The 72,089-nt window shown below is 39.5% G+C and overlaps 1 non-coding gene and 1 pseudogene across 1 annotated transcript; both read right to left on the bottom strand.

The window, feature by feature from the left end:
- Nucleotides 1–45,071: 45,071 nt before the first annotated feature.
- On the bottom strand, nucleotides 45,072–45,173 carry LOC147825196 (small nucleolar RNA U13). Its single transcript, XR_015441192.1, has one exon. It is a non-coding gene; the product is annotated as a small nucleolar RNA U13 (small nucleolar RNA).
- Nucleotides 45,174–45,957: 784 nt separating this feature from the next.
- On the bottom strand, nucleotides 45,958–54,405 carry LOC147825195 (protein kinase C iota type pseudogene; annotated as a pseudogene).
- Nucleotides 54,406–72,089: the final 17,684 nt, after the last annotated feature.

Raw genomic sequence — 72,089 nt, 5'->3', positions numbered from 1 at the left:
CAGGTCACAGTACAATAAAACTAGAAATCAATAGCAAAAGAAACCACAGAAATTATGCAAACATATGGAAATAAAACAATACACTCTTGAATAATCAATGGGCTACAGAGGAAATTAAGAAATAAGACAGTTTCTAGAATTAAGTGATAGTGCCAGAACAATATAACAGAACTTATGGAACACAATGAAATAGTTCTATGAGGGAAGTTTATAGTGTAAATGCTCACATCAGAAAAACAGAATCAGTCCAACTAAATAACTTAATGATACATTTCAAGGTCAAAGAAAAAAACAAGAACAACTCAAATCCAGAACTTAAAGGAAATTATAAAGATCAGAAGATGTATCAGTGAAATGGAGACTAAAAAACAAAAGATCAATGAGTGGAAGAGCTGGTTCTTTGAAGAAGAAACAAAATAGAAAAACCATTAATCAGTCTTACCAATAAAAGGAAAGAAAAGACCTGAATCAATGTAATTATAAATTAAAAGTTGAAATCCAAATGGATACTACCAAAATCCAGAAAATAATTAGCAGCTACTTCACAAACATATATGCCAGAAAATTGGAGAGCTCAGAAGAAATGGAGAGATTACTAGATATACATGAATTACCAAAAACAAACCAAGAAGACTTTAAAATCTTGAAAATCCAATACAAGGCAATGAAATTTAATCAGTAATTAAAAACTACCAACTAAGAAAAACCCAAGACCTGGTGGATTTGGGGCCAAATTCTACAAGAACTCCAGATCTAACACCAGTACTTCTCAAAGTCTTTAATGAAATTGAGAGGATAAGTGTGCTTCCAAAATCATCCTTGGAAGCTAACATTACACTCGTCCTGAAACCTGACAAGGATACAATCATAAAAGAGCACTATAGGCCAATCTCTCTAATGAGCATAGATGCAAAAATCCTTCATAAGATACTGGCAAACACAATGCAACAAATCATCAAAAAGGTCATACACCATGACCAAATAGGCTTTATCCCAGGGATGCAAGGATGGTTCAACATACACAAACCAATAAATGTAATTCATCACATAAACAGAAGCAAGAATAAAATCACATGATCATCTCAATAGATGCAAAAAAATCCTTTGACAAAATCCAGCATTCACACATAATAAGAAAAACCTGAAGAGAATAGGTACAGAAGATCTATATCTCAACATGATAAAAGCCATTTATGACAATCTACTGCCACCATCATATTAAATGAAGGAAAACCAAAAGCCTTCCCTTTAAAATCAAGAACAAGACAAGGATGTTCATTTATCACCATTCCTCTTAAACATAGTCCTCAAAACATTAGCCAGAGACACAAAAAAAGCAAGGTCAAAAGTCACATCATCATCTCTATAGACACAGAAAAACCCTTTGATAAAATCCAACATCAATTCATGACTTAAAAAAAACCCTTGAAGGAAATAGGTATAGAAGGATCCTATCTAACATGATAAAAACCATTTATGACCAAACTATTGCCAACATCATATTTAATGGGGGAAAACTGAAAGTTTTCTCTCTAAAATCAAGAAGAAGACAAAGATGTTCATTATCATCACTCTTATTCAACATAATCCTTCAAATATTACACATACTTGTGGGTATGTCTGGGGGGGCCATAGAGTTGTGTTTTTGGCTATACTACCTGGACCCTGGTTCCTTCCTCTCTGGTACTATTCCCTTGCTCTGCTTCCTGGCCTCAATGGACTAAGCAGGTTTGTTCCACCACAACTTCCACCATGATGTTTCTTCCTTGGAGCCAGATGACAATGGACTGAATCTCCTGAAACTGTGAGCCAAATTAAACCTCCCCTCCTTTAAGTATTGTGTTGGGTATTGTGTCTCAGTAATGGGCAAGCTGACTAATATACCATCAACCCAAGTGGAAAGAGATTAATTCCTCTTTTGATAATTCAGAAACTCTCAGAAGTTTGCAGCACTTCAGTTGGATGGTAGGAAAACCAAAGATCACTGTATAGTGTTGGAGGGAGGAGCTCTATTTGCTTCTTATTCTGGTTGTTTGAATGCCTTCATCCTTTAATGTGCCATTTCTTTTACAAATGAAGACAACACAAGTACACACACACACAAATCTGTAGATACTCCCTTTAGTGTTCTTTGTGACCCTGTTTACAAATGTAACCTTTGTGAACTACTTGCTCAACCAAAAATTAAATCGGAATGAAATTTGAAGGATGCTACATCCTTTAGTCTTTTAAATTGGCAAGGAAGAAAGCCTTCAATATTTATGATCACTCATAAATACATGGAAATACATGATTGTTCTACTGGAAAAATTAAGTTGCCTTAAGGAGAAATGCTGGGAATCTGATTTGAAAATACAAATTATTCATCTCCACAATTCTAATTGGGCAATGTTGCAAATGAAACCTAAGTTAATAAATACAGCAAAAGAATGACCTCTGTGGATTCCAGTTAGAATAAGATAACAAGAAGGAGGGATGGGGACACTGGCTATAGCTATGGGTGGTAGTAACAGGCCGTGCTATGAATAACAACAACAAAAAAAAAACTAAAAGCTAAACAGAAGCAGAGTATTCCTTTCTTGATTATTCCTCAAGGTTTTATTATCTGAAGTACAGTATAAGTATTATTGATGGCTTAAATTGTTCTCCAAAGAAACACACAGTGTTAATAGTGTCTGAAGTATGAGTGTTAAAGATCTGCAGACTCCAACACCAGCTCTGTCATGAGTGATGTGGGCAACTTACTCTGGGCCTCCAAGTCTTTCATCTGGAAAATGGTTCCAATGAAATCTAACTCATAGGATAAGTAAAATGCCTAACATGGACTCAGTAGGCTCCATTATTCCATTTTTTCTTCCTCCCCTTCCTTCATAGATAGACAACCTTGAGAATGCCAATGTGTTCCAGAGTATAAATATGTTGGACATTCTTCCAAGAGTAGGTGGTAAGTTTTGCCAATGTAACCACCATACAGCAATGTAGCAGTCTCCTTGCTAACAACTAGAATGTGAAAGCCAAAAGTTGACAGGTCAGTTTGATTTACTGAGACTGTAGATGCCCAGGTACAGTCATCCAGGTTCAAACCCTGGCTCTACCATTTACCTATGGCAGGAAATATTGTGACTTTACAAATCCCTGCTAACTTCTTCTCTATTTTGGTTTTCTTAGGTATGAAATGGAAAACAATAAAAACATTTTCTTGGGGTCAGGAGAATTAAATTTAAGCCATGAAAGAAATTTAAAACAGTGCTTTACATATGTAACCACTCCATTGATTGAAAGCCATTATGTTAACATTTCAACCCTAGAAAACAGAGAATCAGGGTGATTGGCTGTGACAGAAGAGCACACTTCATTCTTAGGAACTTCTTGTCAGGATTCCTCAATAGAGTTAATCAGCTTGAGGCAGGAGATTGGGGCATAGTAAACTGGCTGAGGGAGTGGGCATGACCAGTCAGTCACAGAATTCCAGAGTATATGCACAAAACTCCCTGTATCTGGAACCAATCAGAGAGTGCTATTTTCAATTCATCTCATGACAACTCAAGCAGGTTTTTTATAGGACAGCCTAGGCCTGATATCAGCCTTAGGAGTGGGGGTATACAAAAGATGTCCACTATTAACCTCTTTGCCACAGTACATTCTCTTTTACAGTGGTCTATTCTCACCCTGTGGAGTGCATTTCTTTTCCTACTTTTAGTTGGCCCAAACTTTCTCTGCAGAGCATGTTCCTTTACCTACCTTTAATAAACATAAAACTTCACTACCTTTTGCACTTGTCATGACCAGTTCTTTGTTCAGAACAGAAAGACCCTAGAAACCACCTCTAGAAGGAGATTCCAGCACCTCTCAAAACCTGGTAACAAGCTTGAAGTCTGCTTGTGGGAAGGGGTGTGCTCAACACAGATACAAGTTATCCAGCAAGACTCAGCTCTAATTCACTTCTGTACACACTGTGAGCAAGGCCTGGAGACAAAATTTGAACAATTCTCACCCAGAAACTCATATCACATGTTTGGTATTACATATATTTTTATAACATATTTTTTAAACTGTCAACCTAGCTTAATGTAAAATGATTCTCTTCCTCTTATAAAGGTTCCAGGGTCTATATGAAGCAGGTAAATCATGATATAGGAATGTTCATACTTCTTTATGAGTGGGTTCCCTCACGGAGTCAATATTGAGTAGCTATTTTTTTTTATTAAATTCTTTTATTGGTACATTGTAGGTATACAACACAATTACATTTCTCATTGGGAATTATACCTTTACATAATGCATCTTGGTTCTTATTTTTTCCCCATTCCTAGCCCTCCCTTCATGCCCTCCACCCTTCCCTATTTACAAAGACTTTATTTCCATGTTTTTCATTTCTCAGCATTTTTCTTTTCCCTTCTTTCCTTTCCCCTGCCCCTCCCACTACCCCTACCCCTTTGGACCTTTTCTTCCTATTTTGCATTATTGATTATTCATTCTAATCATTGGCACATTTTAAGTATACAATATAATGACATTCATCATTGGAAATGTGCACCTTTACATAGTCTCTCTTGTTTTTTATTTTTCACCCTTGCCCAGCTCTCCCTTCAACCCCTCCAGCCCTCCCTATTTACAAAGATTTTGGTCCTATTTTTCCATTTTCTCATATTAATCCCATTCCCTTCTATCCTTTCCCCTAACCCTCCCACCTCCTTCCCCTTTGCCCCTTTTCTTCCTATTTCACATGACCTATTATACATTTAGTCCTTATTTACACTTTCAGTTTCTCACATCAGAGAAACTATTCGGTATTTATACATGTGTGTCCTATTTATTTCACTGAAGAGTACTGCCTCAATGTGCATCCACTTAACTATAAATGTCTCTAATTTCTCATTTTTTATGGCTGAGTAGTACTCCATTTTATTAAAAAACCAAATTTTCTTTATCCAGTCTCCAGTTGATGGGCATTTGGGGTGTTTCCAAGTTTTAGCTATTACAAACTGCGCTGCTATGAACATGAGCGCACATATATCACTGTGGTATGATTCTTTTAATTCTTTGGGGAAGATCCCCAGTAGTGGAATAGCTGGTTGATTTCATGATAGCAGCCATTCTTTCTGGAGTGAAGTGGAATCTCAGCGTTGTTTTCATTTGCATTTCTCGAATGACCAGTGATGTTGAACATTTTTTCATGTATTTATTTGCTATTTCTACTTCCTTGTCTGAGAAATGTCTCTTCATTTCAGATGCCCATTTTCGGATTGGGTCTTTAAATTTTGGAGGTCTGATCTTTTGAAGTTCTTTATAGATTCGAGATAGTAGACCTTTGTCTGAGGAAGAGCAGGTGAAGATTTTTTCCCACATTGTGGGTTGTCTCTTCACACTGCTGGTGGTTTCTCTTGCTGTGCAGAAGCCTTTTAATAAGAAGAGATCCCATTTGTTGATAGTTTGTGCTAGTTCATGGGCAACTGAGGTTTTGTTCATAAAATCTTTTCCTACACCGATGTCTTCAAGGGTTCTACCTAACCTCTGTTCCAACTGGTTCAGAGTTTCTATTTTAATATTTAGATCTTTAATCCATTGTGATTTTAGTTTAGTGCATGGTGAGAGATATAGGTCTAGTTTTAATCTTTGGCAAGTTGAAGCCCAATTTTTCCAGCACCATTTATTAAAGAGGCTATCTTTCCTCCAGTGAGGGTGTTTGGCTCCTTTATCGAAGATGAGATGGCTGAGTGTGTCTGGCATTGTTTCTGCATCTTCTAATCTGTTCCACTGGTCCTCAGGTCTGTTTCTTTGCCAGTACCATGCTGTTTTTAATCACAGTAACTTTGTAGTAGAGTTGCAGGTTGGGGATTGTGATACCCCCTGCCATGTCTCTGTTATCTAGAATTGCTTTTGCTGTTCTGGGTCTCTTCTTGTTTCAAATGAATTTTTGGATTGTTTTCTCAAGGTCTATGAAGTATGCTGCTGGAATCTCTATTGGAATTGCATTAAATCTATATAGCAGTTTTGGAAGTATGCCCACTTTCACTCTATTAATCCTTCCTACCCAGGAGCAGGGGATGTCTGTCCATTTTCTGATATCATCTTCAATCTCTCTTTTCAGAGTGCCATAGTTTTCAGAGAAGAGGTCTTTGATTTCTTTTGTTAGGTTGATTCCTAGGTATTTCAGTTTTTTGGATGCTGTTGTGAAAGGAATTATTTGCCCTATTTCTCTCTCAGTGAGTCTGTCATTGGTGTAGAGGAAAGCTATTGATTTTTGTGTGTTGACCTTGTAACCAGCTACTTGACTGAATCTGGTTTTTAAGTCTAGAAGACTTTTGGTGGAGTTCTTGGGGTCTTCTATACAGAGTATCATGTCATCCGCAAATAATGACAATTTGACTACTTCATTTCCTATCTTTATTCCTTTTATTTCTTTCTCTTGTCTAATTGCTGTGGCTAATGTTTCCAGAACTATATTGAACAAGAGTGGTGATAGTGGACATCCTTGTCTTGTTCCTGATTTTAGTGTGAAGGATTTCAGTTTTTGACCATTTAGTATGATATTGACTGTTGGTTTTTCATAGATGGCTTCTATCAGTTTGAGGTAGAGACCATCTATTCCAATTTTTTGTAGGGTTTTTATCATAAATGCATGTTGGCTTTTGTCAAATACTTTTTCTGTGTCTATGGAGATAATCATATGGTTTTTGTCCTTAGCTCTATTGATATAGTGTACTACATTGATTGATTTGCATATATTGAACCATTCCTGCATCCCTGGGATGAATCCCACTTGATCCGGGTTTATGATCTTCTTGATGTTTTTCTGCATTCTGTTTGTCATTATCTTATTAAGGACTTTTGCATCTATGTTCATTAGTGAGATTGGCCTATAGTTCTCCTTTTCAGTTGGGTCTTTCTCTGCTTTGGAGATCAAGGTGATGCTTGCTTTCAGGAATGAACTTGGGAGTATTGCTTCCCTTTCAATTTCATTGAAGAGTTTAAATAGTACTGGCAGTAGTTCCTCTCTAAATGTCTTGTAGAATTCAGCAGTGAAGCCATCAGGGCCTGGGCTTTTCTTAGTTAAGTTTTTAATTACATTTTCAATTTCATTGGTTCATATTCAGTTGTTCAGTATTTTTAGGTCTTCTTTGTTCAACTTCAGTAATTCATATGTATCTAGGAATCTGTCCATTTCTTCTGTGTTGTCCATCTTATTGGTGTATAGGTTCTGGAAGTAGGTATTGATGATCCTCTGGATTTCTGCTGGGTCTGTTGTCATTTCACCCTTTTCATTCCTAATTGAATGGATCTGGGCCTTTTCTTTCCTTTTTCAAACAAGGTTGGCCAAGGGTTTGTCAATTTTGTTGATTCTTTTGAAGAACCAACTCTTGGCTTCATTGATTTTTTGTATCATTCTCTTAGTCTCCATTGCATTGATTTCTCCTCTGATCTTTATAATTTTTTCCTTGTATGAACTCTGGGGTTGTCCTGTTCTTCTTTTTCTAGAAGCTTGAGGTTCAGCATCAGGTTGTTTAATTGGGCTCGTTCTGTTTTCCTAATATCCATATTCACTGGTATGAATTTCCCTCATAAGGCTGCTTTCATTGTGTCCCATAGATTCAGATATGTTGTATTGTCATTGTCATTTAATTGAAGGAACTGTCTGATTTCTTCTTTAATTTCCTCTTTGACCCCTTGGTTATCCAGAAGTGTGTTGTTCAATTTCCACATGTTTATGAAATTTTTCCAGTTTCTTTTGCTATAGATCTCCAATTTCATCACACTATGGTCTGATAATATACAGGGGATAACTTCAATTCCTTTGCACTTACTTCAACATGTTCTATGTGTAAGTATGTGGTCTATTTTGGAGAATGACCCATGTGCAGCTGAGAAGAATGTGTATTCTGATTTTGTGGAGAGGAACACTCTGTAAACATCTGTCAAGTTCATTTGTTCAAGAGTTTGATTGAGTTCTAGTATTTCATTAGTTATTTTTAGTCTAGTTGATCTATCTATTTGTGACAGTGGGGTGTTGAGGTCCCCCACTACAATTGTATTAGTGCATATATGACTTTTCATGTCCGTTAGTATTTGTTTTATATAGTTGGGCGCACTAGTGTTTGGTGCATAGATATTTATGATTGTCATCTCTTCCTCTTGGATTCTTCCCTTTACAAGGATGTAGTGTCCTTCTTCATCTCTCTTAATCAGTGTTGGTTTGAAATCTACTTGATCTGCCAAGAGGATAGCTACTCCTGCTTTTTTTCAGGTTCCCATCACATGGAGTATTGTTTTCCACCCTTTAACTTTTAGTCTATGAGCTTCCTTTTGAATTAAGTGTGTTTCTTGTATGCAGCATATTGTTGGATTTTGCTTCTTGACCCATTCTGCCAGTCTGTTTCTTTTGATTGGTGAATTGAGACCATTAACATTGATGGTTATAACTGAAATGTATTGACTTGTCATTGCCATGACTTTTTCTTTTTGTTGTGTTCTCCCCCTTTACATTTAATTTCTTGTCATGCCAGATGGGTTCATTCTGCTTTGCTTCCTGGGGTTGTGATCTTCAATGTCTCTTCCGGGGATATTATGTAAAATTCTTTGGAGTGCTGGTTTGGTATTCACAAAGTTCCTAAGGTGCTCTTTGTCATGAAAGTATCTTATTTCTCCATCAATTTTGAAAGGTAGTTTTGCAGGGTACATCAATCTGGGTTGGAGGTTGTTTTCTCTTAGGGCTTGGAATATGTCAGTCTAAGCTCTTCTTGCCTTGATGGTTTGTGTTGAGAAGTCTGCTGTGACTCTGATGGGCTTTCCTTTGTATGTGATTTGTTTCTTTTCTCTGACTGCTTATAGAATTTTGTTCTTCTATTGAGTTTCTGGAATCTTAACAATTATATGCCTATGTGTAGATTTTCTTTTTATCAAGGCTATTTGGAGTCCTATATGCCTCACTTATCTGTGTGTCAAGCTCTTTTCCTCCACTTGGGAAATTTTCTGCCATCACCTCTGTGAACAGTTTTTTTTTAATGTCATCTGCACTCTCTTCTGTTTCTTCATTGAGTCCAATCAGTCTTATGTTATTCTTCTTTGCATCATCTAGCAGCTGCTGGATTGATTTCTCATGTTCCCTTATAATTTTGAAGCAATTTTTCTATTCCTGGTCATTAATTGCAATCTTATCTTCTATATCTGAAATTCTGTACTCACTTTGGCTCATTCTGTTGTGTACACTTTCAATAGAGTTTTTCATGTCCTGGAAATGCATTTGCATCTGTTTTATGGATTCCATTTGTTTCCTATGTTGGAATTCCATCATGTTTCTAAGGTCCTCTCTAGATTTATTAATCATGTCTTGCAGTAGGAGCACAATTTCTCCTGTTATCTGAGAAATTATTTCTGATTTCATTTTTTCCAGATCCCCTTTTGTTGCCAGTTCAGTGGGTCCAGGTGGTTGAGTATCAGAGGGTTCCATCTCATTTCCCTTTGGGGTTGCTGAAGGTGATCTGAAAGTCTGGTTTTGAGACTTATTTATGTGTTTTCTCATTTTGACTGGGGAGGTGGGGCTGTTGGTGCCTGCATGGATTACCTCCTCTGAGCTGGGAGAGGTGGGACAGGGGCCAGGAGCAGTGGTAGGGATGGTGGCCCAAAAGCCCTTTCCTGTGGGCTGGGAGCAGCCAGAGGTATGGTGGCCAGGAAGCCCCTTCCTCTGGTCCAGGAGCAGTGGGATGGCATCTCAGAAGCTCCTACCTCTGGACTGGGAGCAGTGGGAGGGATGGTGGCCCGGAAGCCCCTTCCACTGGGCCAGGAGTGGCAGGACAGAAGGTGGCCCAAAAGCCCTTTCCTCTGGGCTGGGAACAGCAGGAGGGATGGTGGCCAGGAAGCCCCTTCCTCTGGATCAGGAGCAGTGGGGCAGCGGCTCAGAAGCCCTTACCTCTGGGCTAGGAGCAGCGGGACTCAGTACTGTGGTCTGGTGGTCTGGTCTCCTCTGTATTTTTGTAGTGTGGGACCAGATGGCTGTACAGAGGAGTGGGGGGTGGAGTCTAGTGGATTGTTGCCAGGGCATGGGCTGATTCGGCGAGTTCCATGTGACTTGGGACCTTGGTAGGGAGTGCGCAGACCTGCCTGTCTGTAGCGGGCTGATTGGGCATCTTCCGCATGACTCGGGACCTCAGTAGGGCATGCGCAAACCTGCCTGTCTGCTTGAGTAGCTATTAATAGGATTCCTTGGGACTCCTGGGAAGATGGTGGAGCAGTAAGTGCAAAAAATCAGCTTCTCCAAGAATCAAAATCCAGACACTGAAAAATAATAACTTGGAGAAGAAAAGAAGGAGGAAAATGTATCCCTCAGACCCAGAAAGGATCTGAAGTGAAAATTGGAACCTACAGAGAAATTGAAGAGACTGACCAAAATGCAGAAAAAGGAAAAAGGCAATCTACACTGTCCCCCAGCTCCTGGTTTATGGTAAGAGAATGGAAGATTAAACCTACAGAGACACAGAGGAAACAGGTGACTCCAGAGGCCCTCTAGTAGAAACATACCAGTAGAACTGCCCTGTGGATGCCATGCACTACAACAGCTGGTGAGTGACTCTAGTCCAAGTGTCCACCATATTCACTGGAGAGATTGTCTGGGTAGACACTATGTTAGGTAGGGGCCAACTGTGCCAGGGACTCAGAGAAGCCATGAATTGGCTTCATCTCAGGGCTACTGGTGTTAAATTCCCACAGTGACTGGGTGAGGGACAACCACAGGAGACATCCATAGTCAGGGAGCTGTGGTCAAGGCCAGCAAGAGACACCAAGAGTGTTATAACCCAAATGACTCAGGCTCCACCTCCATTATCAGAGGTCAGGTTCAACTTGAATTTCTGCAGAATCCAGAGTCCAGGAACAGACATGTGACCCTAATACTCCTGCCAGCTTGCTGGGATTATCCTGCATGGATCTGGGCTCTGACTGCCTCCTTTGTCTACCAGAAAGAGCAAAGTCATGCCTTGAGTTGGACACTGCCCCAAAACTGTAGACACAAGAATATAACCACAGGCTTGAAATCACAGAAAAATTTCTTTTTTTCTATGATATTGGAATTTTTAAAAATTTTTGTTTGTTGATTGCTACTTTTTGTATTTTTGTGAGTGTGAACACCGGTATTAGTTTTTATGTTTTGTTTGGTTTTTATTTTTGTTGTCTCCTTTTTTTCTTTACCACTGTCTTCACCATCTTTCTGAGGCTTGGGTAATCTTCCTTTGTCCCTTAGCCTTGCTTCTAATCTCTTTTTCTTCTTTCATTTATCTATTTTTTCCTTTTCTCTCATTAAATTTTGCCCCCTTAGCATAAAATTACTCCATTGAATGGTTATTTACTGCATACAATTTTCTTATTTGTCTTAGATTTTGTTATATAACTGTAAATCTCATACCTAGGGTTAAAGGTGCAAATTATTAGTTATCAAAGTTTTTCATTTTCCAGTCTGTGTTTGATGGTATTGCTATTATTGATTGTACTACTTTAGCCAAAGTGACATAGTTGTTGTATAGATCTTCCTTGTATGTGAATACCTAGAATATAGGGTGTCATAAATAATACAACAGTCCAGTATCAAAGAACTGAGTGCTAGACCAAATAGGCTGCAATCTTTTATGACTAATAAACAGAAGATTTGGATCCTGGGAGATACTCAAAGGCCAAATATCAGCTATTTCTAGAAGACTTCTCTAGAAGAAGTCATTTACTTAAGAGGTCTTGATACTAGTAATAAAGCTACCTACCATAACCAATTTACAACTGTCAGGGCAGAAAACAAATTTTAAAAATAGAAAATGAGAAAACACAGAACCAAAAGGCAACCCAACACCCCCAGCTCAATCAAAGCAAATCAAGGGACCATAGAGGTGGAAAAAATCAAAATCCACCCTGCTGAAATTTCTGAAATGGTATTTAGTAATGCAAGGAACAAAACATATGGATAAGCCTCCTAACAAAATCAAAACAGAAATAATTACACAGATAATTAAAGAAATGATGCGCACAGAGAAGGAAGCTCCTGGGCTGCCATACCACTGCACCCAGTGCAGAGGAGGAGACTGTGAGGCTGCCATACTACCACTCTACATACAGAGGAGGAGGCTTTCAGGTTGCTATATCACCACTCCCAACCCAGAGGAGATTTCCAGGCCAAAGTACCACCACTCTCAGTGCAGAGGAGGAGACTTCCAGGCCAATGAACCACCACTCTCAGAGAAGAGGAAGAGGTTTCTGGGACTCCTTACCACCACTCCCAGTGGAGAGGAGGTGAGCCACGTGGGTGCCAGCAGCACACACACACACACCCATGTCAAAATGAGAAGACACATAAACAAGTCTCAAAACCAGACTTCCAGATCACCTACAGCAACCCCAAAGGGAAACAAGATGGAACACTGATACTCAAACACCCGGACTCCCTGAATTGGCAACAAAAAAGGATCTGGAAAAAATGAAATCAGAAATAATTTCTCAGATAACAGCAAAGATTGTGCCCATAGTGCAAGACATGATTAATAAATCTAGAGAGGAGTTGAGGAACATGACGGAATCCCAACACAGGAAACAAATGGAATCCATAAAACAGATGCAAACAGATTTCCAGGAGATTAAAAACTCCATTGAAAGTCTATGCAGCAGAATGAGCCAATGTGAGGACAGAATTTCAGATATAAAAGATAAGATTGTCATTAATGACCAGGAAAAGAAAAATTGCTTTAAAATTGTAAGAGACCATGAGATCAATCCAGCAGCTGCTAGACAACACAAAGAAGAATAACATAAGACTGATTGGAGTCAACGAAGAAACAGGAAAGAGTTCAGATGACGTAAAAAACTGTTCACAGAAGTGATGGCAAAAAACTTCTCAAGCAGGGGAAAAGAATTTGACATACAGATAGGTGAGGTATATAGGACTCCAACTAGCCTTGATCAAAAAAAAGGACCCAAGTTCGATCCCCAGTACCAAAAAAAAAAAATCTATGCATAGGCATATAATTGTTAAAATTCCAGAAACCCAACAGAAGAACAAAGTTCTACATGCAGTTAGAGAAAAGAAACAAATTACATACAAAGGAAAGCCAATCAGAATCACAGAAGACTTCTCAACACAAACCATCAAGGCAAGAAGAGCTTGGAGTGATGTATTCCAAGCCCTAAAGGAAAACAGCCTCCAACCCAGATTGACGTACCCTGCAAAACTATCTTTCAAAATTGATGGAGAAATAAGATACTTTCATGATAAAGAGCACCTTAGGAACCTCATGAGTATCAAACCAGCACTCCAAAGAATTTTAGACAATATCCTAGGAAAAGACAATAAGGATCACAATCCCAGGAAACACAGCAGAATGAATCTATCAGGCATGACAAGAAATTAAATGCAAAGGGGGAGAATCCAACAAAAGGAAAAACTCATGACAATGATGAGTCAATAGGTATCAGATATAACCATCAGTGTTAATGGTCTCAATTCACTAATCAAAAGAAATAGACTGGCAGAATGGGTCAAGAAGCAAGATCCAACAATATGCTCCATACAAGAAACACACTTAATTCAGAAAGAAATTCATAGACTGAAAGTTAAAGGGTGGAAAACAATACTCTATGTGACAGGAACCAAAAAAAATGCAGCAGTAGCTATCCTCTTTGCAGATCAAGTAGATTTCAAACCAACACTGATGAAGAGAGAAAAAAAGGAAAGTACATCCTTGTAAAGGGAACAATCCAACAGGTAGAGATGACAGATATCCATGCACCAAACACTACTGTCCCCAACTATATAAAACAAATACTAACGGACATGAAAAGTCATATATGCATTAATACAATAGTAGTGGGGGACATCAATATCCTACTGTCACAAATAGATAGATCAACTAGACAAAAAATAAGTAATGAAATACTAGAACGCAATCAAACTCTTGAACAAATGAACTTAACAGATGTTTACAGAGTGTTCCACCCCACAAAATCAGAATACACATTCTTTTCAGCTGCCCATGGGTTGTTCTCCAAAATAGGCCACATACTCGTTCATAGAACATATTTCAGTAAGTACAAAGGAATTGAAGTTATCCCCTGTATATTATCAGACCATAGTGCTATCAAATTGGAGATCAATAGCAAAAGAAATCACAAAAATTTCATACACACATGGAAATTGAACAACACACTTCTGAATAGCCAATGGGTCACAGAGGAAATTAAAGAAGAAATCAGTCAGTGCCCTCAATTAAATGACAATGACAATACAACATATCTGAATCTATGGGACACAATGAAAGTAGTCTTATGAGGGAAATTCAATAGCACTGAATATACATATTAGGAAAACAGAGCAAGCCCAATTAAATAACCTGGTGGTGAACTTCAAGCTGCTAGAAAAAGAAGAACAGTACAAACCCAAAGCTCATAAAAGGGAGGAAATTATAAAGATCAGAGCAGAAATCAATTCAATGGAGACTAACAGAAGGATACAGGAGCCAATCCCAGTGCCCAGGAGGAGGCTCACCCACGGCCATTCCACCGCTCCTAGGGCAGAGGAGGTGAGCCAATCCCAGGGCCCAAGAGGAGGCTCCCCTGCCACCATTCCACTGCTCCTAGAGCAGAAGAGGTGACCCAATCCCAGCACCTAGGAGGAGGCTTCCCCACCACCATTCCACTGCTCCTAGGGCAGAGGAGGTGAGCCACACAGGCATCAGCAGCACACACCCCACGCCATGGAAATGAGAAGGCACATAAACAAGCCTCAAAAACAGACTTCCTGATCACCTACAGCAACCCCAAAGGGAACTGAGATGGAACACTCTGATACTCAACCACCTGGACTCCCTGAACTGGCAAGAAAAGAACAACTGGAAAAAATGAAATCAGAAATAATTTCTCAGATAACAGCAAAGATTGTGCCCATAGTGCAAGACATGATTAATAAATCTAGAGTGAACACAGATTAAAAAAAAAAAGGATTTGAGAATCATGCTGGAATCCCAACATAGGAAACAAGTTGAATCCATAAAACAGATGCAAATAGATTTCCAAGAGATTAAAAACTCCATTGAAAGTCTAAGCAGCAGAATGAATCAATGTGAGGACAGAATTTCAGATATAGAAGAAAAGATTTCAATTAGTGACCAGGAAAAGAAAAATTGCTTCAAAGTTGTAAGGGACCATGAGAAATCAATCCAGCAGCTGCTAGACCATGCAAAGAAGAATAACATGACTAATTGGAGTCAACGAAGAAACAGGAGAGAGTGCAGATGACATAAAAAGAAACTGCTCACAGAAGTGATGGCAAAAAACTTCCCAAGCAGGGGAAAAGAACTTGACATAAAGATAAGTGAGGCACATAGGACTCCAACTAGCCTTGATCAAAAAAAACTACACATAGGCATATAATAGTTAGGATCCCAGAAATCCAACAGAAGAACAAAATTCTAAAAGCAATGAGAGAAAAGAAACAAATCACATACAAAGGAAAGCCCATCAGAATCACAGAAGACTTCTCAATGCAAACCCTCAAGGCAAGAAGAGCTTGGACTGATGTATTTCAAGCCCTAAAGGAAAACAGCCTCCAACCCAGATTGATGTACCCTGCAAAACTATCTTTCAAAATTGATGGAGAAATAAGATACTTTCATGATAAAGAGTACCTCAGGAACTTCATGAATACCAAACCAGCACTCTAAAAGATTTTAGACAATATCCTAGGAAAAGAAAATGAGGATCACAACCCCAGGAAGCTCATCAAAATGAATCCATTGGGCATGACAAATTAAATGCAAAGGGGGAGAATCCAACAGAAAGAAAAAGTCATGACATGGCTTTTAAATCTTTTAACTTCATCTCCCTAATGAGTGTATAATTCAATCTTGTTATGGTACTGATTAGTATTTTTCTGATTCTAGTGTTGCACACCTTTCCTTATGCTGTACTGCTTATTTATCATCTTCTTGTGCCTACTTTTTAATTGGATTGTCTATTAATGAGCTGTAAGAGTTCTTTATATATTCTGGTCATAGGTTATATGCATTGTAAATATGGTCTGTTTAAGGACTACTTTTCATTTTCTTAATGATGTCATTTAAAGTTGTAAATTTTGATGGAATTCTCATTTATCAATTACTTTCTTTCATACATCATTAATTTTATATCCTAGGAAATTCTTGCCTACCCTGAATTCATAAATATTTTCCCTTATAGCTTCTTCTTAAAGTTTTATAGTTTTAATCTTTCATATTTAGGTTCATAGCTCCTTTCAAGTTATTTTTATGTATGGAAAAAAGGGTTCAGGTTAATTTTTTATATACGGATACCAGGTGTTCTAGTGCCATTTGCTGAAAACACTAGCTTTTCCTCTGCTCTTGAGTTGTTTGTGTTCTATAAAATGTTAATGTTAAATAATCTTTCAAAACTCAGTGGACCATATATGTGTGGTTCTATTTCTAGATTCTCTGTTTTATTCCAATGATGTATATGTCTTTCCTTACACCAACACTGCCTTGATTACTGTAGCTTTAGAGGAAGTCTTCAAATTAGGTACTAAAGGTCTTCCAACATTGTTTTTTTGGTTTTTTGGTTTTTTTAATTTTCTAGGTTCTTTGTACTCCTACATAACTTTTAAATTTCAACATCCAATTCTTCATTTATAGCAATTATACATAGACCGGAATTTTTATATATACCTTGTGTTTTCTAATCCTGCTAAATTCAAATACAAGTTCTAGGGTTTCCTAGAGATCTCTTAGTGTTTTCTCTGTAGATGATCATTTCATCTACATGTAAAGATTTTACTTCTACCTTGCCAGTCCTATCCTAATTGTGTCATTTTATTGGCAGACTATTTTGGTTTGGACCTAGGTTTCAAAGTTTAGTGGACAGATTGAGAGTAGGCATATCTGCCCTTGTTCCCCACATAAGGGAGAAAGCATTGTATATTTTCCATTCATATAAGGCATTTTTGCTGGAAGTATGGAGTACATGTCTTTGATCTGTTGAGGAGGTTGTGTTCTACTTCTAGTCTCCTGATAGCTTTTACCATGAACAGCTGTGGAATTTAATCCAATATTTTTTCTCCAGCTACTGACAGGATCACACGGCTTTTTCCTTTCCTCTGTTAAAATGATGAATTTTGGGGGTGGATCGTCCAATGCTGAACCAACACTGCCATCCCTATAACAAAACCACTTTCTACATACTGCCAGATCTGACTTCTAAGATTTTGTTTTGTTAAACAAATTTCTACCTATGTTCATACTTTTTTTCTTCTATTATCTTTATCCAGTCTTAGGATTAGCACAATGTTGATTTCCTAAAATGAGGGGAGAAGTGTTCCTTCTTTTTTCTGCTTTAAATGTTTGATATAATTCATCAGTTAAAATGTATATGAGCCTGCTGTTGTCATATAGGTAGGTTTTCAAGGTAGGAATATACTTTCTTTAATAGGTTCTATTCAAATTTTTTATTTCCTCCAGAGTCAGCTGCATTAATTTGTCTCCCAAGGTACTTCTTAGAAGTTGTCAAATTAATTTCAAAACAGATTTTTGTAATATGTTTTCTATATCCTTTCAAATTCTGTAAAATCTGTGGTAATGTCTTCTACATCTTGATATTGTAATTTTTGAAATGAATAATTGATATTGTGTAATAGGAAGAAAAGGCCTAAAGGAGCATTGGAAGTGGGAGGGGTAGGGGAAAGGAAAGAAGGGAAAAGAAAAAAATATGAGAAAAAGAAAAAAATGGAAAGTCTTTGCAAATAGGGAAGGGTGGAGGGGGTGAAGGGAGGGAAGGGGAAGTGGAAGAAAATAAGAACCAAAGTACTCATGTAATGGTACAAGATCCCAATGATGAATGTAACTGTATTTTATACCTAAAATGTACCAATAAACTTAATGGGGGGGAGAAAAAGACAAGATCCTAGAAACCACCTGTGCGGGGAGACTCCAGAACCCAGTAACATAGCTTTGTGAAGCCAGCCAGGTGGTAAGGCTTTTGGGGGCATATTTTTGTTTGTTGGTCTCTCTCTCTCTCTCCCTCCCTTCCTCCCTCCCTGAAATTTATGGACTCAAACTAAGATGGACTGGCTTAGTTTTTTTTCCTTTCTCTCTCCCCACTACAAAAGCTCCAATTCCCTTCTTGTCCCTTCTCTCCCAGGGCAGGCTTTCATCCATCAAAGGGCTCAAATCTTTCTGATTGTCAGGAAGAGTCAGGAAGCTGGAGAGTGGTAAAAATTAATGGAAGCTGGGGACTTAGAAAGCTTTCTCATGGTGCTGGAAACAGTTTCCCAGTGTGTCCCATCATGTGGAGGTGGGGGATGTGGCTTGTTTTTTCCAGCTGGTGAGAGGTTCACTGGTCCACCTCAAGTTTATTTCCCATTTTGTTTCTTCTCTTTCTTGTTTTCTGCCACTCATACAAGTCAGTTAAGAGCTGCCAGACAGCCTGTTGTAATCTAGCCACAGAATGGATTGTTCAGGTTCCATGTGTGCAACCTAGAGTTTAGTATCCCTTTTCTCCTCATATTTCTGTTCTCCCTGACACCTTCCTCAGCTTTCTAACTCTTTTGGGAAAAACAGGTATTGGTAATTGGATTTCCTACTTTAAGTAGCCACCTTCCTCACTTTAACCCCTTTTTGTGCTCAAAGTCTCATCTGTGCTTATCCCCTAGATGGCCTTTTATCTCTATGTATCCTCAGTGACCCACTTTCTCAGGGCTTTGTTTCATCCCAGTACACCTTTTCCCCATATATGTTGGCCATTTTGGTTCACCATGTGAGTTAGTTACATGGACCACCTATAGTCTGACAAAGAGCAGAGCCCTCTGCTTGACTAATCTTCTTGCTAAGAATGCAGTAAGATACCATCTCAGGCCAATGGACAGAATTTCCCAACTTTGCCTGAACCCATCTCTGTAACACTCCACCAATGTATCCACACAATGTGTTGGTTTAGAATTACTTTTGTTTTCTGCCTATAAAAGTTGTTACAACTCCTTTTGTCATTGCATTACTCATCAAAGCAGATTGAGTTTGTACTATCTGTCCTGGTCACTTGAATTTGGCTCAAAATAAACTATTTTCTTTAAAGCAAAATTGTTAGTTGGGCATGCATGCCCGTTGTCCTGGCTACTCAAGGAGGCTGAGGCAAGAGGATCACAAATTCAACACCAGCCTGGGCAACTTAACAAGGTCCTTCCTTTTAACAGCCATACTTTTTCCTAGAGGGAGTGATTTTTGTTTATTTCCTTTGGGTTTCTCTCATAATTCTTTCTACTTCTCAGGCTTTCTGACCAAATGCTGTGCAACTAGTGAAGTGCATTGTTTCATTTTCTATTGTTTCTTCACATTCTGGGCTTGACCTGTTATTGTAAACTTTAAGGGCCATTTCAAATAACTGTAAATACACATTCCTACAGCAATTAAAAAAGAGAAAGAAAAAAAGAAAACAACCTCCAACCCAGATTGTTGTACCCTGAAAAATTATCTTTCAAAATTGATAGAGAAATAAGATACTTCCATGCTAAAGAACACCTGAAGAAATTCATGTGAGGACCAGGCCAGCACTTCAAAAAGTTCTGAAGGATATTCTAGAAAGAGACAATGGAGACAACAATTCCAAGCATTCCAATAGAATAAATACACCAGGCAAGGCAAGCAATTAAATAGAATAGAAAGGGAATTAACAACAGGAAAATAATATAATGACAAGGATAAGTCAATATCAATCAGTTTAACCACCAATGTTAATGGCCTCAATCAAAAGAAACAGATTGGCAGAATGGATCAAGAAATGAGATCCAACAAAATGCTGCATACAAGAAACACACTTAACCTGAAAAGAAATTTATAGACTGAAAGTCAAAGGATGGAAAACAATACTCCATGCAATAGGAACCTGGAAAAGCAGGAGTAGCTACTCTATTTGCAGTTAAAGTGGATTTCAAGCCAAGACCAATAAGAAGAGACAAAGAAGGTCACTACACACTTGCTAAAGGAACAATCCAAGAAGAAGATATACCAATCCTAATATATATGCACCAAATACCAGTGAACACAACTATAATAAGACAAACACTAATGGATATGAAAAACAAGATAAACACTAATACAATTGTAATGATGGACCTCAACATTGACTATCACAAATAAACAGTTTACTAGACAAAAAAATCAACAAAGAAATATCAGAGCTGAACAAAAGCTTTGAACAAATGGACTTAGTAGATGTCTGCAGAGTGTTACACCCCACATCAGAATATGCATTCTTCTCAGCTTCACGTGGGACTTTCTCCAAAATAGACCACATGTTAGCTCATAGAACATGCTTAAGTAAAAGCAAAGAAATTTAAATTATCCCAGGCATATTATCAGATCAAAGTGCAATATAATTGGAAATAAATAGCAAAAGAAACCACAAAAACTGTATAAACATGGAAATTAAGTAATAATCTTTTGAATACTCAATGAAATTTAAAAATTTTAAAATAAATTAGACCCTTTCTACAATTTAACAATAATGCCAATATAACATACCAGAACTTACAGGACACAATGAAAGCAATCCTACAAGAGAAGTTTATAGCAGTGAATTCCCACATCAGAAAAACAGAGTGCGCTCAAATAAATAACCTAATGTTGAACATCAAGCTTCTAGAAAAAGAAGAACAACTTAAACTCTAAGCACTTATGAGGGAGAAAATTATACAGACAAGAGAATAAATTAATGCATTTGAGACTAAGAAAACAATCTAAAGAATAAATGGATCAAAGAGTTGGTTCTTTGAAAGATAAAATACAATAGAGAAACACCTAGGCAGCCTTATCTTTAAAAAAAGTAAGAAAAGACCCAAATCCAAACAATCAGGAATGAAAAGGGTGAAAGAACAACAGGTCCTGCAGAAATCCAGAAGATCATCAATACTTACTTTGAGAACTTGTACTTCAATAAGATGGAAAACTCAGAAGAAATAGACAGCTTTCTAAATAAATATGAGTTACCAAAGCTGAAGTCAAGATATAAAAATTCTAAACATTCTAATATTAGTCAACAAAGTTGAAGAAGTAATTTTAAAACTACCAACAAAGAAAACCCATAGTACTGGCGGACTCACTGCTAAATTCTGCAAGAACTTTAGAGAAGATCTAATGCCACTACTCCTCAAACTCTTCAATGAAATTGAAAGGGAAGCAATACTCCCAAACTCATTCCTGGAAACAAGCATTACTCTGATACCAAAACCAGCAAAGGATCAAAAAAAAACTACAGGCCAATCTCCCTAATGAAAACATGTGCAAAACCCCCTCAATAAAATATTGATAAACAGACTGTAGCAAATCATCAAGATTATACACTGTGACCTGGTAGAATTCATCCCAGGGATACAGAGGTGGTTCAACATATGCAAATAAATAAATCTAATACATCCTATTAACATATCCAAGGAAAAAAAACAGATGATCATCTTAATTAGATGCAGGAAAAGCATTTGACAAAGTCCAACACCCATTCATGATAAAAACCCTACAGAAAATTGAAATAGATGGCCTTTATCTCAATCTGATAAAAGCCATCCATAACAAATCAACAGCCAACATCATACTAAATGGTCAAAAACTGAAAGCTTTTATTCTAAAATCAGGAACAAGCAGATGATGTTCACTATCACTACTCCTGTTCAATATACTTCTGGAAACTTTAGCCAGAACAGTTAGAAAAGAGAAAGAAATAAAAGGAATATAGGTAGGAAAGGAAGAAGTTAAATTATCATTATTTGCAGATGACATACTATACTACATAGAAGACCCCAAAAACTCCATCAAAAGATTCCTAGATTTAAAAGCAAATTTGGTAGCATAGCAGCATAAAAAGTTTACACTCAAAAATCAATAGCATTCCTATACACAAATAGCAAACTCACTGAGAGAGAAACTAGGGAAATAATATCTTTTACAATAGCATCAAGAAAAATGAAATACTTAGGAATCAATCTAATGAAGGAAGTGAAAGAACTTTACATTGAAAATTACAGTACTCTGAAAAAGAATATTGAAGAAGATATCAGAAAATCTAAAGATATCACTTATTCTTCGATAGGCAGAACAAATATAGTGAAAATTGATATACTTCCAAAACTATTAAACAGATTTAATGCAATCCCAATTAAAATACCAATAGCATACCTGACAGAACTATAGAAAACAATCCAAAAATTCATATGGAATCAGAAGAAACTTAGAATAGTAAAAGTAACACAGAAAGCAACAAAAGCAAGTCAGGAGGCATCAGCATCCCAGATTTGAAGTTATACTACAAAGTTACTGTGATAAAAACAGCTTGACATTACCAAAAATGAAACAGACCTTCTGACCAATGGAACAAAATAGATGCAGAAGAAACTCCAAGTGCACTAAACCACCTTTTCTTTGACAAAGAGGCCAAACACTTTCACTGGAAGAAAGATAGCCTCTTTAGTAAATAGTGCTTGGAAAACTGGCTTTCCACATGCTGAAGATTGAACCTAAACCCATATCTCTCACCATGCACTAAACTTAAATTGAAATGGATCAAAGATCTAAATATAAAAACAGAAATACTTAAAAAAAAAAAAAAACAGAAACACTTAATCTGCTGGAAGATAGAATAGGTAACACTCTTAAAGACATAGTTGTATGCAAAGACTTTAGGAACAAAACCCAATCACACAGGAAATATTACAAAGAATCAACAAGTGGGATCACATCAAATTAAAACCTTTTGCACAGTAAAAGAATCCATCACCAGAACAAAGAGAAAACCCACAGGATGGGGAAGGAAATTTACCAGTTACTCCTCAGACAAAGGACTAATATCTAGAATATATAAAACACAAAATAATTAGACTCTCCAAATTTAAAGACCTAATCCAAAAATGGACATCTGAAATGAATAGATACTTCTCAGATGAAGAAGTACAAATAGCAAATAAATATATGAAAAAATACTCAACATCACTGGTTATTCAAGAAATGAAAATAAAACACCATTGAGATTCCATCTCCCTCCAGAAAGAATAGCTAACATCAAGAAATCAACCAATAAAAAATTCAGGCAAGGATGTTGGGAAAAAAGAACACTTCTCCATTGCTGGGGGAGTATGAATTGATATGACCACTACGGAAATCAGTATGAAGATTCCTCAAAACACTAAAACCATAAATTCCACTTGATCCTGCTATTCCTCTTCTAGACATCTTCCTGAAAGAGTTAAAAGCATCTTACCACAGCAATATATGCACACCTATGTTTATAGAGCCACATTATAATAGCTAAATCTTGGAAACAGCCCATATGCTCATCAATGGATGAATGGAAAAAGAAAATGTGGTTTTTATATACAATGCAGTACTACTCTGTGATTAAGGATAAACTTGAGACATTTTTTAGGTAAATGGATGCACCTCAACACCATAATATTAAGTGAAATAAACTGGACACACATGTTTAAATACCACATTGTTTCTCTTGTTTGAAAAGCCCAAAGGATAAATAAGGAGCAAAAAGGAGGATAGATATTGGGAAGTAGAAAGAACATGTTCAAATGGGAAGGAAAGCGGGGCGGGGGGGTGGGGAGTGTGGAGAAAGGGAAGGAAGGCAATAGGGATTTTTTAAAAGAATGGAATGAAAAAATGGAAATCAAGCTTTTGTAAAAGGGAGGATGAAAACAGTTGAAGGGAGGGGGAGGAAATGGGGAAAAAAGAAGAATTAATGTATATTATGTACAGGTACAAATTCTCTATGATGAATTTAATCATTATGTATGGTAAATATGTACCAATAAAAATTAAATTTAAAAAACTAAAGCATATATTTACCCCCAAAAGTAGAACTTCTTAAAAGCTGAGTTTCAGGGGATACTAATATTCATTTTAATGATCCAACTACACCTGTATCTCTCACCATGCACTAAACTAAAATCAAAATGGATTAAGATCTAAATATTAAAATAGAAAAGCTGAACCAGTTGGAACAGAGGTTAGGTAGAACCCTTGAAGACATCGGTGTAGGAAAAGATTTTATGAACAAAACCTCAGTTGCCCATGAACTAGCACAAACTATCAACAAATGGGATCTCTTCTTATTAAAAGGCTTCCGCACCACAAGAGAAACCACCAGCAGTGTGAAGAGACAACCCACAATGTGGGAAAAAATCTTCACCTGCTCTTCCTCAGACAAAGGTCTACTATCTCGAATCTATAAAGAACTTCAAAAGATCAGACCTCCCAAATTTAAAGACCCAATCCGAAAATGGGCATCTGAAATGAACAGACATTTCTCAGATAAAGAAGTAGAAATAGCAAATAAATACATGAAAAAATGTTCAATGTCACTGGTCATTCGAGAGATGCAAATGAAAACAATGCTGAGATTCCACTTCACTCCAGAAAGAATGGCTGCTATCATGAAATCAACCAATAACAAATGCTGGTGGGGCTGTGGGGAAAGAGGAACCCTGCTCCACTGCTGGTGGGAGTGTAGACTGGTGCAACCACTGTGGAAATCAGTATGGAGATACCTCAAAGAACTAGGACTGGAAGTCCCATTTGACCCCACTATTCCACTGCTGGGGATCTTCCCCAAAGAATTAAAAGAATCATACCACAGTGATATATGTACACTCATGTTCATAGCAGCACAGTTTGTAATAGCTAAAACTTGGAAACAGCCCAAATGCCCATCAACTGGAGACTGGATAAAGAAAATGTGGTTTTTTTATAAAATGGAGTACTACTCAGCCATAAAAAATGAGAAATTAGAGACATTTATAGCTAAGTGGATGCACATTGAGGCAATACTCTTAAGTGAAATAAATAGGACACAGATGTGTAAATACCGAATAGTTTCTCTGGTGTGAGAAACTGAAAGTGTAAATAAGGACTAAATGTATAATAGGTAATGTGAAATAGGAAGAAAAGGGGCAAAGGGAAAGGAAGTGGGAGGGCTAGGGGAAAGGATAGAAGGGAATGGGATTAATATGAGAAAAGGGAAAAATAGGAACAAAATTTTTGTAAATAGGGAGGGCTGGAGGGGTTGAAGGGAGAGCTGGGCAAGGGTGAAAAATAAGAACCAAGAGAGACTATGTAAAGGTGCAAATTTCCAATGATCAATGTCATTATATTGTATACCTAAAATGTACCAATGATTAGAATGAAAAATCGATAATGTAAAATAGGAATAAAAGGTCCAAAGGGGTAGGGGTAGTGGGAGGCACAGGGGAAAGGAAAGAAGGGAAAGGAAAAAATGATGAGAAATGGGAAAAAATGGAAATAAAGTCTTTGTAAATAGGGAAGGGTGGAGGGCATGAAGGGAGGGCTAGGAATGGGGAAAAAATAAGAACCAAGATGCATTATATAAAGGTACAATTCCCAATGAGAAATGTAATTGTGTTGTATACCTACAATGTACCAATAAAAGAATTTAATACAAAAAAAAAAATGATCCAGAGCTCCTCACAAGCAGGGTACTATACCAGAAGTGTTACCTTCACCTTCCTGTTAGGAAGATGGAGGTCATGCAGTGAACATTGGAGGCTAGTCAGGGGGCCCAGCACATTATGGAAGCTATAAAGATGAGCTGTGGATGACCACTTTCAGAGAAATTAAAAGATGGTCCAAAGAAAGGAACTCATTTGGCCAGGCTCCCACCTCCCTCCCCTGAGAGAGAGAGGCTATGTGTCTCCTACCTATGTCTCAGGTGTGTTTCTGTTGCCTTCCTCCTCCTCACCCTCTCAGGAGGCAGGAAAGCAAGGTGTCCCATGACTGCATATGCCAGTTAGCAAGCTATTAACTCTCAATCCAAACTTAGTCTGCTCAGCTCTACTTTACTCTGTGTGGCTAGGACTCCAGAATCCTTTCTTGCTTTCCCAGCTACTCTCCTGGAAGGCCTCACCAACATGGGGTGCCAGAGGGAGGTGGGAAAGCTTGTCTGCTATTTGGGCGAAGGTCCCATGCAGTGGCTTTCAACCTAAGGGCAATTGGTCCCAGACACCAAGTTCTTTTGTGGCACCTCCAAGACAAGTGTGTTAGTTACTTCTCTCTCATTGCAGAGACAAAATACCGGGCACCCAAAGTTAAAGGGGAAGGGGTTTATTTGGCTTACAGTTTGTAGAGGTTTCAGTCCATAATCAGCCAACTCCAAGGCAGGGATGACAAACAGGCATCACAGAGAAGAAACAACATGGAGTCCTCATAGTAGCAAAGGTAACAAGAGATCCTTAACAGGGTCTCCCTGCCCCTTTTGTCTTATTCAGACTACTTAGGGTGGGTAGCACTCACACCCTTAATCCTAGTGCCCTTGAGCCTAGTATTGCATCATGAATCAATTCTAGCTTCACAAACTCTAAATCAAGCCTATGACCACATGAGGCTTTGGGGGAACATCTAGACCCAAACCATAACAACATGCCTCACCTTGCCCTCTCAGTGGTACTAGCATGAACATTCCCAATAAGACCTCTCTTTAGAGGTGTGAGTTACTTCTACAGGCCCTTCTTCTCAACTGTTCACCCAGCTTCTTTCTTAATTCAACCAGCAGGAGTATGCAGCTATCTCTGTGATAGACTGCTGGGCTCTTTATGCTTTTTCACTTTTGACAGATTCTTACATTAAATTCTACCCATTGAAATCTCTAGTGAGCTTTCTAATTGTCCTGACTGATTTTCTTTATCTGCTCTGAAACAGTGGGGATGGAGCCAGCAATGCTATGTGAAGTGAAATCCATTCTGTCTTTCCCCTGACCCTATATATATCACCCTTTCTCCTACATTAATGTGCAAGTATCCCAGCAGAAGACTTAATTTTTAATTACACTGTCTGCTGATAATGACTTACTTATAAACTGTCCATTATTGACATTTTTCCAAAGCTTTGATACATATGTTTTAAATTGTTTAACATTCTTATTAAATCTGTAGATGTTTGGTACTTAGATACTATCAAGAGAGAAGATGTCATAAGAATAATATGGGATATGGTCCTTGATCTCAAGGAACTGTGGATGGGTAAGGAAAAGGAAATGTACACAAACTACTAAAAGAAATATATGCGATATAATATAATTATAAACTGAGTTGTATGATGAAAACCATAGATGAATTTGGAGCTGGGACTAGAAGACTCATTGAGGGTCAAAATAATGGCAGAGGACTTCACTGCAAAATGTGAAGTAGATTTGTAAAGATTTCAATATGGAAAGAAAGAGGACAGAACTTTCCAGATTTCCATCCAAGGACACACTTCTAAGTGTTATTGGGTAGCTCCTTTTAGAAATGGCTTGCCAGTTAAATGCATTTCAGGTCCTTCTAACCTCCAACAAAAAATTGAATGAGACAAGCCAAAAATAGTAACAAGATTTATTTCAAAAGTGACAGGCAAGGGAGAAACTGGCTCTGAAGAGCAAATTTGGGGTGAACAACAGAGGGAAAAAGAAAAGGAAGAATAAAAGCACACCCTGGTCTTGAAGACAGAGAGTGGGCTCCCATGAAGAAGAGTCAGGAGAGCAGATTCTTTGTGGTATCTCAGATCTTTTATGCCATCCATATCTCATGGAAACCCATGAGAAAACCTACATATGGGGTTCTGAGAGGGAGAGCTATGTAGATGATGGGATCCTGCCACAACTCTCTTCCCAGCCAGCCTGAGCCATACCCTATCTGCTACCTCATTTCTCCCCGAGAGACATGAATCACTTAATTCTTTATGGGCTGCTAAGGGAGTGGAGGGCTCTATTTTCTATATTCTTTGAGCTGGAAGGGACTGTAGACACTACATACTAGGGATTATGTGTTCTCCAACTACCTTAGGGTGTTGTGGCTCACTGGCTGGATTGAAGAAAAAAAACTTATTGGAAAGCAAGCTGCTTGTTTGATAAGAGAAAGAAACTTTACTATGAGTCTGTATGTGGGGAGCAGGTCAAACTTCTATGCTTCCTATAGAGAAGAATTTATGTTTGATAAATTATCAAGAGTCTGAGAGCCTTAGTGAGATTCTGTTTATTTATCTATAGAAGCACTGGAATCTTGTTTTTTGAAGAGAAATATCAAGTCTTCCAGAAGCTCATAGGAGTAGTTTTTTTTTTTTTCCTTTTGGGTGTTTTTCCTCAGACAGTTCAGGTGGGACTAGCTTTAATCTAGAAAGATGAATCTAATTATGTATTTCTGACAGCTGTACTGCAGTTGGTGTGGCAAGGATGACTGAAAAAAGGCCCTTCCATTTGGGCTTTAACTGATCCACAGGTGTTCCCTCTCTCCAAGTTTTCACAAGCACTTGGTCTTAGGGTAGTTCTCCTGGGCAGGGAACTGGCAGGACTCTGTTCCTATACATTTGGACAGCCTGTGTTACTTGGTCCAGATTGATGAGATATCATAAAAGCCCTGTAGTCCTTGAGTCTACTGTCATATCAGAGGACAGAAATGGGCTCCCATATAACACCTCAAATGGGCTCAAACTTAGCTCCATTTTGGGAATGTTACAAACCCTTATGAGTGCTATTGGTACCAATCAGAGCTAGGACTAATCATTTATTGGCAAAGTTTTTCCAGAGCTTGCTTTAGGATCTGGTTGGCTCTCTCTACCTTTCCAGAAGATTGAGGCTACCAAGTGGAATAGAGGTTGTACTCTATTTCTAAAGCCCTTGCCACTCCCTGAATTATTTGAGAGGTTAAAAAAAAAAAAAAGGTGCATTGTTACTCTGGAGAGACTGGGGTAGTCCAAATCTGAGGATATCTTTAAGAAGCATCTTAACTGCCTTGGTAGCCTTTTCTGAATGGGTAGGAAAGGCTTTAATCTAGCCAATAAAGGTGTCAGTTAGGACCAACATCTTAGAGGTGGTGCCATGTAGCTCCTATGATCCCACCACACCTTTTTTCCTATCAAGCCTAAGCCACACCCTATTCCTATCTCACAAGGAAGGCATGAAAATTGCATAATCCAGTTTGGTACATACATATGCATGCCCATTGGTTCTAACCAATGTGAGTTTGCATCGTGTGGCTTCTCCCAGGTTTTCTAAGTAGAACTCAGATTCCACTGAACTTATAAACAGTCAACCAAACAGGAATTCCATCTGCCACTTAAAAGGTGCCACTGCAGATATCAAAGCCAAGGGTCACTCAACTGTGTAAGTGAGAACCATAAGTCATACATTTTTACTCACAGCTGGAGATTTGATGTTTGGATTCAATATCCTGGTAATCCTTTTGATTGACTTGGAGGTTTGTCCAAGCAGTCCCCAACATTTGGGAGGATTGAGATGCAAATACTAAAAGCAACTGTCAGTTGAAGAAACCCTCTGAAGCTTATCCCAGGCTGCTGGATTAGAATGAGATCTGCACAAAACAAAATACAAGTCCTTATGCACCAAAGCAGAACACGAAGCAATCTGTGACTCTTGATACCTTCTTGCACTCAAGTTTTTAAGAAAAATTTTAAATGTCTTTTGTAAAGTTACATAAAGAATCAAGTTGATTATGCAACCATGTACATGAAGAACTTTCATAAATCAGTGAATTCAAGAGGGAATTATAAGCTAGAAGTTAATCATAAAATAAGTCCTGACCTTTCCCATAAAAGCAACCATCCTTTTCCCCACCCCTGCTTTTCTTCAATTTACAGGAATACAATGCACATGGCAGAAGTCAATGTGTGTTTGTGAACCAAATCCTATACTTCCCTTTTCATCACAAAGCCAGTTGTTCTTCTAAACTATCCATCAGGATTAAGTTACACTCTGAAGCATTAAAGGGGGCCTGCACTCAGACCTCTGCTGAAAAGTTAAGTTGCCGGCTGTGAGGCAGAAAAATCAATCAGAAATGCATTTGGAACAACAGTGTGCTGCCTGGAATTACACCAGGCTGGCAAAAAATCAAGCCAGTGGTAGAAGAATACTAATGATAGGAGATACCCATATGAATGCAGATGAGATGGATCAATTGATTTAGACACATTTGCTAAAGGGAAATACACTGATGCCAAGTCTCAAATTTATGTACAATTATAGCAAACCATTTGCAGGATTTTCCCAGGAGGATCAAGGTACTCTCTTCCTCAATATGAGCCAGTAACTTTAAAATTGGTATGGATTGTTTAAGCTAATGCACATTTCTACTTCCAAGTTTTACAGTAGATACAGAGAGTTTGCCACAGTTTGGATAATGTATCATATTTTTGCAAAGTGCATGGACTTGTGTCTGCATTATTTGTCACTTTGCAAAAGACTCGGGAGGTCATTTGTTTTGTTAGAAAGGAAAAAGGCATATGACACCAAAGGAGATGGGTGGGCCTCTGATGCTTCAAATCTCCATCTCACCTTGTTCAGGTATACAAGGGCTTTTATGGCAAGGAAGAGTGGGAGGAATCAATGAGACAACAGACAAAGAGACTCTGTCCAGTTTCAACATCCCCTCCAATCTGGGCTCCTTCCCTCCCTTGTGGACACTCCAACCTCCTGCAGCTAGTGTCTGCATGCACCTTTCTTATGAGTGGTAGGGGTGTTACCTTTCTGTCTATTCACCAGTGCTGAGGACAGCAGTGGTTTACACTCAGCATGAGGAAGCTGGAGATGCAGCCTATCTCTAAAAGAAAAGAAAATCCTAACTTAAAGCCCTGTTCTACCCTCTCATTTACAACAATAGACTTGGTTAGAATCTAGGACCTATGAAATCAACTTTTGGACTCCAAAGTACAATCATATTAAAAACAATAGTTCACATATTTGAGTATTTTTATGGGTCAGTCAATGTATTCCTGTAACCCAGCTACCTCAAAACAGGGGTTTTAACTTCATTTTACCAACATAGAAACTGAAGCTAAGAGGGAGTGAACCCCATGGTTCAGGGTCACAGGGCCTCATCTATATTAGAGATATTGCAGACAGATCTTGGTTGAGCAGAGCACTGGGACTTTGGAAAGATGGAATGCCAGAGATCGGGACCAAAATTATCTTGGGCTATCTTACAACCTTTAATGGCCTTTTGTGTTAATTTCTGTACCTTGTCTAACACTCTTGAGACTATGAAGTAAACTCAGAATGTATTGCTAAGTTCCACACACCTTACCCCTAAAGATAAGACTGCTATGACCCTGAAACCTATGGAAAATATTTCCCTGCATTGTTGTAGCCTACCCACTATCACCATGAATGAATTGGGAAAATCTATTGAGTTACTTCATACAGAAGTAAAATTACTTCATTCCCAAAAAATTAATTTCCCCCAGATGTTTTATATTGATTTCAAGTAGGACTTTGGACTCACCTGGTACCTATTTTATTGATTTCTACATGGCTTTGTCAAAAGCACAGTTCTGGGCCAGGGATGTAGCTCAGTGGCACTGCGCCTACCTCACAAGCACGAGGTCCTGAGTTCAATCCCCAGTACAAAAAGAAAGTTTGTTCTGTGCTTTTATTTATTCTTTTCTTATTTTCAGTGATATAACTACTTAGGGATAAAGCCTAGATTTGGAAAAGCAAAGATGTGTTTACATACATATGCTACTCACTTGTTTCACCAATAGCAAATTTCATTTGAGCATTTGGTATCCTGCATATATCTTTAAATATCCTACTTTTTTAGTCCACCATTATTAATATTTTATCTATAATTTCACTTTCCATCTCTAAGGTAGATTTCCTCAGTTATAGATGACATTGTTGTAGGTACCAATGTGATTGTTTTTGCTTTAGTGTTGTGGATTGCTGATTTAATTCAGGTTTTTTGTAATTAATATTTAATTCATTAACAGTTGCCAGGTCAAGGACATCATTTTCCTAAGCTTTGAATTTCAGTGTACAAGCTCTTCTTCTATTTTATAAAAATAGCAAATTTTAACATTACTCTCAAGAACTGAACTCAATATTTGATTAATCTTTGATCTACCTAATTTGTTCAGTTTCTTTTGTAAGCTCAAGATCCCCTAATCACTTTATTACATTTACATATTTAATATATTTGCCTTTCTAGGAGCATTTTTTGAATCCTACTATGAGGATAACTTTCCCAAGTACTTAAATATTTAACTAAATTCAATATATTAAATTTAGAATGTAGTGAGTTTTAAACTGTTAATAATATTTTAAATGTAGTAAAATATGCATTTCAGCTTAAGAATCATAAGTCTAGTCAGTTACTGAATTAGATATTTCAAATTGGAATCACAAGCCTGGTGTGTTTATAATACATTCAATTCTCTTTAAACCCAAATATGTGCCTATTATGCTAACTTAATGTGAAAACATCAACATTGTGGATTTAAATCATCACCTCTACACTTAATCTATGCTTCTTTTCCATGAAAAATATTTTGCATGCTAAAGAACGCGATTTAGATAGGGCTTGTCACCTCTGATCAATTCAGCCGTGACTCTTGCAATAGAGAAGAGGCCAAAGACCAGGCCAAAGAGACCAGGAGTGCTGCACAGGCCACAAGGTGACCAGAGGAATGGGGAACAGATGCACTCTGGCCTGGGAATATCCAAGCCCATCCCTCCACAGAGGCTGGTGTTACAGCCCCCTGAATTCAAGTTACTCATCTCCTGCTTCCTCCATCTGATTAGTCTCCAATATCCCCACTGAGGCTGTTTAGCACTTGATTCAATTTAATCCAGTTCCTGCCTGGTTCCATTCTGAACACTTGTCATATTCACAAATGTTACTGATTTCTTAAATGACATTGATTGAGTTTTTTATACTTCTCACCCCCAGCTCTCCAGTCCCAAGACAACTTCATAGCAATGGCAGGAAGGGTGCATATGCACCTGGACATTATTATCAGGATGCATTTAGAGCACACACACGCCTTCAGACTTTTCATATTTCAACGTCATTTCCATCCACATTCACAGCATTAAGCCTGACATTGCTGCATTATTACTGAAGAGTAAATTTTATCCTATTGTTTAATGATTTAATTTTTACCATAAAAGTGATAGACTCTCCCCTGGCTCTAAAGCCTGGCCTATGTGCCCAGACTTTCCTACCAACCTCAGGCAGAGCCACACTAACTCAGAGCTGACCCCCACTCTTAAATGCACCTCTCTAAAGTCTTCATAGCATAACTGTTAATTTTTAAATTTCAGACATCCAGGAAAGTTATTAAAATACCAAAAATTGTCATGTACAACACCAAGATTCTTCAAGTATTATGTTATGTCCAGTGGCTCTGGGATCTAGGGTCCTCAGACTCATATTAGTTGGGCTTGTCTCTCTCTCCAATGTAGAATAAGGGAGAGGAGTCAGAACGGAAGACTGGTACAAAGCAAAAGTACTTTATTATAGGTATTGCAAGAGGAAGCATTACAAAGGCCACTCCTAAGGAGTGAGGGAGCCCAGAACTGGGACACCATTGAATCTGGGGCTGCAGTTCTGTTTTATGGGAAGGAGCCCCATCTCCAACACCCTTGGAGTTAACACTTGATTGACTGGATATTGGACTTGTTGTTAGGGGTTTGGTCTTGTGGGCTATTAGGGGAATTTAGGCAGGTATGGCAACCTGCACTAGGAGGGACAGTATTGGGAAGCTATTAAACCACAGCCTGTTAGCTTTAGAAGAAAAACTACAAAACTGCTTGAAAACTGCCTGCTGCTCATAGCCACATAGAGGCTGCTTTTTCCTACCCTCGAAAGGTACTCAGGTCTTCTAACCCTCCCCAAGGGTCCTTTCAGTCCTTAAAATCATTTATCACTCTTGCTTTATCATTCTCATATGTGTAGAAATATAAGTTGTTTTCTGAACCATTCAAAAGCAAGTTGCAGACACGGTACCCCTTTAGCTTTCAATATTGTACTTTCTTTGTTGTTCCTAAAAACCAAGACCTTTTCTCGCATAATCACAATTCAATTATCCAACCAGGGAAATTTCCAGTGATATAGCACCACTTCTATTATAATGCCATTATCTGATTTGTAGACAGATCTTTGCACATTACTCCAATCATACCACTAATGTTATTTAAATGGCCTAGGACCAAATCTAGGATCACAGTTCCATCAGGTTGTTATGTATCTTTGATCTTCTCTAATCTGAAATACTTATATTTTTTCACCCTTCATTTTTCATTATTCATTTTGTCTTTCATAGCCTTGATATTTTAAAGAACTAGTTTGTAGACATACTTAGATTTGTGTTTTTTGTTTGTTTGGGTTCTTTTGGTACCAGGGATCAAACTCGGGACCTTGCGCTTGCAAGGCAGGCGCTAGAACAACTGAGCTAAATCCCCTGCCCCTTAGATTTGTGTTTGATGATCCCTTGTGATTAGATTCAGATTGTGCATTTTGTAGAAATATCACAGGAATGTTGAATACCTCCTCAGGACACACATGATGTCATGTGTTAACCTTGAACTCACAGTTCAGTGATTGCTACCAGGTTGCTCCACTGCAAAGATTTTTCTTCTTGAAATTAGTAAATATATTGGGGGAGACATTTTGAGACTATTTTTCATACCCTCTGGTTTTAGCATCCATTGGAGATTTTTGCCCAAAACAATTATTACCATAGAGCCTGTCAACTGATAATTTTTCAGGCTCTGCAATTCTGCTTTTATTCACTGGAATCCTACTGTAAGAAACAGAATCAACTTCTCTGTTGCTTTACTTATTCATTCACTTTCTTACATTAGCATAGATGCAAGAATCTCTATTTTATTCTCTGATTTTTCTTCCATTACTATCAATGGTCATCATGATGCTCAAATTGTCCAAGATTTGGCCAGCAGAAGCCTCTAAGCTGCCTCCTCAGTCCTTTGCACATCACGTCTCCTGCATTCAGTGAGCACTTGTGTGCTGAGGCAAAAGAAATGACTCAAGCTCACATTATACTTTTTCTACCCCTGATCTAGAGTCAGCCACTATCCAAGGAGCCCTGCATACTTCCAGTGGAGAATACCTAGAAGCCAAGATCTGGGTGCTAGGCACTTATGGCTACTCAGGTGTTCTCTAATTAGGGCCATTTTAGCTGATGGGTCCCTTTGGAATATGTACTGATTAACCACCCAATAGTCTCCCAACCACAGTCTCTACCTGTATGGTAACAGCTAAGTCTCCTCAACCCCAGCCTGCTCACTCTGTTCCCCACAGCTGTGTTCCATCATGTGTGACTGAGGCTTCCTGAGGACCATTCTCTCCTGGGTCCTGTTATTGATCCCCATTCCAAAGGTAATCTAGGAGGTGATTTCCATCTCCCCACCAATGCCTTTAACGTGGAATACATTTGCCTCCATGCAGCCTTAGGAGGAAGGTGTGCCACAGGCAATGGGCCAGAAATAGGCTATTGTATGGGAAGCAAGAAGGTCCTCTCTTCCTCCTTGCCCTTGGCTGGGTGCTCCCACTTCTCTCCAGGGCAGTGTGAGACTGGAAACAGGGAGCCCAGAGATCATCCACCTCCAAGGACTGGATGAAGTATCCTGGCAAACATTTTCAATCCCATTGCTCCTTCAGAGCAAAAGGGCCATTTATGTATTAATGAGAGCAATGGAAACATGTTTTAAACTTCAACTGTTCTTACCATGGCATTTTGCCCAACTAACCTGAAAAAGACTAAATTTGTGCACCTTAAACCTGAGGTGAGTTTTGGGCACATCATAAAGGAAAATCAACATGGAATTTCCTCAGGCAGGTATGGGTCTCTACTGGAGGACTTGCTAGCATTTCAGAGTCCAGAGGGCTTCATGCAGTTCTCCTGATTTGGACGTAGAGATCTAAAAGAATATTTCCTGTTGGTCCTCCACTCTGGCTATGCATTGCCATCACTAGGCAAGATTTTTTAAATACCAATATGGAGACTTTCTACAGAAATTAAATCAAACTGTACAGGGAGGAAGAACCATAGATTTAAAGCCACAGATGGTCAGTTATCTTCACTTCCAAAATATAAACATTATTGTTCTCTCTAATAATGTGCATTTTTAAAGAACAGTTGAGAAAAAAACAGTTGGATCACTTGGAGAAAAAAAAAAATCACCTCTAATCATCGCACTTGACCTATCGCCTTAGCACTTTTCCTTCTAAAGAGCTGCTGTTCTGCTGGAGAAAATAATCCTGAAATTTATATGGAACCAGAAGAGACTGAGAATAGTAAAAGTAGTCTGGCTAGCAAGGGTAAAGTAGGAAGCATCACAATTCCAGATTTAAAGTTATATTACACAGCTACAATGATTAAAAAAAAAACATGATTCTGGTATAAAAACAGACATATGGATTAATAGAACAGAATACAGGATGCAAAAATGACCCCAGGCATATACAACTATTTAATCTTTGACAAAGAAGCCAAAAACATACACTGGAGGAAAAAACAGTCTTTTTAATAAATGGTGCTGGAAAAAATGAATATCCACAGGCAGAAGATTAAGTCTAGACCCACATATCTCACTATGTACTAAACTAAAATGAAATGGTTCAAAGATCTGCATGTTAAAACAGAAACACTTAAACTGCTAAAATATAAATTAAGTAAAACTCTCAAAGTCATAAGCATAGGAAAGTACTTTCTCAACAGATCCTCAATAGTACAAGAATTAACAAATAGAATCATATCAAATTAAGGTACTTCCGCACAGCAAAAGAAACCAACAGAGTGAAGAGACAACCTACAGAATGGGAAAATAATTTTTGCCAGCTATTTCTTAGAAAAAGGACTAATATCTAGAATACATAAAGAATTTAACAAATTAAAGCCCCCAAAATAAAAGACTCAATCAAAAAATGGGCAAGTGAAATGATTAGGTACTTCTCAGAAGAAGAAATACAAATGGCCAAAATACATAAAGAAATATTCAACATCACTGGCCATTATAGAATTAAAAAACACTAAAATTCTGTCTTACCCTAAAAAGAATGGCCATCATCAAGAAAACAAATAATAACAAATACTGATGAAGCTGGAGGGAAAAAAGCACCCTTCTACCTCATTGGTGGAAATTTAAACTAGTACAACCATTGTGGAAATCAGTGTAGAGGATCCTCAAAAACCTAAATGTAGAAATTCCATTTGACCTAGCTATTCTCCTTCTAAGTACCTTCTCAAAACAGTTAAAAACATCATATTACAAGGATACATGCATATTCATGTTTATAGCACCACAATTCATAATAACTAAATCTTGGAAGTGGCTTATATGTCCATCAACAGATGAATGGATAAAAATGTGATATTTACACACAACAGAGTACTACTCTACCATAAAGAAAGATAAAATTGAGTCATTTTTAGAAACATGGATGCACATTGAGACCATAATGTTAAATGAAATAAATCAGATGCACAAGCCTAAATATCTCATGGTTTCTCTTATATGGGAAATTCAAAATAGAAATAATAAGCAAAATAAAAGATAGAAAATAGTAGGTAAGGAGATAGGTCTTTCCCAAACAGGAAGGAGATCAAGAGTTGGTGGAATAGGGAGAGAGAAGGAAAAGGAAAGAAAAAAAGACTTGGAATGTACGAACTCCACACAAGGAATGTAAACATTATGTACTGCAAACATGTGCTAATAAAAATAATGAGGTGTTTGGCTAGGGATTTAGCTCAGTGGTTCCACTGCCTGCCTCGCAAGGGCAAGGTCCCAAGTTCAATCCCCAGTACCAAAAAAGAAAAGAGGTGCTGTTCTGATGCATGCATATTCATTTCTTCCCACCCTTCATCGATAAATATATAACTTGTGTGTATGTGTGACATATTTATAACTTCAAGCTCTTAAATTGTACTCATAGAAAGGTGAATAAGACTATAAAACTTAAGACTATAAAATGTCCCAAAGTTCCAGACAGGGAATTGCTTTCCCCCACCCAATGATTAAAGGAAGTTACATGATTTTACCACCTTCCTATCCTCCACCCACCACCAAGCCTAGACCTTCTTTATAGCTGAATTGTGTCCCCCCAAAACTGAAGTCCCAACACCCAGTACCACAGAATGTGACTATATTTGGAAACAAGGTATTTCAGGGGTGAATGAAGTAGAATGTAGTCACATGGTGAGTCCTAATCTAAGATGACTGGTTTCCTTATAAAAAGAGGAAGTTATCACCCAGAACTTATAGAGGAAAAACTATGTGAAGACATGAGGAGACGACAATTATCTACCAGCCAGGGAGAGGAACCTAGAAGAACCAATGCTGACGGCACCTTGGTCCTGGACATCTCACCTCCAGAAGAACTCAGTTTTTCTTATTCAAGCCATCCAGTCTAGGTCCTTTATTATGACAATCCTAGAAAGTAAGTTGGCCCCTCTGTCTACCCCTGCTACAGACTCCCTGACCTACCAGCATCTGGTTCTCCATTAAGTTGTCTGAAGATGGCTCAGAAGAAAAGATACACATCCAGCAATCCTGGAAAGAAGGAAGACAGGGCTTTTGTTTCCCAATTGCTAGGCTTTCTTTCTTCCCTTCTGCATTCTTAGTAGGGAGCAGGACTTTGGAAAGACAGGATGACAGAAATGTTTTGTTGACATACAACACATAGAAATTGTCCCACAACATAAGTAGGAAGTACAGACTGGGCTCAGGGCCAGAGACTTGTCACCTTGAGGGAATGAATCAGAGTAAGGAGACACGGAAGAGTGAGTCCAGTTGTGAGAGATTCATTAATGACAAGAAGCAAAATCAAATCACTACATTTATTTTATCATGACCTACTGAGTAAAGAACAGCTAAACATCAACCAAACCTGGGAAATTTTTTCATAACCTGTTAAAAAGACAAGATGCCGTCAAATATCTAGAGTCACAAAGCATTTTAATTTTACTTTATCAAACATATACCAACATTAACCATTTCCTTTCTCTGCATCCAAGCCCAGTTAAGGTGCCCTTTTTCCATTCAAGGCTGAGAGGTCAGAGGTGAATATCTCTAGATGGTGAAATCAGGTCACACCAGATTTCCCAGGAGTTGGAAAGACGAGTTTCCAACAGCCATGATCTGGAAATTAAGACTCAGGTTAAATAGCTCAAGATGAATTAAGTGTTTGGCAGAATAGTAAAATGATGACTTTTCTTAAAACATAATCAAAAACCACTATATATTCAAATTTAATTTACAAAATGTATCAGTATGAAACATAATAGAGCAAACGTTGACTTACTTTTTGTAGCCTCATGTCAAACAGGATAACTGAGACATACTCCTTCACAGAAGTCACAGGGCCAGTTGTGACAAAAATGTGAGACTCTAAGCGCTCATCCACATGCTTGTCTTCTAGCTCTAGCTGAGTTCTAGGAATGGTCTCCTTACTGTCAATTTCTGACTGCGAGTGGGCCAGAGGTCACCTCCCCAAGGGGCAGATGAAAGTGTGGCAATTCTCTCTTCAGTATTCCTAGTTCCAACACTGCTCAGCCCAGGGTGTACTGTCCAAATCATTGCCCTCTGACTGCCAAAGGAACCTAAATGTCTTGTACCATCTATCCCTCATTCCAGTCTTTGTTTTCGTGCGATTCACTCCCTCTGCCCGCCCCCTTCATATTGCTTTGTCCCCCAAGGACTCTGATGTCACTGGCAGAGGCCTAGTGGATTGAGTGTTGTAGGAGGTACCAAGCTTTGGCCCCGAATGGGCTTCCAGACAGTGGGAACCCTTGGTACCAAAACTGATGGGAAGAAAGGAGAGGTGACTGCAGCACTCTGGAGGTGCAAGGTGACAAAGGTCAGCACTATTCCTGCTGCTTTCCCAACTACAGGCTTTGAAGAGTCATTGCCTAATTATGAACCTCCCAGGAGAAAATCCTTCCTTGAATCTGGCAAGGTGAGAAAGAGAGTGATAAATAGAAATATTTGTCAAGCACCAAACATAAATGGCACTAAATAATATTTTGAGGTATTAACTCATGTCGGTCTTTTCCCCCTGTATTTCCCCTTCTCACCTCACTCTCTGGCATCAAAGCTCTGTCACAGAAGAACTGATGGTAAAGTTGGAAGCAAAAAACTTCTTAGCCTTTATTTTGCAAAACCTACATTTTTAGGGTGTGGGAATTTGTGAGACTAGTGGGCACATTTTAAGAAATATGAAAGGAAGGGGTTTGTCTCATACTTAAAAGAAATCTTTCCAAGCTGGGGCAGGAGAAATAGTGTCCCACAAGAGCAGGACCCAGGCCTACCCTTGTAGTTGAAGACAAAGAGGTGGCAAGGCTAGAAAGGGATGATAGGATAACCGGGAAGACAGAAACAAGCCAGCCTCATAGAAACTCCTTGGTGCTACATGGTGTTGTAGTCCGGGAAACTCACAGAACTCAATGTCCAATTTTTACCCCACTTACAAGCTTATAAGTTATACATTTAGAGTTTATTTTTACAGCATACTTCTGTGGGCTGCCAAAAGATATGAGTCTCCCGAGCCAGAGACCAAGAATCTTATTCTTCCCAGCCCTACAAGCAGCACGACATGACCTGCATGTTCACATCAGCTCACCTTGTCCCTGGAGACCTTCTAGGCCTACTGAGAATGGCACACGTTGGCCCTGTACATGTAATGGTGTGCAACACAGCTAAGCCTCTCCAGTCTTAGGAAAGGTCAGTGTGCTAAAAAGCTACAAGAAAACCCGTGCGACCTTGTTCTGGAGGATGATAGCAAACAAATAACTGTTGCAGGAGACAATAGCTCTGTCTTCCAACACTGCTCGCTATATAATTATCCTTGACAAGATCATCCAGAATACAAGCTATCTGTCCCTTTAGTCATAAAACACTAGAATACAAGAAAGGACACTTTCTGCCAACACTGACTTTTCTATAGGCAGGAACCATGGACGTCTCAACTATGACCGGTGGACTAAGAAGCACCACCTGCCTCCCATTGCCTCTGCCTCCATGAGACATGGGAAGTCAGCACAAGCCTGGGAGGAGATTGGGGTGAAAAGCTGTAATAAAGGCAGGAGATTAAGCAAAAGTCTGAATCCTGAGCAGTAAGATATTTAATTCTCTTCCCCCTCCAGCTACCACAATATTTCCTTCATGCTTAACTTGGCCTTAAGAATGACATTTGAGGATGACTCTCTGAAAAAATGATAACTCTGAGGGGGAAAAAACCCTCAGAAACTGGTATTTCATAAATGTTTACCGTCTCCCAAGAAATGTCTAGATCCCTGCCCAATATCTGTATAATGAGTGCCAGGTCGCAACCCTTCTCCCTGATACAACCTCTTGGTCTCATAATGTTCAATCTTAAGTATGCATAGATAGCCCAGGATCACCACCTATCCAAGGAGACCCTTTATTATTAAAGAAAGAAAGAGAAATTAACAAAGGGAAACAGAAACTCAGAAGAAAGTATAAAAAAAAAAACCCACTGTGGAACAGAATAAACGTACTTCTCTTAAGTTACAATTCAAAGTTCCAATACCAGGAAAATGGAACAAAGGTACCCTCCTACTCTTCCTGTGAAGTCCAACCAGAAGCACTAGACATTATTATTTATTATTACTCATCAATCCTTGCATATTGTACTTCTTTTCTACCATAATCCCTGGTAGATTGGTGATATTTGTTTTAAATTCTAGGTCTGATCATCCCAAATCTCTGCCACAACCAGTTCTTGTGTTTATTCTAACTCTTCAAACTCTACATGCATAGAGTTGAGGGGTGGGTGTTTCTGTTTGGGGGCTTGTGTCTTTTAGTATGCTTTGTTACTATTTTGCTAGAAGCCAGACCTATCCTGGGTTAAAAAAACTAAAGTAAATAGGCCTTTTGTGCAACAGAGTTCTGTTGCAGTGGTCAGGAGTCACACTGTTGAATATTTGCTGGACCTGTAGGAGTCAGAGGCTCTCTAGAGACTTAAACCAGTCATGAAATGTGCAGAGGGTCCTCTGTTGTCATATGAGGGTTCTATTGATGTGGTGGGAAAGGGTGAGGGGTCACTCTGTGGCCCTATGATTAGGTCTAAGTCTCTAGTGAGACCTTTGCCCCAGCTGAGACTTTTCCCCTGCCATTCAGGTCTCACAAGTCCAGAGAGAGCTACAATTGGCTAGTCCCCTTCCTCCAGGTGGATCAGGCTCTAGTAGAGCCCTAGAAAAGTAGACACTGAGAAAATCAGCCATGTTATAAATAACAGAATGCTCCAGGCATATTTCAAGACAGCCTGATCTGCAGCTTGGACACAAACTGATGGAATTCTCATTGGCAAGCCCCTCCCTTAGCTCTAGTACAACAAAGAACCAAGGGAGTGGGTTGGGAAGCTTGAACCACACAACCTTTAGAAAGACCAACATTGGTGACAAAGCCTCTGTGGGAAATGGGGCCAGCCTGCTTCCCCTTCCCCTGGAATCCCTGGGAGAAAAAAGACACTAAGACATCCAATTAACCTGAGGCAAAACATTCCTACAAATCACCCAAATGAAAGAGACCATTTCAAGAAATTTTAGCTAAGAGCAACAGTGAGATTTAACTCCTACGATTTTTTATGTCTATTCTTGTTTTAGCCCTTAATTGCTTTATACTTGGGCTGAATTAGGAATTGCAATTTTCTCTTCCATTCCTTTATGAGATTCCTGGATCCTGTCCCCTTACTCTCGTTCCCACAGTTCAACAAAATAACATCTCTTATGCAAGGGGGGCCTTCCCACTTCTCCAGTTTCAAAGTTGTAGTCAACATGAGAGTAGGTATGACGTGATTAAAAGTAAGGATCAGCAACTTATGATCTTGCCTGTATTAACTTTGGTGAAAGAATTGGAGTGGTCATGGGTGAACTCCTCAGAATCCCAGTCCATTGTCTGTCTGCACAGCAGGATCTGCAATATCTGTTTATATATTCTGCCAGGCTGTCTACTGCTGTAGAGTGCACTCTATGCCTCTGTATGAAGTCTATTTCTCTGTTTATGCTAGGTTCCTCTGCATTGCCTGCTGGTGAGCAGAGCTCCAGCAATTCTTTCCTTCTCTGTAAAACCATCCACTTATTATTTTCAGTCTTTACTGGATCACTGCCATCTCAAGCCTACTTTTCTCCTAATTCAAATGATAAAATGAACCTCTTTTTTAACTGTCATTTTTCTTACCAACTATCAGCTCATTTCTTTGAGTCCTTCAGCAAAACTCACAAGACCTCTTTATATATTCAGTCTGTTATTTTTTTCTCCCATTTTCTCTAAAACCCACTCCACTCTAGGTCTACCCTCACTAGTGCCTAGGCCTTCTCTTGTCAAGGTCACTAATGATGTAACATAATTCAGGCTTTGATTCTCTTCTCTGTCTACACTCACTCCTTTGTTGATTTACTAGCCTTGGTGACTTCATATGTTATTAATATAGAGATAGCTGCTAGTTCTGTATCTCCAATCTAAATCTCTCTCCCAAACTCATTCTTGCTCAATACCACCCTTGAATGTCTAGCAGTGTGATGGTTAGGTTAATCTTGATTGTCAATTTGACTGGCTCAAGAGAGGCATAGAAGATTAGTGAAGCACCCTTCCAGGTATATCTGGGTGGGTCACATGGGCTTGACCTTGGGGGACTTTATGTGGTCCCTGGTCCCTTCCACTCTGGTTCTTTCCTTGCTCTCTACTTCTTGGCTGTTGTGATTAGCAAATTTCCTCCACTGTGCTATTTCTGCTTTGAAGTCAGCTTACCATGGACTGAAATCCTGAAACCAATAGCCAAAATAAACCTTTTCTTGTTTAAGTTGACTTTCTCAAGTATTTTGGTCACAATGACCAAAAACTGACTAATAATATAAGTAGGTATCTCAAAGTAATGTCTACATCCAAACCCATAGTCCCCCTCCCACATGCCACTTCCTGCAGAGCTGTCTCAATCTCGGGAAAGTCCATTCCCCCCCTGCTGAGGTCAAACTCTCACATGTCGACTCCTCTAATTCTTTCACATCTCATGTGCATGCCATCAGGAAAATTATCCAGACTCAACTGCCTCTCACCATCTCCACTTTAACCCTTGGCCTAGAGCAGTCCACCCTCTTCCTTCTAGACTATTGCAGTAATCTTCTTTTTTGTGAATGTGTATTAAATGATTAATTTAAAGGTTTTTAACATGAAAAAGAAGGTACACAAACACAGATCACATTATGATGACCAAGGCAGTATTCTACATGATAAAATTTTTAAAAACAAATTTATAAAGTAAATGTACCAGCACTGAACAAGGTACTTGAAATTTAATCCAAGCTACCTGCATATCCATAAAATGATCTGACCACAGACATACAAATTAAATTATTTTCTAGAACATCAAAATGTCAACCATTCTGACTGTAAACTGCCTTATTCCCCTGGTGAGTATTTTGAGAGAACTTCTATGTCACATGAAGAGAATTGGCATGACACTTAAAGACTGCAGTAAATAGAATACAGTTAAAAACATTTGTAATGCAGTTCTGCATAAAATATACACAGTATATCTTACTACTTAAAAATTTTAAAAACAAAAGACTGGTCTGAATAAAGGTTAAAACCTCATCAAAGAAAAATGCTTAAAATTTGTATATCATTGGTAGAAAATTGATAAGATTTTACTGGGAGGAACAGGGAAGATATCTGACAAAGTCATTCACTTAAGATTTGTTCAAAAACTTTCATAAAGTTGTAAATTGCTGATTATACCATCTTAAAATATTATACCATAAACACACTTTCTACTATTACTATTTAACCAGAGGACAAAAGAATAACTTGAATAAAGTGTTTCTCAAAATAAGGTCCAAAGGTTCCCCAAAAATTCTAATGTGGGCTCAATAACAAACATTTTAAACAAATGCCCTATGTGATTATTCTACATTCTGAAATTCCCAATGGCAAATCACAACACTTAAAAGCAAGATCATAAACATATTTCTGACATGTCCGAATTCTCTATAAGTTTATGTTGTGAATACTCCTTTTTGTTTTAAAACAAGTTCCAGGCATTAACAGAAACATATATACCTTTCAAATGAACATATGAATGTACATGAACTTTTTCCTTTGATGTTTTCATTACTTTCAAACTTAGTTATTTGAAGAAAAAACAGTATGTGACTACAAGCTTTGGAAAAGTTGCATTTCTAATGAAATGAGGCATCCAGAAAAAAAGATAAAAAGACAATTTACTAAATGCCTACAATTTTTATCTTTTTTTCCTATGTCAGACAGGTAATGTGCTGACATCATAACAAGGTTTGAGGGAGGCACATCTCGTGCATACAGCATGAACACCTGATCATCACATTCAAGAACCGAAGGATCTAACACCTACAAATTTTAAATCATTCTAAATTTAAAACTGAATAACTTACCTAAAATTAAACTTTATTAAGATTGTATCATTGTAACTTATTTAGATGATTGTGGTTACTTTTCAAGTCCTTTACATAAAAATGGTACTAATCAGAGGAAAGCTGTATTTGGCAACTCTTCAAATAATAAATTGCTAACCAACTAATTTTAATAAAAATAGTTTGAAGAACTCTGCCTCTGAAATGAGTTCTACTATGTATTTCCTGTGTTAACCTACCAAATTAAAAAAAAACTTAAGTAAGATGATACAACTATAATATATGTATTTTCTGCAGACTTATTTGAAATTGTTAGTTTTTTGGATTTCCCTGAAGTCTATAAAAACTGGGGCCCAAATGTACAGTTTGGAGAGAAACAAGCATAGTTAAGACATTCTACTTAAATGACAAATTATTTTCCTGTATAGTAAATAATAAGAAAAAAATATTAGGCATTCTATCTCCACTCAACAAGTGGAATGTGGAATGTGTTTGCAAATTTGGTTAACAAGAATTTCCTCATCTTTATTTAAGTCAAATCATAAAAGCAACTCTATCAACAAAAAAATTCAACATTCTCTATTATAGACCATAAGAGTCAAGTATTACATCTAAATATAACTACAAAAAAGAAGTTAAAATTAACTTCTAGGCAATTATGTAATGGTTAATTGAATCCAAGCTGGTAATGAGCTTTTGCATGCATTAAATAGCAACATAAGCAAAATGCATAATTTAAAAATGAGGACCAGACCTATTCTTCTTCATACATCAAAAGGTGGTTGATACACTCAATACCTGCAATCTCATATCCATCAGTCTTCCTGAAGATGTCATTAGCATGTGGAGTGAGCTGGACATATTCATTAGTAAACTGAGAATCAACATTGTCCAAACCGAATTCTCCAGAAATATTTGCTGTGAAGGGAGGCACCACCTGCTCTTGTTCCAGCATGTCCTAGTCAACATTTTGAAAGAATGGATGCTCCTGAACATCAGCAAATCCTGTTTGAGGATGACAACACAATCATTCCTCTGGGTCCTTGTTCAGAAAACTCTGCAGGACACTTGCAGCTTTTACAGACAGACAATGCGGTATGTGAATTTTTCTTTCTAAAATGACTTCAAGAGATTATAATTTGTGTTTTGATCAAGGTTACCAGAGCTCTCAACAGTATGAAATGGAGACTCTCTGGCCATCATCTCAAACATTAGTACTCCAAGAGTCCACCAGTCAACACTGAAACCATAATATTCTCTTATAATTTCTGGAGCCAGGAAATTAGGAGTGCCACAGAAAGTACTAGTCTTATCTCCTGGCTGTATTCCTTCCTTACATATGCAATAGTCAGTGAGTTTAATGTGCTCTTCTGAGTCCAGTAATAAATTGTCCAGTTTCAAATTTCTGTATCCCTCGCTCATGAAGATAATTGTTAAACTGATTTCTGCAGAGTAAACCTGGCATTTTCTTCAGGAAGTATTCTTTGTTGCTGCATATGAAACATTAGATCTCCATTTACATAGTCTAGAACAAAGAACAGTCTGCTTTCTGACTGAAAGCAAGAAGCAGTCCAACAAGAAAAGAATGATTGGATCCCTGCTCCAAAATGTGCTTCTCTGTTTGTTCCTGAACAATGTTGGCAAGCTCTTTTTTCAAATTTTCATTGCACAAATACAATCTGTTTTCTTTTAATGGAACCAGCAGTACTTTTGCATAACTTTCTCTTCGTATTACCCAGAGTAAATCAAAGTCCTGAAGCCCTAAACTGGATGAACAACTTTCCCAGTTGTTCACTCCCTCATTCTCTTCATCCACTTGTTCCAAACCCTCATGGCTTTTAGGCTTATATGGGGTTGCTGTCTGTTCAGGGTCTAAACCCATGGATGATTGAGCCATTGCCATCATGGGTTCCAGTGGCAAAGAATGCTGCCCACATTCAATTGTGACAAGTTTATGCCACTTCTTATGAACCAAGAGTTTACAGTTGATACATTTATATACCTGGTGTCCACATCCCGCCATACAATCTGTGCAGACAGCACAATAAGCATGCATGCCTGCTGAAATATTTGACTTGAAAAATATGGTCATTTGCACAATAAAACTTTTTCTAGAGGCCTGCTGCTCCTCTGTGGTAGATGGATTTATCTTCTCCTGGGAAAAGCATTTTAGGGTGTTCTGGTATGTAAGGCAATTCATGAATTAAGAGTTCAGAATCCTTGTTGAGCTCAGAAAGCCTAAAGGCTTCTCCTAACTCCAACTGAGGTGATACAGTATTCAGGTCTCCTTCCTCATCTACCCATTTTGTGGTGAAAAGCTATTTATTGTCAAAAGACCAGATGTCTTGAACTTCATTGCCCTCAAAGGAGATAGAGGTCTCAAAATGTGTTGTCATGATATCTCATCCCATAACGTGGGCCTGTAATGTAGAGGTGTGAGTCATGGAGGTGCCCAGGAAGAAGGAACTATAGAAGGGTTGGCTGGCCAGGAAAACTAGCATGAGAGGGTTAATGAGCAAGGGCAGCCTGACTTCCGGCACTGACCACACCAGCCATAGCTTCAGCATAGCTCCCTGACAAGTAATTTCCAGTGGTGGCTGGGCCAGGGTGGATATATAGTAGGCTTCTCAGTGTCTCTTGGGGACTGGTGACTGTGGCTTTGGTCTCTCCCTCTGGAAACCTGTCTCTCTAACTTTTTTGCTGTTGGCTCTAGGGAGACCTGCCCAGAGCTACTGGGTGTCTCTTGGCCTGGTGAAATTTTCCCTGGGATCAATAATTCAAGTTTCAGTTTCATTAGTAATTGGGATTAGGGGGACTTTGGATGGGTACTTTGATTTTGCTAGATCACTGGTGGTCGGACCTGGGGAGACCCTCCCTGGGGTGTCTGTGACAGTTGTGTGGCTGCTGCAGTGTGGGCTGTGGCATCTGGATGAAGTCATCCATCTTCTCAATCTTTCACAGATACTTTTTCTACTTGGGGTGGTAAGGATGCAGCCTGCAGAAGTGGGGAAGCAGCTCCCTGTTGACGGCCTCCACTCAAGTGAGCTCAGGAGATGGCTGTTACTAGACTGTGATGCCTGGTAACAAAGGTTGCAACTTCTGTTTGGATATGTTGCCAAGGAAAAGAGGTCATGTCTTGAGGTTCCACAACTGGAGTCTCCTCTCTGAGAAGAAAACCCTATGGCCCATCTTTTTCTTCATACTAAATAAATCAGTGGCTACTTACTTATTTTATTATTTTTATCTAAGTAACTATGAATATTTTTATCTATCTATCATCTATCTATTAGTTTTTTTCTTTTGCATTACTAGGACTTATACCCTATATCCCCACAATGAACTACAAGTATATCCGCAGACTTTTTTTTTCAGATATGCACTAAGGGTCTCTCTAAGTCACAAAATGGGTCAGGTTGGACTCCACCTTGTGGTCTTCTTGCCTCAGCCACCCAGAGAGTTAGAATTATAGTCATATACCATTTTGCCTGAGTCAATGTGATTTTTTAAAATTAATTTTATTGGTACAATTTAAATATACATAGTGATCACATTCATTATAGGGAATTTGTACCTGTACATGGTATATCTTCATTCTTCTTTTTTTCCCAATCCCCTATCCTCCCTTCAACCCCTCATCACCTCCTTATTTACAAAAGCTTTGTTTCCATTTTTTCCTTCTTTTCTCATTTTTTCTTTTCCCTTCTTTCTTTTCACCCTCCCCTCTTCCTAGTTCCCCTTTCCTTATGAACAATTTCTATTTCACATTATTTATTATACATTTTGGCCCTTATTTACTCTTTCAGTTTCTCAAACCAGAGAAAAATATATGATATTAACACATGTGTTCAATTTATTTCACTTAAAAATATGGTCTCAAGCTGCATCCATTTAGCTATAAATGTCTCAAGTTTATCCTTCTTTATGACTGAGAAGTACTCCATTATATAAAAAACACATCTTTTTTTATCCATTCATCAGTTGATGGCATTTGGATTGTTTCTAAGATTTAGCTATTACAAAAGGCTGCTATAAACATGTGTGAGCATATATCATTGGGGTATGATGCTCTTAATTCTTTCAGAAAGATACCCAGCAGGGGAATAGCTGGGTCAAATGGGACCTCTAGTCCTAGATTTTTGAGAAATCTCCATACTTATCTCCATAGTGGTTGCACCAGTCTACACTCCCACCAGCAGTGGAGAAGGGCTCCTTTTTCCCCACAGCCCTGTCAGCATTTGTTGTTGGTTGATTTCTTGATATTAGCCATTCCTTCTGATTTCAGTATATGTGCTACCAAAGCAAGAACTAGCTATTCTTTCTGGAGTGAGATGAAATCTCAGCATTGTTTTAATTTGAATCTCCAAATAACCAGTGGTGTTGAAATTTTTTTATATATTTATATGCTCTTTGTACTTCTTCATCTGAGAAGCAGCTATTCATTTCAGATGCCCATTTTTGGATTGGGTCTTTAAAGTGGGGAGGTCTGATTTTTTGAATTCTTTGTATGTTCTAGATATTAGCCTTTTGACTAAGGGACAACTAGCTAAAATTTTTTTCCACTTTGTGTGTTGTCTCTTCACTCTGTTGGTTATTTCTTTTGTGGTGCAAAAGCTTTTTAATAGGATGAGATCCCAATTGTTGATTTTTTTGTATTATTTCCCACGCAGTCTGGGTTTTGTTCATGAAGTCTTTTTCTACTACTATGTCCTCAAGAGTTCTACCTATTCTCTTTTCCAGCAGATTTAGTGTTTCTATTTTAATATTTAGATATTTGATCTATTTTTAGTTTAGTTTAGTTCATGGTGAGAGACATAGATCTAGTTTTAGTCTCTGGCATGTGGAAACACAGGTTTTTTCCAGTACCACTTATTAAAGAGGCTATCTTTCTTCCAGTGAACATTTGACTCTTTAGTCATAGAAAAGGTGGCTGAATGTGTTTGGAGTTGTTTCTGCATTTTCTAGTCTGTTCCACTGATCAGCAGGTCTATTTTTTTGCCAGTACCATGCTGTTTTTATCACAGTATCTCTGTAGTATAATTTGAAGTCAAGGATTGTGATGCACCCTGCCTTGCCTTTGTTGCCCAGAATTGTTTTTGCTATTCTAGGTTTCTTGTGCTTCCAACTGAATTTTAGGTCTGTTCTCTCTAGTTCTGTGAGGTATGCTAATGGTATTTTGATTGTGATTGTATTAAATCTGTATAGCAATTTTGGGAGTAGGGTTATTTTCACTATGTTGATTCTTCCTACCCAAGAGCAAGGGATATCTTTCCATTTTCTGATATCTGCTTCAATGTCCTTTTTCAGAGCACTGTAATTTTCAATATAAAAGTCTTTTATTTCCTTTGTTAGACTGATTTCTAAGTATTTCATTTTTTTCAATGCTATTGTGACAGGTGTTGTTTCCCTAATTTCTTTCTCAGTGAGTTTGTTATTTGTGTAAAGGAATGCCATTGATTTTTGAGCATTGACTTTATATCCAGCTATGCTACTGCATTTGGTTATTAAATGTAGAAGTCTTTTGGCAGAGCTTTTGATGTCTTAAATGTAGAGAATCAAGTCATCTCCAAATAATGATAATTTAACTTCTTTCTTTCCTATCTTTATTCCTTTTATTTCTTTCTCATGTCTAATTGCTCTGGTTAATTTTTCCAGAATTTTGTTGAATAGGAGTGGTGATAGTGAATATCTTTGTCTTGATCCTGGTTTTAGAGTGAAAGCTTTCAGTTTTTGACCGTTTAGTATAATGTAGGCTGTTGGTTTGTCATAAATGGCTGTCTAAGTTACTTCTCTCATTTCTGAGACAAAATATCTGACACCCAAAGTTAAAGGGGGAAAGATTTATTTAGCTTACAGTTGGAGATTTCAGTTGGCTGGCTCCAAGGGAGGGTGGCATGGCAGCCAGGGCTTGCAAAGGAGAAACAGTTTATGGAGGCCAGGAGGTAAACAAAGCAACCTTAACAGGTTGTGAAGAAACATTAATAGCCTCTTCCTGCCACTTTCATTTTATTCAGACGAGTTAGGATGGGGAGCACTCACACCCTTAATCTTAGTGCCCTTGGGCCTAAGCATTGCACCTTGAATCAATCACACACTCTAGATTCAGCCACCTTTGAAAAAGCCCCACCTAAGACCACATGAGGCTTTGGGGGACAACTAAACACAAGCCACAAAAATAGCTTTTATCAGATTGTGGTAAAGACCATCTATTCCAATTTTCTGTAGGCTTTTTATCATGAATGAGTGTTGGACTTTGTCAAATGCCTTTTTCTGCATCTATTCAGATGATCATGTGAATTTTGTCTTTGGCTCTGTTAATATGGTGTATTATATTTACTAATTTGTGTATGTTGAACCATACCTGTATCCTTGGGATGAATCCTACTTATTCATGATGTATAATCTACTTGATGAAATGCTGCATTCTGTTTACTAGTATCTTATTGAGGATTTTTGCATCTATGTTCATTAGGGAGATTGACCCATAGTTTTCTTTTTTGGTTGGGTCCTTTTCTGGTTTTGGTATCAGGGTAATGCTTGCTTCTAGGAATGATTCTGAGAGTATTAATTCCCTTTAAATTTCATTAAAGAATTTGAAGGAAATGGCAATAGATCTTATCTAAATATGTAGAATTCAGCAGTGAAACCATCAGAACTTAGGCTTTTCTTTATTGGTAAGTTTTTAATTACATTTTCAATTTCATCAGATTTGGTGTTATTTAGAATTTTATTATCTTCTTGATTCAGCTTTGGTAATTCATATGTATTTAGGAATTTGTCCATTTTTTCTGTATTTTCCATCTTACTAGAGTATAGGCTCTCAAAATAGGTATTGATGATCTTTGGATTTCCACAGGATCCATTGTGTTTTCGCCCTTTTCATTCCTAATTGCATGAATTTGAGTCTTTTCTTTACTTTTTTGATAAAGTTGGCTAAGGGTTTGTCAATTTTATTAATCTTTCAAAGAACCAAATCTTTGATTCATTGATTCTTTGTATTGTTTTCTAAGTCTCAATTGTGTTGATTTGTGCTGATCTTTATAATTTTCTCCCTTGTGCAAGCTTTGGGCTTGACTTGTTCTTTTTCTAGAAGCTTGAGTTTCAACATTACCGTGTTTTTTAAAGCTTGTTCTGTTTTCCTGATGTGAGAGTTAAGTACTATAAATTTCCCTTATAGGACTGCTTTCATTGTGCCCCGTAAGTTGCAGTATATTGTGTTGGCATTATCATGTAATTATAGATACTGTTTAATTTTATCTGTGACCCATTCATTGTTATTTAATTTCCATGTGTTTATAGAGTTTTGGCTATTGATTTCCATTTTCATTGCACTATAGTCAGATAATATGCATGAAATAATTTCAATTCCTTTGAATTTACTCAAGCATGTTCTATTGGCTAGTATGTGGTCTATTTTGGAGAATGTCCCATGTACAGTGAAAAGAATGTGTATTCTGATGGTTTGGAGTGGAACACTCTGTAGACATCTAGTAAGTCCATTTGTTCACAAATTTGGTTCAGTTCTGATATTTCTTTAGTGATTTTTTGTCTAGATGATCTGTCTATTTGTGGCAGTAGGGTATTAAGTTCCCCCATTACAATTGTGTTAGTGTTTATTAGATTTTTCATGTCCATTAATATTTGTTTTATATAATTGGGTATACCAATATTTGCTGCATATATATATATTTATAATTGTTATCTCTTCTTCTTGTATTTTTCTTTTAACAAGTATGTAGTGACCTTCTTTGTCTCTTTTGATCAGTTTTGACTTAAAGTTCACATTGTCTACAAATACAATAACTACCCCTGCTTTTTTCTGTGTTCCTGCCACATGGAATATTGTTTTCCATTCTTTGACTTTCATTCTACGAATTTCTTTTTTGAGTTAAATGTGTTTCTTATATGCAGTTGGATTTTGTTTCTTGATCCATTCTACCAGTTTGTTTCTTTTGATTGGTGAATTGAGACCGTCTACATTGATAATGATGGCTGTTATGTATTGGCTTATCCTTGTCATATTATTTTCCTTTTGTTACATCCTTATCTTTCCCCTCTGTTTAATTGCTTGTCCTGCCTGGTGTCTTCTTTTTATTGGTGTTCTTGGAATTGTGGTTTTCATTATCTCTAAAATGCCCTTCAGAACACTTTGTAGAGCTAGTTATCATGAATTTTTTCAGCTGTCCTTTTTCATGAAAACAGCTTATTTACCCACTGATTTCAAAAGATAGCCTTTCATTCTTTCTCTGGAGATCTCAGCATGCACTCCTTTGGTACTGGACTATGGTGATTGCTGTGACCCCAGACAATTACAATGTGGTCATACAAGGGAGAACAACTGATTACAACAAATACAATATCCTGGCTAAAGTAACAAAATTAGCAGTATCAATAGCATCTAACACAGCCTAGCAACTGACAAACTGTGGTACCTATTAGTTTGATACCTTTAACCATATTGTGAGACCAAAGCAACTCCATTTTGCTAAAATCCACTATTCCCCTAGTCTCTCACAAATTAATGGTTAAAATGTGCTTGCTTTGGGACAAAAGATACAATCTGTAATGAAGCAAAGTTCCTGAGTTAATTACTCAGCCATCTGTTTGCCCAGGAAATGAATGTTCCGGGACCACTATCCATAGAACAATCTGTAGATCTGCTGACCATCAGTACGTGACAGTTGGCCACTAACCTTTGTCCATCTTTTCCCTCATAAAACCTACAGGTAGCCACCCCTCAACCCCCAATGCACCTAGCCAATCAGAAATGTACACTTCATGCTTGCTAATTGTCAACCAATCATGTAACTGTTAAATGGAAAATCTCCAAACCTTGCTGTAACCTCTATAAAAACCCCACTAATTTGAAATTCGGGGCTCTCAATCTCGACCCTCTGCATTGGTGACAGTTGAGAGTCCCTGCTCGAGCTTAAATAAACGACCCTCATGTGCTTACATTGGGATTGGCTTCCTGGTGGTCTTTGGGACTACGCAATCTGGGCACAACATTTGGGGGCTCATCTGGGATCCCCAAGACCCTCAGGATTCCCATACTGGACGGTCGATGCCAGCTGGTGAGTGTTTTTGTGTCTGTAAGGTGTCTGTAAGGTGTCTGTAAGGTCTGGGGCCCATTTTCTGGAAAGGTCGGCAGATGGTCTAGGCAGATGCGCTGTGAGAGCCGCTGACCCGGGATCCTGGAAGACATTCCGGATCCTTCAGGAAGGGACAGAGTGCCCTGTGAGTACGAGTCTGTGAGACTCCTAGAGGGATGGTGCGGATCGCTCCCGTGCCACGGCGTGAGGCCATCGTCCCACTTTCAGTTTTGCCTCCGGTCAGGTGGAGGACGGGTTTGTCTTGTTTTTTGCTTTTCTGTTGTGTTTGTTTGTCTGTTTATTGTGTTGACTTGGACTGAGACAATGGAACAGACAGTGACTACCCCTCTATCCCTCATGAAGAACCATTTCAGAAAGGTTAGGGAGTGCACTCATAACCTAAGTTTAGAAATTAAAAGGACTAAATTCTTCACCCTCTGTAGCTTGGGGTGGCCCACCTTTGGGGTAGGATGGCCACCCGAGGGGACCTTTGATCTAGGGACCAAGAAGAGAGTCTGGGAGGTCATCTTCCATTCTCATACAGGACACCCTGATCAAGTTCCCTACATTGTCACTTGGGAGAGTCTAATCTGAGACCCACCCCCATGGGTCAAGCCCTTTTTGCCTCCACAGAAACAGCAGCCAGAGGTAATCCTGACAGCCTGTGAGAAGACTCCCAGAGAGCACGATGAAAAAAGGCAAACCGAAACCAAGCCGACTGCACCACTTTACCCGGTCCTCCAAGGAGGGACCGAGGAAGATCTCATTCCCCCCCCCCTTACTCTCTTTCTTCTCCCCCAAGACAGCAGGCAGAAAGAGAAGACCCGGCCCCAACCCGAGCTGGGGAAAGAGGGCCAGCCCCAGGTGCCAGCAACCATGGTGGCCCCACCCAGAACACTCGCCACCGGCATGCCGCCTCGCTGGCTGGCCTGGCAGACTCTACTGCTTGTCCGCTGAGGGTGATAGGGCCCCCTGATGAGCATGGTAACCAGCCTCATCATTACTGGCCCTTGGCCACCAGTGACCTTTATAACTGGCGTACTCAGCACGCCAAATTCTCTGATAACCCTAGGGATTTGATTAACCTATTAGAAACTGTCTTGTTCACTCATCAGCCCACTTGGGATGATTGTCAGCAGCTCCTCCAGATCCTGTTTACCACAGAGGAGCGAGAGAGAATCCAGAACAAGGCCAGGAAATTGGTTCCTGGCAACAATGGTCAACTCAACACCAATGTTGACACTATCAACATTTCTTTTCCTTTGTCTCGGCCCAACTGGGACTTGAACACAGCAGAAGGTAAGGAGAGGCTCTGGGTCTATCACCAGGCTCTGTTGGGAGGTCTCAAAGTGGCAGCTCGCAAGCCCACCAATTTGGCCAAGGTAGGAGATGTACAGCAGGGGCCGAATGAAAGCCCTGCAGCCTTCCTAGAAAGAATTCAGGAAGCCTTCCATAGGTATACTCCTATGGACCCAGAAGCAAATGAGACAAAGGCAGGTGTAATAATACATTTTGTTAACCAGGAGGTGCCAGATATTAAAAAAAAGTTACAGAAAGTAGACAGATTAGGAGAAAAGAGTGATTAGGAGAAAAGAGTATTCAGGACTTAGTGGCAGTGGCAGAGAGAGTGTATAACAACAGGGAAACCACAGAGGAAAGACAGGTGAAAGCTAATGACCGCCAGACTAGAAACCTGGCTCAGATCCTTCTGGCCACCACTGTGGGAGAGCCGAAGGAACATGAACGTCATCTGAGAAAAATTGCTGTAGAAAGAGAAGGTAAGGGGAAATGCAGGGAGTGCCCCTGGTTGGGAAAAAATCAATGTGCTTACTGCAAAGAGGAAGGCCACTGGGCCAAAGAGTGCCCCAAAAGACAACAGAAAAGTTGCCCCAAGACCCCCATCCTGGCTATAGATGAGCTGAGTAACTAGGGGGGACGGGGTTCGGCACCCCTCCCCCAGCCCAGGGTAACCCTAAAAGTGGAGGGGAGACCTGTCAAGTTCCTAGTAGATACAGGAGCTCAAGATTCAGTCCTACTCAAACCTCATGGCCATGTTTCTGACAAAACTTCCTGGGTTCAAGGAGCCACAGGCATGAAAAAATATTCATGGACTACCCAAAGAACGGTGGACTTAGGAGTGGGCTGGGTAACCCACTCATTTATGATTATACCTGATTGCCCCTATCCTCTACTTGGAAGAGACTTGCTTACTAAATTAGGGGCCCAAATCCATTTTCAGCCCGGGGGTGCAGAGGTCCTTAACCAAGAGGGAAAGCCCATCCAAGGGTCAACCATGGACCTAGAGGACGAGTATCTGCTACACCAGAAACAGTCTCCTCCTGATCCTGACATGAAACAATGGCTTTCCATGTTCCCACAAGCATGGGCTGAGACTGGGGGCATGAGGCTGGCCGCACACAGGACACCTGTGTTCATAGAGATAAAGCCAGGAGCGGACCCTGCACGAGTTTGCCAATATCCTATGTCCCTAGAGGCCCACGAAGGGATAACTCCGCACATCAGAAAGTTGCTGGCTCTGGGTATTCTAAGGCCCTGCCAATCGGCCTGGAACACCTCCTTGTTGCCGGTGCAGAAACCTCACTCAAATGACTATCGACCAGTACAGGACCTCCGTGAGGTGAACAAGAGGGTCATAGATATCCACCCTATGGTGTCTAATCCATACACCCTTCTGAGCTCACTTCCCTTGAGACATCAATGGTACACAGTCTTAGACCTCAAAGATGCTTTCTTTAGCCTTCTGCTGGCACCTAGAAGCCAGCATATCTTTGCATTTGAATGGAGTGACCCGGAACAAGGCCTCAACGGACAGTTGACCTGGACCCGGTTACCTCAAGGGTTCAAAAATTCTCCCACCATTCTTTGACGAGGCCCTGCATGAAGACTTGGGTGAGTTCCGCCTCCAAAACCCCCAATTGACTCTGTTACAATACGTAGATGATCTCCTTATAGCAGCCAAGATGCAAGAGGACTGCCTAGATGGAACCAAGAAACTCTTAATGGCTATAGGGGAACTGGGATACCGGGCATCTGCCAAAAAGGCCCAAATCTGCAGACCTGAGGTAAGCTACCTGGGGTACATACTTAAAAAGGGGCAAAGATGGTTATCAGATGCTAGAAAAGAGACGGTTCTTAAAATACGTACACCAGATTCCCCTCGGAAAGTTAGAGAGTTCTTGGGATCAGCTGGCTTCTGCTGCTTATGGATACCGGGGTTTGTGGAGCTTGCAAGGCCCCTTTATGAGGCAACTAAAGACAACCAGGCCTTTCAATGGACAGAAAAACTACAAAAGTCCTTCGACCAAATTAAGGCTGCCTTGTTGTCAGCACCAGCCTTGGGCTTGCCTGATGTTACTAAGCCCTTCCACCTCTACATTGATGAGAACAAGGGAGTTGCCAAGGGCATCCTAGTACAATACCTAGGGCCATGGCGCCTCCCAGTGGTGTACCTATCAAAAAAACTCGATCCAGTTGCATCTGGATGGCCCCCATGTTTAAGGATGATCACAGCAGTGGCCCTGATGGTCAAAGATGCTGACAAGTTGACACTGGGCCAAGAACTGTACGTGACCACCCCCCAAGCTATTGAGGGAGTCCTAAAACAGCCTCCAGATCGATGGCTCAGTAATGCCCGCCTGACCCACTACCAGGGCTTGCTTCTAAACCCAACCCGAGTTGTTTTTCAGACACCGGCTGCCTTAAATCCAGCTACACTGTTGCAAGACCCAGACTTAGAAACTCCACTCCATGACTGTGCTGATATCCTGGCTCAGGTACATGGGACTCGAGCTGATCTGAGAGACCAGCCATGGCCAGATGCTAAAAATACCTGGTATACTGATGGGAGCAGCTTTGTTCAGGATGGCCACAGGTATGCCGGGGCAGCTGTGGTGACAGAAACTGAGGTCATTTGGGCAGAACCATTGCCCACTAGGACCTCGGCACAATGGGCGGAGCTCATAGCTCTGACCAAAGCATTGACTCTAGGGCAGGGCCAAAAGTTAAACATATATACAGACAGCCTGTATGCCTTTGCACTGCACACATCCCTGGGACCATCTACAGGGAGAGAGGACTATTGACGGCAGAGGGGAGGACTATCAAAAACAAAGAGGAGATCCTCGCCCTTTTGACGGCCCTCTGGTTACCCAAGAAATTGGCCATTATTCATTGCCTAGGACACCAAAAAAGTGACACTCCGGTTGCTAGAGGAAATAACCTAGCTGATCAGACAGCCCGAAAAGTAGCCCTAGAGGCTAATTTAACCTTAACCAATCAGCTGCCCGATCCAGGAAGTGCTGCCTTGCCAGAAAAACCTCAGTATACTGGAGAAGATTTAAAGTGGGTAAAACAATTACCTATGCCCCAGTGCCTCAACGGGTGGTGGAAATCCTCTGATTGTAAAGTCATCCTACCTGAAGCACTGGGAGAACAAGTTCTCTCCAAAATGCACCGGGCCACCCACATGGGCACTCGAAAGATGCAAGACCTCCTGAGACATGCTGAAATAAAGATTCGAGATGCTAACTCCAAAATTGAGCATATCGTTGCCACCTGCAAAGCCTGTCAATTGACAAATGCTACCCACTACAAAACCAACCCAGGCAATAGGCTGAGAGGGAACTGACCTGGAGCATACTGAGAACTGGATTTCACTGAGGTAAAACCTGGAAGGTATGGTTATAAGTACCTCCTAGTTTTTGTAGACATTTTTTCAGGATGGACAGAAGCTTTCCCTACCAAACATGAAACAGCACGGATTGTGGCCAAGAAACTGCTAGAAGACATCTTGCCAAGGTATGGTTTCCCAGTGATGCTAGGGTCAGACCATGGACCTGCTTTCATCTCCAAGGTGAGTCAGAGTTTAGTGCAGGTCCTGGGGGAAAATTGGAAACTACATTGTGCATATAGGCCCCAAAGTTCAGGACAGGTAGAGAGAATGAACAGGACCCTAAAAGAGACCTTAACTAAATTGGCGGTAACTGGGTGGCTCTCCTTCCTTTCGCCCTCTATAGGGTATGTAATTCACCCTATAAGATGGGACTAACTCCCTTTGAGATTATGTTTGGGATTCCCCCTCCCATTGTCCCCAACCTCCAATCAAATGTGCTTGTTGAATTTGATGACCAAGAATTGTTACTTTCTTTAAAAAGCCTCCAATTTGTTCATGAGGATGTCTGGCCTAAATTAAAAGCTCTGTATGAGTCTGGACCACCTCATGAGACCCATCACTACCGACCAGGAGACTGGGTCTTTGGAGACTTCGACAGAAGGACCTTGAACCTCTTTGGAAAGGACCCTATGTCACTGTCCTGACCACGCCCACCGCTCTCAAGGTCGACGGGATTGCCTCGTGGGTACATTACACTCACGTCCTCCCTGCAGATCCACACGACATTCTAGAAAACTTCATCCCATCATGGCAGGTGTCCAAGGACTGCGACAACCCTCTCAAACTCAGACTGCATCTTCAACGGTCATAATTATGGTAACTGTACTCTTAACACCAGTGTTGGGAAGACAGAACCCACATGCTCCCCTGAATTTAACTTGGATGATTATTAGTATGTCCATGGGCGACATTGTCAACACTACATCTAAAGTGACACCACTGCTGACCTGGTGGCCCACCCTTGACTTTGATCTGTGTCAACTCGCTGCAGGGACCTGGACCATTGGAGACTGGGAAATCAGACCCAGGGGAAAGCCCATATATAAAGCAGGTACCACCAAATGATATAAAAATCTAACCCCCCTTGGGTGTCCCTACCCATGGCTCCAAAAAGATTAGACCCCGGGTGTGGCTGACCTACTGAGAGAAATGTTTTGTGAAACACCCCTTTCTATGTCTGCCTGGGAGAAGGATGCTCACGGTCTCAAGTGGAAATGTGTGGAGGGATTGATGAGTTCTATTGTGCAAAATGGGGATGTGAGTCCACGGGTACAGTCTCATGGGCTCCGCCTGTCAAAGGTGATTTAATTTCTTTAAAAAGAGTCCCTGGTCCCCCCAGCCTTCAAACAAGCCACAGTAACGTAAAGGTAATGTCATGGTCCTTAGCTGTCCATGTTCAGAGTTCCTCTGTAACCCAGTCAGACTTTCGTTCACTGACCAAGGTAAACAGTACACTAGGTGGGAAACAGGCCGGGCATGGTTACTCCGCCTGTATCAAGATGGTCATGACAATGGGTTACTATTTACTGTGAGACTAAAAATAGAGCCACATGTAGTCATGGGGCCTCCTCAGCCAATTGGGCCAAATTTGGCGCTAGTCCCCCTGGCTCCTCCTAGACCCACCAAGCCCCCTCCCCAGGGAACCTCACCCACACCTCCCACGCCTCCACCAGCATCCCAGCTCCCCTCTCAGGCTGCCACCCAGGCTGAAAAAGTCAACCACAACCAGAACCAGGACCCCCTCTGGGGACTGATGGTCCACACCTTCAAAGCCCTAAATGCCTCCAGACTAGATCTTACTCAGTCTTGTTGGTTGTGTTATGATATTAAACCCCCTTATTACAACGGAATACTTTCTCAGAAAACTTCACTGAGTCAGATAGTCCAACCCAGTGTAGATGGCAACAAAAGGGGACAGCCAGGCTGACCCTACAATCAGTGACTGGACAAGGAACTTGTGTTGACAGTGTCCCGACCACTCACCAACACCTTTGCAATCAAACCTATCAGTCTAGGTCAGAAAAATATTTTGTACCCCCTTCTGATGGATGGTGGGCTTGTTCCACTGGGCTTACCCCTTGCTCACATGGGAAGGTGCTCAACCAGACTGGAGACTTTTGTGTGCTAGTGCAATTAGTTCCTAGACTATTATATCACTCAGAAGAAGATATTTTCAATCACTTGATTGAGTTCTCAGCCAGAGTTAAATGAGAGCCTATGACAGCCATCACTTTGACAGTTCTCTTAGGTTTAGGATTAGCTGGGGCAGGAACAGGGGTCTCATCATTAGTGTTACAAAATAAACATTACAATGATTTGAGAGCAGCCATAGACATAGACACTGAGAGGCTAGAAAGCTCAATCTCCCACCTGCAAGAGTCTCTAACCTCACTGGCAGAAGTGGTCCTCCAAAACCGAAGGGGGTTGGATTTAAGTTTTCTTCAACAGGGAGGACTCTGCATTGCCTTAGGTGAAGAATGTTGTTTCTATGTAGACCACTCAGGGGTGGTCAAAGAATCTATGGCCAAAGTTAGAGAGGGTATAGCTAGGTGAAAGCGAGAATGAGAACAAACTTGAAATTGGTTTGAATCCTGGTTTAATTCCTCCCCATGGCTGACTACTCTGATCTCTACCCTACTGGGCCCCTTGCTTATTCTGTTACTACTGTTAACCTTTGGGCCTTGTATACTCAATAGATTAGTTTCATTCATTAGAGAATGTATTAATACTGTACAACTAAGGGTACTCAGGTCCCAATACCAGCCAGTTTCTACAGACCTAATAGAATTAACCTCCAGAGGCCCATGATTGGTCCTATATAGCATCATGAGAAGGGGGGAATGTGAGACCAAAGAGACTCCATTTTGCTAAAATCCACTATTCCCCTAGTCTCTCACAAATTAATGGTTAAAATGTGCTTGCTTTGGGACAAAAGATACAATCTGTAACGAAGCAAAGTTCCTGAGTTAATTACTCAGCCATCTGTTTGCCCAGGAAATGAATGTTCCGGGACCACTATCCATAGAACAATCTGTAGATCTGCTGACCATCAGTACGTGACAGTTGGCCACTAACCTTTGTCCCTCTTTTCCCTTGTAAAACCTACAGGTAGCCTCCCCTCAACCCCCAATGCACCTAGCCAATCAGAAATGTACACTTCATGCTTGCTAATTGTCAACCAATCATGTAACTGCTAAATGGAAAATCTCCAAACCTTGCTGTAACCTCTATAAAAAAATTCGGGGCTCTCAATCTTGACCCACTGCATCGGTGACAGTTGAGAGTCCCTGCTCAAGCTTGAATAAATGACCTTCATGTGCTTACATCAGGATTGGCTTCCTGGTGGTCTTTGGGACTATGCAATCTGGGCACAACAATATGAGCTAGCTCTACCATTTTACAACACAATCCAACATAAACCAGGAACTTGTATGCAATGAGTTTCCCTTCAGTAGAGTTTTTTTATCCTGTGGGAGGAAAATTTAAGAAGGATGGGGGATAAAACAGAGAGATGAATGAGGAGAAATATAGTAGAAGCAAGGCTGAAGGTCAAAGGATGAACACCCAAGCTTTGGGAAACTGTAGAAGAGGGCAGGAGAAAAAGCAAGAAGTAAGAAGCAAAATAATATTGAAGCAAATCAGAAAACAAGAGACATTGTTCACTCATATGAGAATATCAAGAGAGATAAAATCAAGAGTGATAGTTGAGGAAAGAGAGAAAGAAAGCAAATAGAACAAGAATAAATGTATTAAACCTAAACAACTACCAAAAACAAAACAAAACAAAGCCTAACCAGACAGGAAAAGGAAACCAAATCAAGCAAACAAGAAGAAAAATAATAAACATACTAAAATTCCTCTGGTGTCCGCAGTTCTGTGTTAGTGTCTGAAACAGAGTTTCTAAATGCTCTGTGCAGCCCCACCAGGTGTGCAGTAAGATTGATGCTGGACACAGCATTTCTGGCTTCCAGAGGTGAGGGCTGGGGCTGTTCCCCAGCCAGCAGCCTTCCAGATGTCTCTCAGGCAGCTTGCCCATGTCTCCCCACCGTGACTGTCTCCATGCCACTGTCCCAGCAGTTGTGGTGACCTCAGCTGGAGCCAGCCTGATGCTATTCCCAGGTTGGTGCACAGTTGGCCCTTCCCAGATCTTGCACAGGGTGATCTATTCCACACCTTTGATTACCCTCATACTCTGGCTATGGGATGTGGGGGGACCCTTGTCCCACCACTGGCTAGGGTTATTTGCTTGTTTGTGTCCAGGGTTGCAGAGCAGTAGGGGAGTGTTCCCTTCCCACTGCCAGCCAAGGCCACTTGCCTCCCCACATCTTTGGTCACAGAACAGGGCTGATGCCTCCAGTTCTTTGTAGTCAGGGCCAGTCTTAGCAGCCCTGGGTGGTCCTGAGAGCGGAGTTTGGCTAGTCCTAGTCCCTACTTCTCAACATAACTTCTCTCAATCTACTGTCCACCTGCTGGCAGTCTACTGTGACTAAACAGCCCTTCCCTCCTTTCTCTCAGGGCAGTGAAGTGACCCTAAGACTGCTCTGCTGTTCTGCTATCAGAGTTCACACCTCAACCTCTCTAAACAAAATGATGATTCTACCTGCACTCTGCTGATCTGTGCAAGCCTTTCTGCCTCACTCACCAACTGTTGACCCTGGGGTGCTGCTCAGGGAATATTGTCTCCTGCTCTCACCACTGCCTCTGACTGTACAAGACTCTCAGCTCAGGTCCCGTCTCTGTTTCACAGTGAGCATCAAAGTTGTTTTTGCTGCCTCCCCAACAGGGCAGGTACACAGCCTCCTCAGCACCTCGTGCTCTCCCGTCTGACAGTGAGCTATTTGTTCTAACAAGTGTCTATGGTTCTAACCTTTGCCCTCTGCAGTCTATCTCCAACATATCTGCCTGACTGATCCCTTCAAAATGTAAATCATGGGCCAGGGATTTAGCTCAGTGGTTCTGCTGCCTGCCTCACAAGCACAAGGACCTGAGTTTGATCCCCAGTACCAAAAAAAAATGTAAATCAGATACAGAGCAGAGTCCTTACAATGCCCCAAAGGCCATCTTAATCTTAAAACCTTAGGACTGTTTGCCTTCCTCTTCTTTCCGCTTCCTTTTTGCTTATTCCCTTCAAATCACTTCAGCCCTCCTCTTTCCTCAGTAGCTCTAGGCATATTCCTGACTGAGGATCTTTGTTCAAACTTTTGTCTAACTCTGGAGCTGTTCTCCAGATGTTTCTTGGCTTGATCTTCTCCTTCAAGCCTTTCTTTAAATACCATCTTCTCAATAAGATCTTTTCTGACAACAAATGCTAATACAGTAGTCCATGGAGTTATGGCTGATCTGACATACAAACAACTTGGCTTATGACTGGAATTTTAGTTTTAACCTACGACCAAAGCCTTGAGTTATGACCTGAATGCCAGCTACTTGTATGGTTGTAAACAAAGACTCAGGATGCTAGAAAAACATATGTAAGCAGCAATCTAAGCCCAGATGTATGTATTTCTGGACCTGATTTTGTTCAGTGCTTTACATAATTGCTATGATTACTGCTATCAAAATGGCCCCCAAAAACTAGAAAAGAAGCTAGGGAAGGAAGGGAAGGTAAAGAAAGCAATCATAATTGAAAAGAAGAAGGAAATTGTGGAGAAATATGAGAGTGATGTTTGTGTGACCCATGTCACTAATACATACAGCATGTTGAAATACACCATCCCGACAATCTTACCAAGAAAAGATTTGTATAAGGAAGCTAGTGTCACTAAAGGTGTTACTCAAATTAATGTCACAATCAACAGTGTTAAATGAGGTATAAAGGTTATTATTAGTGTGGATAAATAAAAGACATATGGCAGGTTATAAACTGTTTGAGACTATAATCTGTGAAAAAGCTAAAGCTATAAATGCAGATCTCATAAAGGATGATCCATCAATGAGTGATAATGGTGAAATATTTCATACCAGTAAGGGGTGATTTCACAATTTTAAAGTTAGAACTGGTGTTCAGAATGTAACTAGGTATGGTGAAGCAGCCAGTGCTGATAAAAGGGCTGCTAAAATCATACACACTACTTTGAAATAATGACATAGAGAAATGGCCTTTGCTCTAATCAAGTTTTCAACTGTAACAAAACTGGCCTTTTCTAAAAGAAAATGCCCAGGAAAACATACATTATGCAGGGAAGAAGAAAATGCCAGGTCACAAGCCTATGAAGGATTGGCTAAACTTTTTGCTATGTGTCATGCGAATGGTGATCTCAAGATAAAGCCTCTCTTGGTTTATCATTTGAGGCCCCTAGAGTGTTCAGAAAACATAGTCATGAAGAATAGGCTAGTGGTCATGTGGAGATCTAATGGAAAATCTTGGGTAACAAGAGTACTTTTTCTTGAGTGGTCAGGGAGGCTTTCTGTCCTGCTGTTAGGAAATATCTAGAGGACAAATATTTATTTACCACTCTAGGCTCTCATTATCATGGACAATGCTCCTGCTCACCCATGAGGTTTGGAGGAAGAATTGGCTGAAGAATTCCCATGGCTCTCAGTCAAGTTCCTTCCACCTAATACAGCTCCACTGCTGCAGCCTATAGTCCAACATGTTATAGCTAACTTTAAGAAGCTATACACCAAGAAACTATTCATGAAGTGCTTCCAGATTGTCTCAGATACAGATTTAACCCTTAAGGAGTTCTGGAAGGAACATTACAACATCCTTTACTGTATGGGGTAAATTGAGAAATCCTGGGCTAATATCTCTCTAGGGACACTGAGATCTGCCTGAAAGGGTGGCCTAAAATTATACATGAGAAAGTTTTTGGAGACTGTGTAGAGGAGCCTGAGCCTTTAATTGACCCTGCAGTTGATGACATTGTCACTATAGGAGAATTGATAGGCTTACAGGTAGACAATGATGATGTTGAGGAACTGGTGATGGAATATTCAGAGGAATTGTCTACAGAGGAACTTCAGCAACTTCTGGCTGAGTAACAGAGAGTGACAGCTGAGGAGCTTTTTGAAGAGGAGGGGAGTATCAATAATCAGTGCAGCAAAGTTCTTCTTCTGAAATGAAGGGAATCCTGAAAAAATGACAGAGCTACAAACATTTGTAGAGAAGACCCATCCAGACAGAGAAAAAGCCAATCACTGTTTTCACTTGCTTAATAACAATGTCATGTCATACTACAGAATGGTGTTACAGAAAAGACAGAAGCAGATAACCTTTGACCAGTTTTTAATTCTGAAAATGTTGAGACCTAGTGAGACAGAAGCAGGTCCTAGTGGGCTACAGAGTCTCCCAAGGAGAGAAATGTTGGGAGCCATTCTACATAATTTTGGGGAAAATCACAATTAAATTATGATTAGGGCTGTCTGAGGCCTCAATGGTTCCATGATTCTGTGATGCTCAAAGGTAAGATTATATCAGCTGAAGGAAACCTTGTTCTTTAAGAACTGAGTAGTAATACAAAAGGAGAAAGGTTTCGCCTTGGAAGGAGAAACTTTCTTATCAGCTTAACTCATCCCACCTCCTGTTGTAAGAGTCTGTCCTAATCAACATAAGCTTCTCACTGACCTAAGATCCTCACCAATACAAGATCATCATCAATTTAGGATTATTGCTGCCCTTTGAGTCATCTGATATTCCCTATGAACCCAATAAATAGTGGCAAGCTCAGAGTGTCTTTGCCTTTCCCCACACTGAGGCACTGATCTCCCAGCCCTGCCCCCCATACTTGAAACTATGCAAGTCTTTATTTCTTTAGCCCTCACCATCCCCCTTTTTAGGCAGTCAAAGGATTGATCAACCTCTGATAAAGAAAGGACCCGAGAGCCGGATTCCTGATGTTCTTATGGAAGGGGACTCTCCTTCCAAACAATAACCACCTTCCACTTCATCCTCCCTTCCTGCAAGCCAAAGATGTCAACTTGAATGCTGGCTACAGTATGAAATTGTTATTTCTGGTAAACTAGGCACATTTTATAATTTCAGTGAATACTCTAGGAAAATTATTGTGTTTCTGGTAAATTACACATATTATACAACCATTTTTATTATGAAAAGGTGAATTAAGGGGTGTTTTGGGAGGTTCAGAAAGCATTATGTATTTCCCTTATTTCTTATGAGAGAATAGTCTTGACTTACAACCAACTTGAGTTACAACCAGCCCTTGCAAAAGAATTGAGTTCATAAGTCAAGGGTCCACTATATTTAGTTAACTCTATGCTATCACTGTTGAATTATTTTTTATTGTTAGTGGAGGTACAGTTGTTGCATTTAGTAGATATTTCCTTTATGTCAATATTTGGTTAATATTTAAGTTTATGCTATAATTATAGATCTCTATGATTAAGGGTTGTACATTATTGGTTCTTATGGTATGTCTGTATCCAGTTTGTCTTTGACTCTATTATTGTTGCTGGTTTTGTTGCTATTGCCAGGGAGGTATAGTTTTGCTATTAACTGGTTTTCTCTGTATGTCAATATCTCAATTCCTTTTGAGCCACTAAAAGTAGTGTGATTCATTCCCAGATAAATAGATGCTGAGCCAATTATATTGTGTACTCCTCTCCCAAATGAACAGATGTAGTTAGATCTTGGGACAGAGGCAAAGGTCTATAGTTAGTAATGCCCAAAGTGCATTATTGAAAAAGCAGACACTAATTACAGAGATCTCCATGCTAGCAGCAATATCTTTCCAATATAATCAACCCACACACCTCAGCACAAAAAAAAACTCACATGAGAAGACAAGATAATAAAATGCCTCCAAGAACTCTCCACTTTACCAAAGCTGATCCATGGGACATCAAGAGGGAAGAAATGAAAATCCAATCCACATGGCTGAATTAGTTGAAAGATAAAAGAGGGGATAAAAAACAGATCAATAAGATTCTCAGGACACTCAAGGAAGACATAACTAAACAGATAATGGACTTATAAAAATGATCAGTGAGTTTACAGCAGACACTAATAAAAAGCTAGCTGAGCTAAACAAAAGGATACAAAATATTAGTGACCAGTTTAGCAAATAATTACATTCCATGAAAAGGTACCAAACATAAATCTTGGAGATTAAATATTCTATAGATTTTATGGACAACACAAGTGATCAATGTGAGAACAATGTCAGAACTGGAAGATAGGGGTGACATCAGTAACCATATACTCAGAGATACTTCAAAAACAATAGGAGAATATGAATAATGGGTCCAACAGCTACCAGATGCTAAAAAGACTAATCTAAGATTAATCACAATTAATGAAAAATTGGAAGACAAAACAAATGGCATAAAAACTTGTTTAGCAAAATAATAGCAGAACATTTTCCAAATATGGAGAAAGAATTTAACATACAGATAATGGATATAGAACGCCAAATAGTCATGCTCAGAAGAGAACTTCTCAATGACACATCAGAGTCAAAATCCCAGAAGTCCAACACAGAAGCAGAATCTTAAAAGCTGCCAGAGAAAAGCAACAAATCATTTATAAAAGTAAACACATTTCAATTATAGCAGACTTCTTGACACAAGCCTTAAAGGCCAAGAGAACTTGGAGCAAAGTGTTTCATCCCTAAAAGAAAATGACTGCCAACTCAGACCGATTTATTCTGCACAACTATCCTTCAAAATTCATGGAAATATAAGGTCTTCCAATGACAAAGACAACCTTAAGAAAATCATGACCACCAAATTAGCACTCCAAAAAACAATTCTCTAGGTTATGCCAAAAAGAGACAATGAATTCAACAACAAAATGTTTAATTAGAATTAATACACCAGGCAGGGTGAGCACAGAATAGAAGGAAGCAGGGATTAGCATCAGGAAAATAATGCAAAGACAGGAATAAGTCAATACTTTCCAGTAATAACTCTCAATGTGAATGGTCTCAATTCCTCAATTAAAAGATGGCAAAATGGATCAACAAACAAAACTCAACAGTACACTCTATGCCAGAAATATATTGACTCCAAAAGGAAATTCATAGACTAAAAATCAAAGGTTAGAAAACAATATTCCATTTCAATGGAGCCTGAAAACTATCAGGAGAACTATCTTATTTTCCCACAAAGTTAACTTCAAGACAAAAATGATCAGAAGACACTAAGAAAGGAACAACATATTGGTTAAGGGAACAATTCAACAGGAAGAAATAACAATTATAAATATACCTTGGTTTATAAATGCTTTTGTTTGCTAACAATTTGGTTTGCAAACAGAAATATTTGGCAAAATTTTGTTTTTGTTTGCAAATTATGCATCAGGGGGCAAACGCAGCCACAGCCACCTTTCTCACACAAACACAAATGTGGCCATCTTTTACAAAATCATAGAACAAATTAAGTTCATGAACCAAGGTACCACTGTATATGCACTGAACACTGGCACACCCAATTTTATAAAACAACATTACTAGAAATAAAAGATCAAATAAAAATCAACACAAATTGTCTTGGTTACTTTCTTGTTGCTGGGACAAAATACCTAACCCACAAGTTAAAGGAGGAAAGTTTATTTTAGCTCTGAGTTTATAGAGATTTCAACCCATAGTTGGCCGGCTGCAAAGCAGAGCAGCATTACAGAAAGGCCAGAGGAGAAACAGTCCATGGTGTGGCTGGCAGGAAGCAGCAAATAGCAGCAGTGAGCCTCCCTTTCCCTCTTTATTCCATTTAGGCTACAAGCCTAGTGGTTGATGCCACTCACACTTGGGGTAGGTCTTCTGTCTTCAGTAAATCCACTCAGCCACACCCAGAACTGCACTAATCCAATCAATGGACTGATCCAGTTATCACATGCCCATTATCCATATCCACACATTGTAGAGCCAGGCACCCCTGAAAAGCCCCATTTATGAGCATATGAGGCTTTGGGGGACTGTCTAGATATAAGTCATAACACAAATATAGGGAGACCACAATATCCCACCAACACAAATAGATCAACTAGACAAAAAAATTAACAAAGAAATATCTCAGTTGAACCAAATCTTTAAATAAATAGATCTAATATATATCTAGAGTGTTCTATCCAACAACAGAATACACATTCTTCTCAGCAGCACATGAAATTCTCTGAATAGACCACATATTATCAAATAAAATTTGCTTATGTAAATCCAAAAGAATCAAAATTATCCCAAGCATATTATCAGATCACAGGGCGGTGAAGTGGAAAATCAATAACAAACGAAACTCCAGAAATTATGCAAACACATAGAAATTAAACAATACACTCTTGAATAACCAGTGGGTCACAGAAGAAATCAGGAAGAAATTAACTCCTAGAACCAAACAATAATACTAGGACATATCAGAACCTATGGAACACAAAAAAAGCATTTCTAAGTGGGAAGTTTATATCTGTGAATCTCCACATCAGAAAAGCGGAGAGCCCAAATAAATAACCTAATGATGCACCTCAAGGTGCTAGAAAAACAAGAAAAATCCAAACCTACTATAAGGAAGAAAATTATAAAGATCAGAACATAAATTAAGGAAATTGAGACTAAAAAAAACAATACAAAGAATCAATAAACCAAAGAGCTGGTTCTTCAAAAGAATAAACAATATAGACAAATATGTAGCCACTCTTATCAAAAAAAGGACTGGACAAGCAACACTGGAAGACAAATCTCATGTGGCTCAGCTCAGAGACACACCAGCTTCCTGGGCCACCCAGCTCTGAGGGCCACTGATACACTTCTGAGAGTATTATATACTAGGAAGATCTCTGCCTGCCAGACATCCCTGGGCAGGCTACAGGATAAAGGAGCAGCATGCCCCACCTGGACACACCGAGGTCATGCTGGGCTGACTGCCCTGTTCAAGTGGGCAAGTGTGATGCAGGGCTTTGTGAGTTGTTTTAGGTTATTTAGGGCCAGAGCTGAAGTACCCAGGATAAGAACATTGGAACCCGACTCCAATGCTTTATCCTTTCTATATATAGCCCCAAAGGACTCAGCCTCCCTTCTCAATAAACATAGACTATTTTTTAATATTCATATGTAGAGCCAGAAAATTAGTAGTCAGATCCTGCTGCCCACATGTTTTGGTGTTGTCCTGATTGGAGACATCTGTGAAGTAATGGTCCAATGTTCAATGCCAGGCAAGTATTTAGGGAGTGCAGCTGGGAGCCAGGACTGTTCGGAGTGCCTGGAATGCAGCAGTGAATGTAGACATATGCCCTAGCCCTGGACATTACATTGCAACTTGTAAGACACTGAATATGCTTAAAGTACTTTAAAACAAATGAAAAATAAGTTAAAAACAGATGTGCTACAATAATAGGATAGAGCAGGATAAGGAGGGAGGAGTGCATGGCCATCAGCCTGGCATCCTGGAGAAGGTGACCTTCCAACACAAGCTGAAGAGAGTTGGCAGTGAGCCTGGACTTGTCCCTGGATTATTTTTGGCAGAGGAAACAGAGAGTAAAGGGGCCATGGTAGGAATGGGCCCCAGCACATAGAGGAACAGAAAGGAAGGGGTAGAAGAGGGCATAGTGAATAAAGTCAGGAAGGCAGGTTAGGGTAGGGGTGCCAGATTGAGTAGGACCTGGAGGCCAATGTGGAGTTTCTGTTTCATGCAAAGTGAAACAGGGAGGGCTTAGATGACTTTAAGTACATATGTGACATGATCTACTTGATTTATGTTTTAAAAGTATGTTTCTACCAGCTACATTGAAAACAGGTTTGGGAAGGGGGAGGAGAAATCAAGGAGACAGGTTAGGATCTTCTACACAATCTGGAGAGATGTTGGTGTCTTTGAAACAGGGTTTTAACAATTAAGGCAGTGAGAATTGACCAGGTTATGGATTTAATTCTAAATGTAGAGACAATACACTTTCTTAAAAGGAGTGGGGGGAGGGAGAGGAAAAGGGAGAGAAGAGAATGAATGCAAGGTTGAATCGAAGGATTTTGATCTGAGCCACTAAATGGAGGAAGATGCTATGGATTGAAATGGAAGAGATGATGAGGTAGTTTAAGGAAATGAGTGGTCCCATTTGGGGAGGTGTACATCTGGGGACATCTGGATTGTGAAGGGGAGAGCCAGAGAAGATAGTGAGAAGCCTCAAACTTACCATGCTCTGAACCATACTTTTGTACCCACATC

This window comes from Heterocephalus glaber, unplaced genomic scaffold (genome assembly GCF_053883595.1).
Source record: "Heterocephalus glaber isolate CG9 unplaced genomic scaffold, H.glaber_assembly_v1.0 deba00001504, whole genome shotgun sequence".
Lineage (NCBI taxonomy): Eukaryota > Metazoa > Chordata > Mammalia > Rodentia > Bathyergidae > Heterocephalus > Heterocephalus glaber.
This window is presented reverse-complemented; position numbering and strand designations above follow the sequence as displayed.